Genomic DNA, 72,089 nt, shown 5'->3' on the forward strand with positions numbered 1-72,089 from the left:
GAAAACTCTGGGAGTTTTTTGGAATCCATCCAGTGATTCCGTAACTTACGCGGTAAACTCCTTTAGCGAAACTAGACTCACTAAGCGACTAGTTTTATCTCAAATAGCGCAATTATTCGACCCCCTTGGACTTCTCGTGATTATACGGGCAAAAATAATTATGCAAGACATTTGGAAGTCGAAAGTCACTTGGGATCAACCAATTCCGCAGGATATAGCCGAGGTGTGGTTAGAAACCAGAAATGAACTGGCTCAATTAGACAATTTTTCGTGCCCTCGGAGGGTAATGTTAGAAACCTCACGAGAAATACAACTCCACGGCTACTGCGATGCTAGTGAAAGGGCCTACGGCGCTTGCATATACATTCGTACCCTAGACCACTCAGGTAGGGTACGGGTCTCTCTATTATGCGCAAAATCCAAAAAAAGTAGCCCCTCTTAAAATCCTATCATTACCGCGGTTAGAGCTTTGCGCGGCTAGGTTATTAACGTGATTGTATAAGGAGGTAGCGAAGGCGTTGACCAATATAACTTTTGACGCGATTAGGTTTTGGTCAGATTCAACTATTGTGTTGCAGTGGATTAGGACAGCTCCACATTTGCTGAAAACCTTTGTAGCCAATAGAGTCAGCGAAATTCAAACAGACTCGGACCCACGTAACTGGATGCACGTATCAGGACGTGATAATCCAGCAGATTATATTTCTCGCGGACAATTGGCATCCACATTTATGAATAATAAGGTATGGCTAAACGGTCCTGCGTGGCTCTCCCTAGACGAATGCTTTTGGCCACAATTGGACATTCCGCAAAGAGAAATTCTCGAGCGGAAAACCACAATAACGTTCCTTGCACGAGAAGGGACGAATGACCTGTTAACGCGATACTCTTCCATTGCGCGACTTAATAGAATTGTAGCTTACACACTACGATTCATTCACAATTGTAGATCGAAAAACAGACTTACGGGAAATTTATCAACTACAGAAATTCGCAAGGCGCATTTAGTTATCATTAAACAAGCCCAGTTAGAGGCATTTCCGATAGAAATAAACTGTTTGGAACGAAAAACAGCTATGCCCAAAGGGAGCAGAATATTAAATTTAAATCCATTCCTCGATCAGGATAAGCTTCTACGAGTAGGAGGTCGGCTAAGACATGCCCCATTAAGTTACTGTCAAAAACAGCCATTGTTATTACCCCATAGGCACCATATTACAAATTTGATAATTGAAAGCGAGCACCTACGTCACTGGCACGCAGGCACACAGGCAACTCTTAATGCGGTCCGACAAATTTATTGGCCAATAGATGGAATGAGAGCCACAAAGATCGTCATACACAAATGTATAAGGTGTTTTAGAGTAAAACCAAAGGTCCCAGCATATATAATGGGCGACTTACCCAAGAATAGAGTCACCAGGGCACGACCGTTTCAAAACGTAGGCGTGGATTATTGTGGTTCATTTTTTATAAAGGAAAAAAAGGTTCGTAATCGTTGCAAAATCAAGACGTACGTAGCGATTTTTGTATGCTTCGTGACCAAGGCCGTTCATCTAGAACTTACATAGGACCTTACCACTGAATCTTGCTTAGGAGCATTCAAGCGATTCTTTGCCAGAAGAGGAAAGGCCACGAACATTTACTCCGACAACGGCACTAATTTCGTCGGCGCCAAAAACGAAATCACAGAAGTTCAAAGATTTCTCAGCTCCAACGAGCACAATAGTAAAATTAATCGTTTTTTATCGGACCAGGGAATTAATTGGCACTTCTCTCCGCCTCGGTCTCCACACTTTGGTGGATTATGGGAGGCCGCCGTAAAGTCTTTTAAAGGACATTTGTACAAAACTATAGGAAACGAGCTGTTCACATTCGAGCAACTGAACACCTATATTATCGAAGTAGAAGCCATATTGAATTCCCGTCCCCTAACTCCCCTCTCCTCAGATCCGAACGATCTTACTGCTTTATCACCCAGTCACTTCCTAATAGGTGATTCGTTAATGCAACTCCCTGAGTACGATTTGCGAGACACACCCGTCAACAAACTTTCGTCATGGCAACACATCCAGCGAGTGAAACAACACTTCTGGAATCGGTGGAGTAATGAATATTTACAGACGCTGCACACCAGAAACAAATGGCATATCCCGAATGACACCCAGCACAAGAAGGGTACATTGGTGATCATCCGGGAAGACAACACACCTCCGTTAACCTGGAAACTAGGACGGATCATTGACATTTGTCCAGGCGGGGACAAAATAGTGAGAGTCGCGACAGTCAAGACGGCCCAGGGGACCTACCAGCGGGCCATTAAAAAATTGTCCCCACTTCCCATTGATGACCCGGAATAAGATACTACACCCAAACACCGTTAGAACTTGTAATCACTCAGAAATTTGTGAATACTTATTCCCATTATGTATACATGCGTATTAGTGTAACTACAGTTAAGTTAGGACAGTAGTATTGTCAATCATTCGTTACAACGACAAACTAGACCAGCCCTCTTAAAATGTAAATTGAGCGGTGCACTATCAATTTAGTAATTTAGAACGTAACCGTTCAAGGTGGTCGGTATGTTAGCGCACAGCACTAATGTCTTTATGACACGGACGTGCATAACCGGCTGTTTTTCGAGCCCAGGTTTTTTGGGAAATCGTTTCTCTCGGTCTCGATGGCCGGGACTAGTTATAGAGAAGGAAAGGTTCCGAAGGGTCAGCCTGACATTGTTTTATGACGGTCATGCCTGGAGGAACTTTCCTGTCTTTGCCGGGGCCTTGCGGCCGTCTGCTTTGGAACGGACCAGCTGATTGGCTATTGCCAAAATCGGGCAGGACCAATCGGCGAATAGTGTAGGTGCGTTGGAGGGATGGTAGTCTGCTACGAGCGAGGGTATTCTCTGATAGAGCTTCAGAGTTGTAATAGAAGTCGTAGCATCAAGACATCCTGACCAAGCGTGTACTGTAGTCAGGGGCTCAATACAAAATAGCAGGCAGAATCCGGTTCTTTATTTTATACAGTCCACAAATATAGCGTCATAATTCGTCGCTATTATTGACGACGCTGTGACGCCCCAACAAGCAGTCTCCATCTCAGCAATCTTGATGATGGGTCCTTGACGCTCATCAGCCAGACCAGTGCCTTGTGGTCGGTTTGAATTTTAAATTTTCTCCCTAGCAGGTACTGTCTGAGGCGACGTATCACCCATACGACGGCGAGCATTTCCTTTTCTGTTGTCGAGTAGTTAATCTCGGCAGGGTTCAGCGTTCTCGAGACCTAGCAGCACGGGTGTCCTTCCTGTGAGAGGACTGCTCCGATACCATAGTTGGATGCATCGGTTGTCAAAGTGAACTGCTCCGCGGAATTCGGGTATCGTAATACCGGGCTCTTCGTGAGGTGTTGCTTTAGTGTGTCGAATGCGTGTTGGCATTCTTCTGTCCATTCCCACTGTTTGTCCTGCTTCGTCAGATCTATGAGTGGTTTGGCTATTTTGGAGAAATCTTTAATAAACTTACGATAATATCCAGCTAAACCGAGGAAACCCTTTACTTCCGTTGGTGTACTGGGCTGTTTGTAGTTCCTGACAGCTTCTATCTTGACTTCATTCGGTTTGAAACCATCTTTGGTTATGGTGTATCCGAGGAATTCCAATTCGGGTCGCAAGAGTTCGCATTTATCTGGCTGTAACTTTAAACCGGTGGCTCGCAAGCGCTCCAGTAGTATTACCAGATTTTCGTTGTGTTCTTGGATCGTAGATCCGTACACCACTATGTCGTCGAGATACACGGAGCACGTCTTGCCAATTAAACCTCGTAAGGCTTGGTCCACCATCCTCTGGAACGTGGCGGGCGCGTTCTTCAGTCCAAAGGGCATGCGGTTGTATTCGAAGTGCCCCTCGGGTGTTGAGAAAGCCGTGTATTTTTTGCTTTCTTCGTGCATTGGAATTTGATGAAATCCGGCGGATAAATCAAATGCACTAAAGAATTTCGCGTTTCCCAGATGATCAAGAATATCTTCGATGACGGGCAGCGGATAGGCGTCTTGTGCTGTTCGTTCGTTTAATCGACGGAAGTCTATGACGATTCTCCACTTTTGTTTTCCTGTTGCATCGATCTTCTTTGGTACGACCCAGAGCGGAGAGTTGTATGGCGACTCCGAATTCGCGATGATTCTTTTGTTCATCATTTCGCTCACCTGCTTCCTTATCTCGTGCTTGTGGGCTTCCGGTGGTTGGTAGCTCATAATGTTGATCGGTCTCTTGTCCGTCAACTCTATACGGTGCTCCGTTAGTCTCGTCTGTGGGAGTTCATCTCCAGGGAGGTGAAACACATCGGAATAGGAGGCCAATATCTTCCAGATGCTGTATCTTAGGTCGGCTTCTATGTGTTGTAACCGTGTATTGTCTCGTAGGAGCTTGACGCGTCCGGCTATGCTGGTGTCGTTATTCTTCTGGTGGTCTTCTTTTACGTCTATCTTCATAACTCGAAACGTGTCGTCGGTGATCTCTCTTTCGGAGTCACTGGCGTTTGTCACGTATGTGGAGATTTGTCCATTCTTTGCTTCGTGAAGCGAGAGGTCTCCAGTAATTAAATTTTCGCATAGCACGATGCCGTTCTTGGTAGGCGTCGTAACGCAAACCATAACGCTCGTGTGTGCCGGGATCTTGGCGTTCTCGGTGTGCAACTTCAGGGATTTATTGTCCAGCTGAATGTTTTCCTTGGTTAGTTTCCAGTTGTACTGGTCGAGGAATGGTAGTTCGACTATCCCGTCTTCCACCAATGGGCATTCTTTAGTAATAACGTGAAATTTGGAGGTCTTACCAAATATGGTCAATTCCAATGCCTCCCTGCAGGTGTAGGTGCTGTTACCCATTGTGAATTTCTTTACCTCGGCGTACCGATGAGCTTGGGCGGCGTTTTCTTTCATTAGGTTGATATCTGCGCCGGTGTCGACTAACATTCGACGAGTTCGGCCGTTGACCCGAAACCATATGCTCCGAAGTGTTGTTCCGGATCGATTGACTCCTGGTTTTCGTTGACCGACTCTTCTTCGACTGTTTCTGTTTTGGTTGCTCGATTGCTCGGTGGCGGTCTTCCTTGGTCTGTACGTATCCGAAAATTCTGATGTTTACGGAAACAGTCGGCCTCAGTATGTCCGTATCGCCTGCAATGTGTGCATTGCATTGTTGCGGCTCGTTGACCTTGCGTTGACTCGGATGTTCGTGGTCGGACTGGTGGACGAGGTGTCGGCGGGCCCCTATTAGGTGTTGGTTGTTTAGTTGCATGGTCTCGTTGTTGATTCTGCTTTCTCTCGCGCAATCCATTGATGTAGGTTCGCACAGCAGCTTCTTCCTCGATTTGCAACACAATCCTGCGTTTAGTGGGTAGTCTGTGCTCCGCTTCGATGGCATAGCGAAGTTCATTCCACTTTCCATTATACCTCTGGGAGTATGAATTGACCGATTCTGCATCTCTTTGGCGGATTTGTCTGAGCCGTGTTTTACAGATTTCGGTTGAGGCGGCTCCTGTAATGTTGCGTCGCAACGCGGCATACAGGTCATCGTATGTTTCGATAGTTTCAAATCGAATGGCGTCCCAGGCGTTGTCTTTGATTTTCTCGGCCAAGATTAGGTCAAGCAGTATGCATGGTCGAGTTGCTCGTGAGCAGGCTCTTCTTACCTGGCGGATAAAGTCCTCGACTCCCATATCACCGGTGCCTCTTATTTCTCTAATTATTCGTATTCATTCGGATGGGCTCATCAACTCATTGTCTTGGTATGTCCACTCACCTGGTGGGGATCGTTGAAGCGACGCGTTATCTATCCCTCTGTTACCTGCCTGATCCTCGTCCGATGTGACGTCACTGGCTGGTTGCTGGTGTGTCGGGCGTGGCTGTTGAACAGGGCATTGATATCCACACGGAAAGCCGTTCTCGTGCCTGTTTCCGACTATCGATTGACCGCGCGCATCGCGCCGGCTGAATATTCATAAATATACACGGCCCGATGATTCCACCGAGGGCAGAGACTCGCGCGGGATGTAAGCCCGCCATTGCGCCGGCCCGTATGCCGGCTATGTTTGTATAATCGAAAATTAATTACCAGAAATTCGCGTGCCCCGCTATATTAGTGATCCGCATCTAAAATGCGCCAGATGCTGCGATTCATGCGCGAAATCGTGATCCAACCTAGATATTAAACACGATTGTGTAGTATGTGCCTCCATTTGCCGAGCTTACAGGGGCTTCACCATCCTTCACTCTTCGGCAACGCGATAGAGTCTGCGGGAGCAGTGATTAGTATCGTTATTAATGGTTGGTAAACCTTCGCGGGCCAGGATTTATCGGAATACTGGAAATATTTCTTCTCGGAGAAGCGATGAGAGTCGGCTCGTCTGTTCATTGATAAGGCATAATTGTGACAAAATATAAACTTCGTTGCAATGTTTTGGACCTAATCAACCGGGGATTATCATTTAATCTTCTCGCAGGTACAGCACAGATTCCGGAAAAATTTCTTACACTCGACACGACATTATTGCAATTAATCGTTGATGGAGGACCGTTTTACTGTTCGGCTCACACGGATAGAGATTTATAGTGCTTCAAAAAAGCACATTCAGCATTTTCGTAATAACTTCACGTAAAGAAATGGCACGTTAAAGCAATCCGGGCTTCCCGAGGCACGGTGCACACGGGAATGATATAATTGCTTCGGGAACGTTAACGGGAAAATAATTCGACTCGCGCGAATATTTAATTGTCGCGAAACGATCGAATAACGATGATCGCTGGAATCAAATGAAAATTAAAGAATAATATCGCTTTCAAGAAATAAGTAGCTGCACTTTTCCATAGGACTGAATTTAATATTTTATAATATTTTTGATTCAATTTAATAAAATATACAAATGATTAACCACGAAATTGTTTTGTCATTATAAATACGTTGCAACAAATACAACAACATTACGTTATATGCTCATTTACGGTATATACTCATAATATATTGTTTCGCTCTTTACGCATTATGCAAAAATCATTGCTATTTTCGATTCGACGTGAGAGATAGAAAGAACCCCGGTGACATGTTTACGACGACGCGTGCAAAATATTTTGACCTGTCTCTCCATTTACAATTTGATGTAAATGCAACATTATATTTATCAATTTTGCAACGGTTCTGGCGGTCGACCGTAGAATATTTCTGTTCGTCGCAACGATAATGCGTCGCCGGTTCTGTTCAACGATTAACTTTGTTAATTATCATCGCTTATCGTCTCTTGTAATTTTATTGTAACTCCAAGGAGTAATTACTGTATTGCCAATCACGTTTGAATTCCGTTCTGAACGATGCGGGAACAAAATGAACCGGAATCCAGAAAATAACCGTACCTTCCTTTGTGGATTATAATTCTCTGTCGAATCGAAATTGCTCCGACTCAATAATTTTAAGCTGCGCTCCCCCCCCCCCTGTTTATAAATTAATGCGTTAAATGAAACTAGCACGCGAAAGCTAATTTCCTTCGTTACAGTTCGTTTCACGCGGAAAGAACCGAACTGGAAGATAGAATGTTTAATCCGATATGGAATCGATATAGAGTCCCGATGCAATAATTGGCATCTACAGAAACCGTAATCGGAGCCAATATAAACGAGATCATATTTCATCTTACAACTGGACCGCGGATCTTTATGCCTTTATGTCATGCGCACACTTTTCAAACGGGAGGGAACCTATAAATTGTCTTAGTTACAATAGCATTTCCTCATTTTAAATCTACTTTATTTCTACTTTATTTCTGTCTATCATGTTTCTATTTCTATTCATATAAACACTCTGCTAATCTTTTCAACGCCGCGTCTAAATGAAGGAACCTTCTGCATACGACCATGTATTATACAAGATTATGTCAAAATTATTGCACAAGCGAGAAATGAGGGATTCCTGTGGTCATTTGAAGCAACTTTTTCCTTAGCAAAATGCAATCTGCGATTTCGTTTACGAGTTATTAATGAAAAACTCTGGCCAATGAGAGATCGCGTACGGCTGACGCCCCACTCTCACGACCACTGCCGCTGCGCAAGTGCGGTGCGCCGGTCACACTCGATCTCCGATTGGTCAGTGTTTTTTTATAATAACTCATAAACTAATCCGCGGATTGAATTTTCGCTACGGAAGAAGTTGTTTCAAATGACGCGAACCCCTTATTTCCCGCTTGTACAATAATTTTGAGACATTTAGTGTGAATCCGGCCACCACGAAGGTGACGCGGATATGTTCCCTCGCCCTTTCGGGCATACGCAACTAAGTTTCCATCTATCCCCGGCGGCCCCATGTTCAAGGGAAAAGGCCGAGGAAAAATCCGCACGTGCCATTAAGACGTTTACGATGGACGAGTTCTTTAGCCGCCAGCGAATTTCGGTTTCCTTCCATCCGCTGGCGCCCACGGGGAACCACGGGGAGGCGAACTCGTGACGCGACGCCTCGCGTCCACTAAACGAAGACCCAGGAAATTGGGATGGGTGTTGGAGTAGGGATTTGTTCTACCGGAAGCCCTTTAGCCAAAGGGTCTCCCGGCAGAAGTTTGCGAATAGCTGGAAAGCCTTTTCTGACGACACGAAGTATTGTGCCGCCTCTGGCCATTTCCAGCATTCGCTCGGGGTGATGTCCCGCAGAGCCTCTCTCTGCGGGTCGAAGTCTTTGCACTGGAGAAGGAAGTGGTCTACCGTGTCCGACCCGTGACCACACGCACAGGCCTCACTGTCGGCAATCCCGTACGCGAGGAGGCGCGAACGGAAGTTCCCATGTCCAGTGAGGATTTGTGTGGTGTAGTGGTTCGGAATCATCCACCCGGCCGCCATCCTTCTCTCAATGCTGTTGAAGAAGGCGAAAGTTGTGCGGCCTTTGTGGGAGGAGTCCCACATGGATTTCCACACCCTTTTCGCCTCAGCCACGATCCTAGAGAGCACGGCGCTGTGCAGCTCTCAGTATCCCCAACTCCCCTGCCGTGCACCGGTCGGCCCACCCGGCAGCAGCGTAAGTTGCTACCTAGATAAAAACCCCGCGGTACACGGCCGAGAGCGCTCTGAAACCGAGCCCCCATCCGCGTCTCGCGAGCCTGCCAAGTTTCGCGAAAAGCGACCCGACTTTGTCGCTGATATATTGACAATGGGATAGGACACCCATGTCCCTATCTAAATGGACGCCTAGGTATCTAACTGTGGGTTTGAATTTAATTGACCTCGCTCCGATCCGAATGATCGGCGGTCTTTTCTGGAAGTCTATTTTCGATACGCGGACTACTTTCCTTTTCCTATCGGGACGCGATCCTCCCCGCCGGCCTATTTTTTTTTTGTTTTTCCCTGTCTACGTACCCATTCCGGAATACGATCGCTTCCGATTTCGAGTCGGTTCCTCGTAACCTGTACCAACGTGCACCAACCTAGGATCTGGTCAACAACGCGTTGACCCTCGATCTCTAGGTCTCAACGGCTATTACCACCTACGAGGACGATGAGGTCGTCCGCGTAGGCGACGAACCTATTCTTAACTGAGGTTACGAGTAACCTTGGGAGACCGTCGAACATTAGGTTCCACCACGCGGGGCCGAGGACCGAGCCTTGTGGGCATCCCCTTGTCGCGCGCTTGGAGATCCTGTCTGTTCCTACCATGAGACTGACCTTGCGGTCCTCGAAGTAATTGGAGATTACCTCGAAGACGTTGCCCGGACAGTCTCGATTCTCGATCCCTAAGACTACCTAGCACTGGTGGCCACCAGACATTGTCGAAAGCTCCGGAAATGTCGAAGAGTAGCGCGATCACATGCCGATGCTCGATGTCATCAACCATGCGGCGCAACTCGACAATTGCATCTTCAGTCGACATTCCGCGCGTAAAGCCGTACTGTCTGCTGGAGATGCGTCCCGTTGCCATCGCCGTCTGTTCGAGTCTGCTGGCGGTGGCGGTCTGTGGCCACCCAGGGCGGGAGATAACCCCCGAACTAGCCCTCGCGTAGGAGGGTTGATCGGCCGAGTCGATGGGTGTATCGGCGATGAAGGCATTAGAGACCGTCAGTGCGTCGTACATGTAGTACTTCGCATAATGGCGAGGCCCTGATTTAGCATACGGGCTGTGGCGTGTTCTTTGTACAGCACTGTATGTGCTGTATGACTTCCGACTGGGGAACTGTTGTCACTCGTGGCATCAGTTCCCCAGTTTACGTTAAACGGTTTTTCAGACCGTTTTTCGTGGGCGGAACACGCCACTAGACAACACTCCGCTGGGCTCAGGAATACATGGGATGCAATCAATCCCCTGGGCAACCCAGGCCGCAAGGGGCAAACGTGCCCTAGCCACACTTGAGCCTCCACGAAAAAGGTACCGCTGGATAGCTCGTGTTCTTAAATACGCAGCGAACTGAACGAAGTGTGGTGGAGAGGAAGAGGCAGCCTCTCCGACTGCTGTCTCCCACGTGTTTGCCGTGCGTGGCGACCCTTGTCGTCGGAAAAGAGGATCCTGGGATCTGAGGGGGCCCTCTCCTGCGGGTGAGACGTCCCCAACACGTACCTTTGGCCTCTGCTTCGGCTAGATGGGCGGCTGGACGAGAAAAGCAGCCCTGGTCCAGTCAATCGGCTTGGAACGACCACACGCTTCGGGCAAGTGGGTTCTGCTGGGCGAGGACGCGGGCTGGGTAAGGAAACCGACCCAGCCAGCAGACTATATTCGGTGCGTAGCCCTAACTCAGCCTTTGGCGGGTTCCAAATTGTGCGGGTCGGTGGTGGCCGGGGAGCGCACTGGATGAAAGACCAAGACACATTATGGGTCTGAATAAAAATGAACAAACAAAAACTAAGCGTCCAAAGACGACGGGTCCAGCTCCTACTCGGAGTGAAGCCGTCGCCGCAGACGCGGGAACTGCAAATGCAGCTGTCAGTCCCCCCGCGTCTGTGAGAAAGACAAGATCCGGGAAGGTGATTAATATCGCCAATCCTCGTGTGATCTTGCAAAGATGTGTGACTCCCACGCGAGCGGTCTCGGTGAAAACCGAGCCCACGGTAGAAGGTACGCCGGACACCGGTAACGTGGAAGTAATCGAACGAGTCGGAGACACGTCACTCGTGAAGGTGCAGTCGGCACCCGAGCGTGTCGAGGACCCTACTGGTGACGGTTGGCAAACCGTCACCAAAAAGTCGAAGCGAGCCAAGCCGGGCGCACCCACCGGCAAGGCCGCAGTAAACCGGGCCAGGAGACCGAAGGGGACGTTCTCCGGGCAGAAGGTACGGCCTCTCGATCTCGTAAGAGACGAAGCCTTTAGGCGAGTGTCCGAAATACGGACCTTTTGCTTTCGACCTGAGTCGAAAGTCAATAAGGAGTCCGGGTCAAAGATACTCGCCGAGGTTGAGGCACTCAACGAGTTGGTTCAGGAGCTTATTCAACGGAATAGCTTCGTCGAAGGGCAACTCGCCGCGGTCAGGGCGGACCTAAAAGCGCGTCCTGCCGTAATGAGTGCGATGCGACCTGGGCCGTCCAAGGGAACTCTCCCGAAGACGGCCTGCAACGCCGCGCAGCCGACTTACGCCCATGTGAACAAAGTCGACTGCAAAGGAGCTTCTCCGGAAGCGGGGAGACGGCCACAATCGCAGCATGTGGTAAAAATCTTCCCGCCGAAGGAAAAAGGACAGAGCAGCGAAGTTACGAAGGTTACTGTTCTGTCCCTCATTAAACCAGCGAAGGAGGCGATCCGAATAAAGTCGGTCCGACGCATCCACTCCGGTGGCATCGTCGTCGAGACCGACCGAAAGGAGGACCTGCAAGCCTTCGTTGGCAATAAGAAGCTCCGGAGCGCGGGTCTGTCCGTCTCCTTACCTACCAAGCGGGACCCCGAGGTTTTAGTTTACGACGTCCCGCGTCGGATGGGTAAGGACGAAATTGCCTCCAGTATTTGGAGGCAAAATCTCTGCGATGCGAACCAGAAGGATGTGCCTTCGGGAATTCGGGTCAGCCGCATGGCTGGCAAGACCCCGGAGACAGCCAACTGGGTCGTTGCCGTCAGTCCGCAGAATCTTCAGCGGCTGAAGCAGAGGGGTAGCCGAGTTTACCTTGGATGGAACTCCTGTCGTGTACGGGATTTCGTCCAGGTGCTTCGGTGCTACCGTTGTCAACGCTTCGGGCATACCTCGAAGCGTTGTAAATTCAAGGAGGACGTGTGCGGTCACTGCTCCCAAAAGGGGCATACCTTCACGCTCTGTAGCAAGAAGAGTGAACCTCCGGTCTGCTCTAATTGCAAGGACAGAGGGTGGGCTAGTGCACACAAGTCGCGGGACCCAGCTTGCGCTTCCTATCAGGCGGCGCTAGCTTTGGAGTCGTCCCGTGTCCGACTTGAGTGACGGGCAGACGTGGACCTGTCCACTCCGCCATTCGAACGGCATGCTGGGCGGACCCCTCGGGGTTCGTCCCCTCGGGCCAGGCTGAAGCCCCTCTTGCGGAGATAAATTGACTTTAACACTACTCCGTCAAGAGTGCCTGGATTGGGTTGGACTCGAGGTGGCAGCGGGAGTAGCACGTTGTCTTCCCCTGTCACGATAACGAACGAGGGTAGAGCCAGACCATCGGCACGCGTCGAGAGAGCGGCTAGTATAGTCCACATAGGACCCAGGCATAGCCCATCTTAAGACTCACAACGACGACACTAACTGTTCGAGTCTGCTAGCCCCGACCGCGGTAACAGGCAACAACTCGGTGTTGATGCGGTGGGGCTTCGTCGGCAACAGTCTCGACTGAAGCCAACCTGCACGGGATCGGGCGAAAGCCGGCGACTCTACCTCCCCGTGGTCTCCGCTGGACAGCGCTGGCCGGCGCCAAGCGACGGCCAGGGCTGACTAAATGAGTCGCTTCCTACCAGGTAGATTCAACTTTTCCAATGAGGCGTACTGCCGAGGGCAGGGTTTTTCCAAGCCAATCCTGGCATAACATCTAGCCAGCGGTTCCCCTGGCGGTGGCTCGCTGGAGCGTGGCGGCCAAACAACATCTGGCCGGTCCAATCCGATATGGGCGCAAGCCTCGGGTGCGGCCGGGTCGACTCTCAACCCATGGACCACAGCAAACTGTTCGAGTCTGCTCTTAAGGAGCTTCTCGAATGTCTTCCCGATCACGGAGAGGAGACATATCGGATGGTAGGATTTGGGGTCCTTTTCGTCCTTTCCTTCGCCTTTTAGGAGGATTCTCAGAGAGCCCACCTTCCAGGCGGAAGGGAAGACGCCCCATCGAAGGCACCCATTGAACAGTCGCGCGAGTTCTCCGGGGATTAATTTCGCGGTGGACTTCAGGACTTGTACCTCAATGAGGTCCGGTCTTGGCGCCTTCTTATTACCGAACGAACGAATCGCTCCGGCCACCTCCGCCAAGGAGAAAGGCGGGGCTTCGGCGGTATTCGGGGCGATTCGCGCCTCTTCCCGGAGAACTCTTTGTGTCGGCGAGTCGAGTTCAGGCCGGTCGTCAGGGACGTGAGCTTCCAGAAGCTTGCTGGCGGTTTCCAGAGTACCGGTTGTACTTCCATTATTGCGCCGGATTGTGCTAATCACCTTCTCTGCACGGAGTTTATTTGCATGGAGCTTGTAGACGATGCCCCAGGGCTCCGTGTTCCCGTTCGACATCACGAAGTTTTGCCAGCTTTCCCGTTTCGCCCTCCTCACCTCCCTGCTGTATTTCCGCAGCGAAGTACGGTACTCCTGCAGTTTTTGGAGGCGGGAGGGTTCGTTTTGTGGCTTCTGGAAGGCACGTCTCTGCCGGTACGCGGCCTTTTTGAGCTTCGTTAGCTCTTTTGTCCACCACTGGTTGGACTTCCTAAACTTCCTTTTTCTTGGCATCGACGCGGTGCAGGCGTCAGTAATGACGGCTGTGAGCGTCTCTGCCATTCTACCTACCTCTTCCGCCGACCCCAGACTCAGGACTTCGAGCCTCGACCGTGAGTGATCGGACAGGGCCTCAGAGAACCGCTCCCAATCCGCTCGACGAGTATCGAAACGAGAGTTCGCTGTTCCCTGATTTCCCGTCGCGGCCCTAGGTGCCCGCAGCCGAATGTCGACGGCGTTGTGGTCGCTAGTCGTCCATTCGCTTCTTATTCTCCAGTCCCTGATGTATGGGGACATGGTGGGGGACGCCAGGGTAACGTCGATGTATGACGATCCTGTTGACGTCCAGAAGATGGGTGGCTGACTAGCGTCGCGTTAGCTACTGTTAATCTAAACGCGGAGACTAATCTTTCTAACTGCGCTCCCCTCTCGTCTGTGCTTTGTGGGCTCCAGAGCGAGGATTGCGCGTTCGCGTCGACAGAAATTAATATTCTCTCCCCCCCCCCCCAATACCAGGACTACCGTCTCCAAGTGCTTGAGGTGCTACTTTATCTCGTCGCGGTGCTGGAAGTAGCACGACACCGCGTAGAAGGAGAAGCCGGGGGCCAGCAGTGCCGCACATGCGCAGTGCGGGTTACTGAGCTGCGAGGTGAATGTGACTTCGAAGTGAGGGTTGGGGATGGCGACAGCGGCCCACGGAGAGTGGGTTTTCACCGCCGCCACTCTCACTCCGGTCCATAATCCGTTAACCCTATATCCTGCGCCTTGCCTGCTGACGCGTAGTTCCTGCAAGAGCAGGACGTCCAGCCGCTTTTGCGCTATTAATTCCCTAACTTCGCCCGTTACTACAGCTGAACGTCGCATGTTCAGCTGTAGGATCCTAATTCCCGTGGCTTCAGTCGCGTTCGCGGGTTTGCGGTTTCGCGTTGGGGTTTGTGAGACGCGGGGGTTGGTTTTCCTAAGTTTTCCTATGCTCACGGCGTCGTAACTTACGAGGTGGACGCGGACGGTGCGAAGACCATAATTTTGAGACAGTTTGTAGAAGAATTTAGAAGTCAAAATATACTTCAACGAATAATTTAATCATTAACACGTTCCGTGCCACGTGTACCATCGATGGTACACGCTTGCATGTTTACTTAGTGAACTGAACAAATTGTTTACAAGAAATTTAGAACAGAAGAATCAATTTCCACCGCAAGAATGGTCGTTGATAAGTTTTTGTTACGTTGTTATGTGTACGAGAATTAATAATTGCACGTAATACATCAAGTTTTAGTAAAATATCAAAGTGTGAAGATTCGAGTAAAAAAAGCTCGACACGGAACGTGTTAAAAATAAGATTTAACTACAATTCCATTACCGCCAGTATATTAGAATTGCCATTTTACTAAATTATACAACGCTACAGTCGAATGTAACTTAACCGAGTTTTCAGAATACTAGCCGAAGCCGAGAATTGTAATCTGATTCTAGACTTCGCAAGACCAACTTGTAAAGAGAAATTACATGAATATTAAATACCCGCGCCGAGGATTCTTACGGATTTAACGCACGACCCGTGTTGAAAGTTCCTTGACAAAACATAACGCCATAAAACAACGGTGCCGCGAGTCCTCACGTAAACGGAGTATTTTACTCGTGATGAAGATACAAACGGAAACTGCATAAGTATAACAGCTAGGAACCGTGGGATATTAGTCACGCGACTTAATACTGATAAGAGTCGATGAAAAATGCGACCGAGATGAAAGAAAGGAGACCGTTGAAAGACCCCGCTGGGAACTCCAGATAACTTTGGGAAAGTACAATACTCATCCCCGGAGAACTTTCCGAGGAGAGCAGATAGATGGTTTTAATAGAATGATCGCCGGGGTCAACCGGGCCCGGTAAAATTACAGGCCTAACACAAGAATAAACCGAACGATAATAATGGCCGAGAAGTGTCGAATGAATATTTTACAAGTTCTTTCCGCTGGCAATTATCAGAGGTTAATTGTGCAGCTTTTCTTTGCTGTGAACAGCTTTTTTCTGGTACAGGCGTTTTCTCTCTGAACTAGTTTCTCTGATGTTGCCGAGAACTTCAATGCATAATAACTTTCCTTGATCATTCATATTAAAGCTTGATATATTATTAATTTATATCTCTGGCAAAAAGAGGCACTCGTCATATCAAATCGAATCTATTTGATAAGTGGGAAAAATATATAATGTACAATAATTTGGCTGGGGATTGTTATGCACGATAAAAACTTTCCGCATTTGTCGCAACAAATTGTAATTACTTACCGAATCCTTTCCGTTTGATTGTTTTAGTAAATCGATTGTATTACGATACTGTTAACTGCTTTCAATTATTTTACAGTTTCAAATTGCGGTTACTCATTATTATTATTATTATTATATAGATGCACAAAATCGACAGCCTAGACATAATGACAAAAGAATATAAATGGATCTACTAACGATGATGATGATCTACTTTCGATGAAATTGTTTCGCCAGAGCGCTAGAAACTTTTACGGATGTTTCCTCAACGTTCGGACAATCTCGGGACTCAATTCTTGACATTGTTTACCGCGGTACATGTAATCGCTGTACCGCTTTAACTTAAACTTCCATCGATGTACTTCTCTTCGAAAACATTCTCTAATAGCGTGTACCTGCACTTCAAAACTACCCCGAAGACTGCCTCGGACACGTCGACCGCTGATTCACTGTATTTCGAGTCTCAGACTTATCGATCACATTTTCTCCCGAGCTCCTTGAACAACTGAACTTCTCTCACAAATTTAGCTCTCACCGTTTTTTTCTCCGACACACGTACATATCGCAATGGCCACGCGAATTGGGGAAAAGAATGATCAGAGACATTTTTAAACCAACTACGGTGCCAATGCTCTCAACGATGGAAATCAAATCAGTGTTGAATAAAAACGGTTCCTAGACAATTATCAGATTCGAAGCATTGATCATTTATTTAAACGAACACTAACAGGCAAAACACTATACAATTTTAACACCGTACATTCCGAAAATTATCAGAATAAAAAGTTGATATTGTTCGAAATAGAGACACGTATTTGCTATCAACGGAATCATTGTTTTTTAATTTAATGTCGCATCTGCTTAATAGCAATTAGCGATCATTTATTGGATAATATGTGTAGGGTTACATGTAACGTAATATATACAATAGTTTCGCATTACATTTTTACATTATTTTCTTCATTAAGGCTTCTCAAATTACTATATAATTTCGCTAAACAATTTGGTTTCGTTTAAGTATGACACAACATTTACAACAGCATCATTTGTTAGACGAATAATACAAAAATTTCTTTGATTTTTTTACCGAACAAACGCTTTGTTATTACTTCCAGCAGTTTCTGCAGCTTTTCACCGCAATCCAAACCGATGTAACAAACTCGTGAAAAAATAAACTCTTCCACCATTTTCGCTAGAATTACAAGGACAATCTAATACCGACAGTCGAATCGAAAAGCAAAACGCTGCTACTGGCTAGAACTTTTCGCGCTTTAAATCAACGTGCTACGAAGGTAATCAGATAAAACGTCGCTTCAAAATAACCGCTCGGAGTTCGAATCGCTAAAAACAGGCGAAAACAAACGGAGCCCGATAAAAACCGGCAAAAACCAACAGAAGTCGATAAAAACCGTTCGTAAACCGCAATTATTTTCGCACGAACTCGACGCATTATCCCGCAGGTATTAACGGATAAGTTCACCTTTGGCCGAAATCGTACGGGAGCGTGAAAAATAAAAGCAAAATTGAACGATGCCCAAGGGTTGACAGCGAGAGGGGACCGGGCTTTCCATTTTTTCTCTCCCCCATAGACAACGGGCTGCTCGCTAGTTTAACCGTAAATCCAGGTGTCGGGCGCATCGATGCATATGAAGGTGAATTGAAGCGGGAACGAGCCGATGCGAAACAAAAAGGCCGGATCCGCGGCATTATCCAACATTCGCGCTCGCAATTAGACGTTGCGCGCTCCACCGAAAACGCGGCCGAACAATATTTACCGTCGCCGATCCCGCTTGATATCCGCGAGTTTATCCGGAAGATAAACGCTCCTGTAATCCGCTTTGTGGCTGATTGCCGAGATCCCGCAACTTGACATAATTTACGCCCCTGAACTCATTATAACCAGCGCGAGCCGCGAGTCGCGAAACGTCGCATTGCGAAGCGGAAATATGTTTTTGGTGCTGGAAACTCGAATTTCGAGGTTCCAAATTTCGTTTAGCAGTAATCTAGCGGTGATGAACTAATTAACATCGAATTGTCAATGTTAATATGCTAAGACCGCTGAACAGTCGTCATAACTACAGTAATTTCTCCTGAAAATGCCAATTTTCGGGTTGCTGTGAATTTCCCTCTGCTAATCCTAAGTCTTTGTAAATCATTACATCCTAACCGACAGTTTTTCTATAATAAATTCAAATAATACTGGCAAAAATAGCGAAGCTTATTAAAAGGATCCAAATAGGTATGAACGACAGTGCATGCGCCTACTTGATCCCACGTGTAGCGACAACCGAGGGCGTCAGCTCATGATCGCGATAGGTCGTCGTGAGAAACATTGCAGAACCGCTTCCAGTTCGTTCGCGTCGATGCTCGCCGCCAGGTGCAACCTACTTGCTTTGAGGGTAGAACGGAACCGGATGCGAATATCGTTATCGGACTGCTGCGGCCAGCCTTCTTTCGCTGGCTTTTCTCGTCCGGCCTCGGTCTATGTGCCATTTTAATTAGGTGACCGATCCGAGAGCGCGGCTACATTTGAGCTCGCCGACGCTTTGGAACAGACCCAGTTCAACGGGATAGACTATGGCCACCGTATCATCCGTACACTCCGCGAGTTACGTCAATTCTTTTTTTTTAACGGAGGTAGTTATGACGCTTAAAATGCCGGCTGATGAAGTTGCGGGCTTTCATTGGATTACGGTGATTGACCATCGGATATTTCACGTATCGGTTTGCGAACGTGAACGCTATTTTAAATAATCGGAGGCTAGCGGAACCGGTTACTGTGCGGTGGGTGACCAATTGCTGTGCCTTTGGTTCGTTTTCGGGCACAATTAAATTTATATTTGTCGAATGAGATGTATTCAATTTGTATACAGTTTTATTTTGTTTATTTTGCAATTTGAAAATGTAATATGTTTTATTATTGATATACAGTTAATTGTATATATATTATTTATTACTAATTATATTATTATTATTAATTATATTTATTATTTATTAATTATATATTATACAGTTATTATTTTTCCGGTTATTTATGGCACAAATGATACGAAGTGAGAATAGTCGAGAGTAAGCGAAATGATTCCGATGAATTCCTAGCTTTTCCCGGGCAATGCTCGACGTTTCTAACACAGCGAAAGAGTCTCCTACGAATGCTCAAATATGTATCTTGATGAAGCTTGCCACATCTCCGCAGTTGATATCCTACGGTATCATTTCTGCGACTGTCATCAATTTTTAATTTACCTCTTTGGAACCACACTACAGATCAATCACTCCAGTTTTCATTGCTCTCGACACAATCCGTTGAAAAGGATTGGTTACTCTTAAAAGGGCGTGTCTCTCGAAACACAGTGAAATGAAACATGGATTTGAAAGAGAATTAATCGATAGCCCTGTTATAAAGTATTTAAACTTCCCGAAACTTCTGTATAGGGGTTGAATACATTCAGTTGCCTCGCTGTTTCCAAACCAAAGTGTTTGTCCTTTGTTAACGCACTTTTGTGTTCGAGTAAAATTCACAGCTCACTTACCGACTTAATTAATTATTCCTAGTTAACTATTTAACGTGTAAAGAAAGATTTTTATATATTAACTAGTATATATTAATATATTAGTAAATTTATATATAGTATATAATATATTTATATTAATATACTAGTAATATACTACTACTCAAACAAATATTAATTTGTATATCAATATAGCATATATTAATATTAATATAATTAATGGCTATATTGATGCTATTGCTATATTGATATAAGAATTAATATTAGTTTGAAAATGTAATTCACGAATGCAGAAAATTCGCACTGTAATTAGTTCAGTCATATTTTTTTGAACATATTCTTCATCCTTTGTCGGTTACATACCGATTATCTTATCAAGAATTCTGTCTCCAGCAGGATAATTGATATCGACGGTGGCGGTACAATTTCATCTTCCCAGTTCCGCATCCGAACAAGCGCTAATTAGTTAAACACTTTGCTGATCATAATTAATACGGTCCTAATGAATATTCGCTGGCGGGATCGAGTTCCGCGAACTTAGCTCCAAGTTTGCCTGATTTGAACCTGGCTCGCTCCTAAGGGATTCCTGTAAAACCACACGGAACCAGCTAAATAGACAGTACCTCAGACGAGAAACAGTATCTCGAACCTCTGCTGCGAGAAATCGATATCAATAGCTTCGATGATATCTATTTTATTAAATAGAACGTTATTTCAAATGGATTTCTTTCTCTTTCTCTCTCTTTCTCTCTCTTTCTCTTCCTTTCTTTCTTACTTTCTCTCTCTCTCTCTCTCTCCAATAATGAAATAATCTAGAGAAAGACTAGTTATATATTAACACAAAATAGCAAATAATTTTGTCAAATAATGTGTATGCAAATAAGATAATATATTACTAGACTGCAGATTTTTATGCAGATTTTATGCAGATAAAAATTGTCTGCACTAATTACATGATACAGAAGCTAAATAGAGAGAGATACACACTTAATTTCTTAATAATACTAGCAAGTTGAAAATAGTTCAACAGTACTTTCTATCTGAAATATCGTAGTGATGAATAATCCCGTCATTGTATTTTTATTTCTCATTGTAGTAAAAGGTAAATTATTAATTTCACACGATTTCATTAGCTAAGAATATAATATCCATAAAGCGTTTTTAAAGTTTTTCCGTCGGGTCTATCATGACCCCAGTGTAAAAATCATTTTTGTAAAAACTCAAGATTAAGGATTAAATTAAGGGTTAAGTTAATGATTAAATTCCTTAAACGTTTTCGCAGACTCGTTTCACATAAAATCTACAGTCCGTGTATTAATTTAACGATTGTTCGTTGAAGAGATTTCCTTGAATAATTCCGAAGCTCGCTTTTCAAGTACGACCGCTTTCCGTTTGCTTATTTAAGCACGGTTCGGCCACAAATAATCGAAAATAACGTCCCGAACAGAGTCTCTAGTTTCTGTGGCGTTCCTTTTCCTCTGGCAAGGATCCGCTCGGAACGAAGCGGTGAGTTAGAGAATTTATAGACCGCGATTATATCTGAATTCGAAAGCTCAGAAACGATCATTCCAGCATTTATTTATCGTGGTCGTGTTATCGCATAGGCAACTGTGTAAAGCAGAACTGAGGAATAGTTGCGCGTAACAGCTTTATTGCTCCCGCCGCGCTGAGAGCAACTACTTTTCGGAATTAGCTGTTCCGCAGTCCATTCCCGATTATGAATCAGCCAGTTTTCCTACTCGTACTTCTCCCTTCCCCCGCCCTCCATAACGCATACTTCACCCGAACTCCATCTCTATTACCTCCGATCCCCATCTTAAGCGTCATTCAATCGATATTCAATCGTTGGCTGGGAGAACCGATTCCGAAGTCCCGATGAAATAAACACGAAACAAAACGCGATAATGTGTCTATAATGGCGGGCAATCTTGAAATATTAGGTTCTGAAATTAGTATTTATGTACTTGTGCTAATTGCAAGAATTTTGGCTCGTAGAATTTGATACTAATAACTGAGATTTATGGTAATAAACTGCTCCGAAAGATTACAGCATAGGCACATATCGGATGAGAATTGGTCAACTTTGACTGACGATAACTTCGCGAAAAATCATTGATTTTTACTTCAAATTAAAGCTTGAAACCTCTAGTTTAAGACGATATTTCTCAATTATATATTCTACGCACTCTCGCCACTGTAACTATTTAAATCTGAATCCCTGTTTATCATATTGAAAATTGTCAAGTTTGAAGAAACGCACGGACTTTGTCAAATTTTTTCCGGGGATGCCGTTTACAGTAGAGCAAAGTTCGATTCTTCTTCTTTAATTTTTTTCTCGCAAAGTTACAGCACTCTAAAGTAACCAAACCCCATATGTCAGACTCCTGGAAAGAGGTGCAAAATCAAATCACGTGCAAAATAAAAAATATCTCAGGGAAGGAAATTGGATGAAAACTAAATAGAATGTTTCCAATCATTTTCTACACTACTTCTTGATGTCCGATCAATCATTTGGAAATGCCAACGCCGACGGTACGTGACAAAAATGCGCAAAAAACTTCATTTCTAAGTGAATAAATTGATGGTATCCGGCTTTAGATTTCGCAACAAACGAATTCCAATTTCTGCATACTGGAGCGATAACCAGCCGATGCTCATGCCCTGTGTCTACTTACACCCGGCGCAAAGTGTATTCTTGCGCGATTTTTAGGAAATCGGTAAAATAGCCGAAAGGCATCCCACGGGGAATTTCAACCGCGAGACTTATGCAGCATTCGGCATACGAATGTAGGAATACATCCGCGAATAAACCTAGACCGTCTGTATCGGTGGCCTGGATCTCACGTCCCGACTTCCAATATTTCGGCAAAGATACCTGGCGAAACCAGTAAAAGGGAGCAAATATTGGTTCGAGGTGCACGGACTCATCGCTGTCGTCAGACGTTTTCGGCGATCTTCAACGGCTCAACAGATATATCAAGTTCAAATATAATTATGTTGTATCTGTGAGATTTAATTGGTAGCCGGCGAATCTTTATGTATTTATGACGCAAGCTTCTAGAATGCAAGAATCCGGGCATATTAACGAATATGCACTGTTCTATTATTCTGTGCTCCCTGTTTTCCCAAAGAAAATTTTCTTCTTCCGATTTTCATGAAATAATTATAATGAAAATATGCACAAATATTCGCTGTTCAATAATTATAATTCAAGGGTAGGAAATATTCCATCGAAATGGTAAATATTAACGAAAGAAATTAATAATTAATTTAATATACTTGGATATCGGATATCAAATTTTAACGAAGAAAACAATGTTCTAGAATGTCCAAATTATATTCTCGAATTTTTAGGTCTCGATAATGCTGTTAGTGTTTGAGTGACAGTTGCTTGAAAACCGCATCATAATAATGCTGCACCGCGAGCTACAAACTCACAAAAGTCAGATCCGCCGGGTAACATTTCGAACGGAGTTGTATGACCGGTGAAATGCAAAAAGACCGCACCGGAAGCAGTATACGTGACTTAGTGGGTATGAAAAATCTGCCGTGAGTTCGGGAAATCGTCAACATGCAGTTCTCCGACGCTGCTAAGCACACAATGGAAAAGAAGAAAATAAAGTGCGAACATGAAAACATCAATGGAAAACTGCGAGCGTTATTCTCGGGCCGGCAACGCCTAGATACATGATGCACAGTCTCGTATACACAGTAAATACGTTAGGACGACTCGTATTGCAAGGAAATTCACGATACTTTAATTGCTGTTAAAAATGGGACAACGGGAAGCATCCTCATAACATCTAAACGAGTTGTCGCATGTTACAGCAGGCGGTTCGAAATTGAAAAAAAAGAGGAGTACGTTGAGCGACAAATGCATTTGTGGTCGCTTGCTTCCTGTAATAACCGAGCGTGGCAACGTAAAGTAACACAATCGGTGTACTTATCACAGACACATCAAATTCGCAAATTAAGCTTCATTAGTTTCTTAACAGAGATTCAGAATAATTAATTTTAAATAGGGGTGATACGAATTATAATAGATTATGAATATAAAATTTAATTATAACGAATTTTTAATATAGATTTAAATTGTAATAGAATTTAATAGAAATTTAATATCTTGGTACATTTCCAATGGAGAGAGAAATATAATTAGAGATTTTAAATTATAATAAATTTTTAATACAAGTTCAATTAGAAATTTTAACTTATATATTTTTGACAGAAATTAAAACCTTAATATATTTAATAACAACTGACATCTAGTAAAGAAGGTACAGCGATTTAATTATGCAGTGAAGTGAGACTTATGTAGAAGTTGACTTCAAGTGTAAACACTGTTGATAGCAATGCTATAAATTATCAAAATGCAAGCAGCACGAAATGCATTGTGTTCAATGCCATCGCTGATTTATCGGTAAAACATTCGTGCCAGGAAAGTTCAGCATTGTCGAAACGACATTGAGAAGTGTCGATACTCTGTACAGTTATGGTTAAGTGGACGCGTATATATTTACACCGTATATAATAAATTTGCATACGTCGATGCTGATCCAACGGCGTCCGCGTGCCGATATGTCCTGACAAGCATTAACGCGCACGTCCCGCGAAATTTTTCAAACAATCGCTCTATCATATCTGAATTTTCTTTATTTTCGTAGGAACGCGGATAACGTTCGCGCAACGCGCACGTTGCGCAACTGTTCGTTACCCGTTTCATTATCCGTCTCCGCGTTCATCACGCGCAACAGAACGCCCGGCATTGTAACGATTAATTTGCCGAAATATCGCAGATAAAAATCCGACGAAAATATTGCGATACTGTCCCCGTACTTGCTACTTTATGGCACCCAATTAAAAGCCCCAATGACGTCTCATTGATTCCCGTAATTCAAGTGCGGACGATCATCTGATTAGTGCATTAAATTCTCCCTAATTTTCCTTCGTCTTGTAAACAAAAATGGATAATTTGGGAAGGCAAGATACGATTATTCGAGCCTTGTACCTCGTTTTTATAATTATATAAATATTATTATTGTTCTAAAAACGAGCCATGAGGCTCGAATAATCGAATCTCCTCCTCCCAAATCGTTCACTTTTGTTCACAAGCTGTTGAAAAATTGGGGAAAATTTACTGTAATGCGTTCATGGCGGAAACCGAGAAAAATGGCTATCAACCTGCATACCGTCCTTTAGAATTAGATTCTGCAACGCTGGAAAATGTTATTGTCAAGACTCACGGATTGCTCGCAGAGGAAATTCACCGGTTTTATTACGAGTAGACCGCGGATCTTAATGCAAAATAAAAATTCTCCATCTCGATCGCAGCGAACAGGAGTTAAATGAAAATTTATTTTCATTCTCAACGGTTCCATTCAGTTAATAATAACGAGAACGTTATTATACGTTGTTATATTGTTGAATTTTTGTATTGCATTTACAACATGCTGTATTCGACCTAGTTGCTTTCGTCATAAATGCAAATATTACAAACATAAACCTTGAGATAAGAGAGTCTCCACTGTGCTATTCATTTCCTGCAAATCGAAACAAAATTTGATTCAACTGTGATCAAAGTTTACGAATGATAGATTATTATTATCAGACAAATTATGAAAACGAAGAAGTGTTAATTCAGTGCAGAAAGAAATCGTAGTGCAAGTTCGTAGTGCATGCTCGAATATGCAGTCGTATTTAGAATAATCAGATATTGCAGCTTCGGATAATCCAGATTCTACCGTGCGAATAAAATAAAAGCGCAACAATATTTCCGATGAAAATAGAGAATTCTCGGCGACGTTCCTTATTTAGAATATTTAGAGCGATAACTAATTAGCGCTGTCATCGGGGTTCCATCGACGGCCGTGTCGCGGCCACGGAAAAGTATCCATCGACCCGCATTTGCGATGCAGATGCGGGAAACCGGCGGTGAAAACGCGTGAATTTTCTTGAATCTGTGCGGGGCAGACGCCGTTTCCGGTCGCCGATGCAGGGAATCTTGATTTACAATGCAGAGTAGCCAACGTTTTGCGGCTCGCGAATGCCAAAACCGCGCGGATCTGACCCTTTTCGACATTACCATTTTCCTCTTAAAACATAGGACGCGCAAGCTTTCTCCGCGTCCCTCGATACGGGGTGGTCCGTCAGTCCGCGCTACCCTAATGCATTTGCCGCGACACGGGTCCACGGAATTTGGCGTATCTCAGTCGCACACGGTCAATTTAACAGCGTGTCACGCGTCAATTTATCCACGACAAAATATGGCCCCGACGCGACGCGTCATGTTGCGTCCCCGGGCGGGAGTTGCTAATGTATCCCTTTTCTCGTGGAAGTGGACCACCAAAAAGGTCAGTACGTTGAAGCCAGACAAAGGGGTGCATGGCTAGCAAGCAGCGACCTCTCCGTGGTTCCCGCTATGAGTACCTGGAGGGGCATGGTTAAATAAATGTGCTCAATCGGCCATAAACCTCGGGGGAAACCAATGCTGCCACTGCGAAGGACTGGGGCCTGACTGTGTGTCTACGCTTGAGGGTCGGCGACCTCACCTCCCAGAGCCAAGTAGGGTGTTTGTAGGGCCTAGCCCAGGCGATAACAGGTCCGGTGGAGCCAATGGGCAGGGTGGAGCCCATAAGAGAAAAAGGGAGGTAGTGCCCAAATAAAATAAAGGTTCCGGTGGAGCCCAGAAAAGAAAAAGGGAGTGGTGCCCAAATGGGAGGTAGTGCCCAAACGTAAACCAAAGGTCCGGTGGAGCCAAAGGGCAGGGTGGAGCCCAGCAAAGAAAAGGGAGTAGTGCCCTAACCGGAGGTAGTGCCCAAATAAAACAAGAAGAAATCGCCAGCCGAAAGTCGTACATCCACAATTGACCAATGCTATTCAAACGGACACGATACGAAAACGAACTGGAAAGGACGAAGGCGGGTGGGAAATTTAAAAACCAATTAATGCCAGACAAAAAATACAAAGTTAGGGCCTCGGACACAGGGACTCCCGTCCCTGGGGTCCCTGTGGCGGAATTAACCGCTAAGGATAGGAGGAACACTGGCAACGACCTAGGCAATACAATAGGACTAGATTCGGGTATACGTTTGGACGGGATCGGTCTTCGCGCCATCCGCGTCCACCTCGTAAGGTGCGACGCTACGAATATAGGGAATAATAGGAAAAAGAACCCCCGCGTCCCCCCAACCCCAACGCGAAACCGCGGCCCCGCGATCGCGAACGTAGCCACGGGAATTAGGATCCTACAGCTGAACATGCGACGTTCAGCTGTAGTAACGGGCGAAATTAGGGAGCTAATAGCGCAAAAGCGACTGGACGTCCTGCTCCTGCAGGAACTAAACGTCAGAAAGCAAGGCGCAGAATATAGGGTAAACGGATTAGGGACCGGAGTGAGGGTGGCGGCGGTGAAAACCCACTCCACGTGGGCCGCTGTCGCCATCCCCAACCCTCACTTTGAGGTCACGTTCATCTCACAGCTCAGTAACCCGCACTGCGCATGTGCGGAGGTGCTGACCCCCGGCTTCTCCTTCTACGCGGTATCCCATTATTTCCAATACCAAGACTAGATAGAGAAGCACCTCAAGCACTTGGAAACGGTACTCCTGGCATTGAGGGGGAAGAGAGTGATAATTTCTGTCGACGCGAACGCGCCATCCTCGCTCTGGAGCCCGCACAGCACAGACGAGAGGGGAGCGCAGTTAGAAAGATTAGTTTCCGCGTTTAGATTAACTATAGCTAACGACGCTAGTCAACCACCCACCTTCTGGACGCCAACAGGATCGTCATACATCGACGTTACCTTGGCATCCCCCTCCATGGTCCCCTATATTAAAGAATGGAGGATCAGAAGCGAATGGGCGACTAGTGATCATAATGCCATCGACATCCGACTGCGGGCACCTAGGGCCGCGACGGGAAATCAGGGAGCAGCGAACTCTCGGTTCGACACTCGTCGAGCGGATTGGGAGCGGTTCTCGGAGGCCCTGTCCGACCACTCACGGTCGAGGCTCGAAGTCCTGAGTTTGAGGTCGGTGGAAGATGTTGGTAGGATGGCAGAGACGCTCACAGCCGTCATCACTGACGCCTGCACCGCGTCAATGCCTAGGAAAAGGAAATTTAGAAAGTCCAACCCGTGGTGGACAAAAGAGCTAACAAAGCTCAAAAAGGCCGTGTACAGGCAGAGGCGTGCCTCCCAGAAGACGATAGACGGACCCTCCCGCCTCCAAAAACTGCAGGAGTACCGTACTTCGTTGCGGAACTACAGCAGGAAGGTGAAGAGGGCGAAACGGGAAAGCTGGCAAAACTTCGTGACGTCGAACGGGAACACGGAGCCCTGGGGCATCGTATACAAGCTCCAGGCAAATTAACTCCGTGTAGAGAAAGTATTAAGCACACTCCGGCGCAACGATAAAAGCACAACCGGTGCTCTGGAAACCGCCAGCGAGCTTCTGGAAGCCCACGTCCCTGACGACCGACCTGAACTCGACTCGCCGACACAAAGGGTTCTCCGGGAAGAGGCGCGAATTGCCCCGAATACCGCCGACGCCTCGCCCTTTTCCTTGGTGGAGGTGGCCGGAGCAATTCGTTCCTTCGGAAATAGAAAGGCGCCAGGACCGGACCTCATTGAGGTACAGGTCCTGAAGGCCTCCGCGAAAACAATCCTCGGGGAACTCACGCGACTATTCAATGGGTGCCTTCAATGGGGCGTCTTCCCCTCCGCCTGGAAGGTGGGCTCTCTGAGAATCCTCCTGAAAGGCGAAGGAAAGGACGAGAAGGACCCAAAGTCCTACCGACCGATATGCCTCCTCTCCGTGATCGGGAAAACATTTGAGAAGCTCCTTAAGAGCAGATTAGAGCAGACGGCGATGGCGACGGGACGCATCTCCAGCAGACAGTACGGGTTTGCGCGCGGAAAGTCGACTGAAGATGCAATTGTCGAGTTGCGCCGCATGGTTGATGAGATCGAACATCGGCATGTGATCGCACTACTCTTCGACATTTCCGGAGCCTTCGACAACGTCTGGTGGCCCCTAGTGTTAGGTAGTCTTAGGAATCGAGACTGTCCGCGCAACGTCTTCGAGGTAATCTCCAATTACTTCGAGGACCGCAAGGTCAGTCTCACAGTAGGAACAGAAAGGATCTCCAAGCGCGCGACAAGAGGATGCCCGCAAGGTTCCGTCCTCGGCCCCGCGTGCTGGAACCTTATGTTCGACGGTCTCCTGAGGTTACTCGAAACCTCAGTTGAGAATAGGTTTGTAGCATACGCGGACGACCTCATCGTCCTCGTGGGGGGAAATAGCCGCAGAGACCTAGAGATCGAGGGTCAACGCGTTGTCGACCAGATCCTAGGTTGGTGCAGGACAGCTAAATTAGAGATATCCGATTCGAAATCGGAAGCGATCGTACTCCGGAATGGGTACGTAGATAGGGAAAAAATAGGCCGACGGGGAGGATCGCGTCCCGATAGAAAAAGGAAAGCAGTCCGCGTATCGAAAGTAGATTTTCAGAAGAGACCGCCGGTCATTCGGATCGGAGCGAGGTCAATTAAATTCAAGAACACAGTTAGATACCTAGGCGTCCACTTAGATAGGGACATGGGTGTCCGATCCCATTGTCAATATATCAGCGACAAAGTCGGGTCGCTCTTCGCGAAACTTGGCAGGTTGGCGAGACAAGGATGGGGGCTCGGTTTCAGAGCACTCTCGGCTTTGTACCGCGGGGTCTTCATCCCGGTAGCGACTTACGCCGCTGCAGGATGGGCTGGAGGCAGGGGAGCTGGGAATACTCGGAGCCGCTCAGCGCCGTGCTCTCATTTCGGTAACTGGTACATATCGCCGGTCATCGTGGGATAGCATGTGCGTGGTGGCCGGTACCCCCCCCCCCCATCGGACTTGAGCTACAACAAGCCAAAGCCCTTTACCAGGTTAGGAGAAATATGGACGCCAGGATCGGTAACATCGTGGTCCCAGCGGGAACCAACGATGCGAAAATTAGGATCGTGGCTGAGGTGAAAAGGGTGTGGCAATCCATGTGGGACTCCTCCCACAAAGGCCGCACAACTTTCACCTTCTTCAGCAGCATCGAGAGAAGGATGGCGGCCGGGTGGATGATACCGAACCACTACACCACACAAGTCCTCACTGGACATGGAAATTTCCGTTCGCGCCTCTTCGCGTACGGTGTTGCCGACAGTGAGGCGTGTGGGTGTGGTCACGGGTCGGACACGGTAGACCACTTCCTTCTCCACTGCAAGGATTTCGACCCGAAGAGAGAGGCTCTGCGGGACATCACCCCTAGCGGAAGCTGGAAATGGCCTGAGGCGGCACAACACTTCGTGTCGTCGGAAGAAGTCTTCCAGGTTTTCGCATCCTTCTGCCGGGAAACCCTTTGGTTAAAGGACTTCCGGTAGGAAAAATCCTGACTCCAATACCCATCCCGATTTCCTAGGTCTTCGTTTAGTGGACGCGAGGCGTCGCGTCACGAGTTTGCCTCCCCGTGGTTCCCCGTGGGCGCCAGCAGATGGATGGAAACTGAAATTCGCTGGCGGCTAAAGAACTCGTCCATTGTAAACGTCTCAATGGCACGTGCGGATTTTTCCTCGGCCCTTTCCCTTGAACGTGGGGCCGCTGGAAGTAGATAGAAATTTAGTCGTGTATGCCCGAACGGGCGAGGAAGCATATCCGCGTCACCTTCGTGGTGGCCGGATTCACACTAAACTGTTGCGTCCCCGTAGCGTTTACGACGTTGACCCTTCGACACGGTCAATTCGTGGCACTGACCCGAATATTCGGAGCGACGATTAATTATTTTCATTACGTGCGAAGCCGTTCGTTTGTCACGAGGGTCGTTGGATCTTCGGGGAATCTTCTTCAGAAGGGAGAATTGTGTGAGCTCTTGTTAATATTACGTAAAATCAAATGTACAGTAATGTGTCCATAATTGACGCTGAGATTGTGCACAAAAATGGACAATTTGGGAGGAGGAGATACGATCCCCCCCGTGTCCGCTACCTTGTCGTGGTGGGGGGGCTTCGTGCCCCAATGATCCTCAAGGCTGTGCCGGCGGGGATTTTATTCCCTGGCAGGTTCTACCTAGCCGGAGTGGCTTGAGGTGAGGGGCCAACTAAAGTCGGACACATACCGTAAACCTGTGGTCATGTTTTACAGGAACGGGGGTCTTGCCTTAACCGGCCGGACCGCGAGGATGACAACCTCTCTAAAAAATCCCTAGCCCCAAGCAGCGTTGCGCGGTGAAGAGGGCGTAGCTGGAGTAAGCGCCAGCTATGGTTGGTGGGTGCACCAATCTTTAGCGGACAACCCCGGGGTACCTGGCGACCCCCCGGGCGTATTAGCCTTCCCCGGGTATGGCGGCTCTACCCGGGGTGACCTCCTTTCCGACCACACTCGTGGGATGAATTATGGATTCTTCTTTTTCAAATACAACCGGGGAGGGGGGAAACGAGCGTGAGGTGGAGGTGCGCGGGCCTATCGTGCGCCTCAAAAGATGTACAGAGCCGGTGTCGCGGAGGCATTCTGCAACACGCGGCGCAAAGAGGCCTGCGGAGGGCCTTGGCGACTGCGACGGGGGGGAGGAGTCGGACTTCTCCGTCTCCTCCCACCACTCGTCGCAGAGCGTCCCGGGCACCTCCACGAGGAAACGGGGCCGGCCACCGACGACCGGGCAATACGTTGGCCTCCAAGAGGCCAAACGTAGAGAGGCTGAGGCTGAGAGAAGCCTCATAGCGGGCATTTTCGACCCGGTTGCCCCGGGGCCGAGGCCTGAGAGGACAAGCGACCCGCTTCCGGATGAAGTGGAGGTCGCTGCTGATTTCCGAGGCCGCCCGACGCGGGACGTTGCGGCGGCAGTTATGGAGTGCCTGGGCGATGTGGCCAGAATCTCCAATGCTGCGACGGGCCTGAAGGCCAGTGCGGTGCGGTCCCTCCGGACGGCGGCCCTGAGCAGCCGGGTGGGCGTTGCGGAGCTGGCAGTTCGGTCGGCTCCCAGCGCCACCCGGCTGTTGGAAGCCGAGAATGCTCAACTAAGAGAGCAGTTGGCGGAGTTGCGGGCGGAAGTCGCCCGACTCCGTCAAGCGGTGGAAGCGGGGCCGGCTGTTGCCGGGATGGCTCCGCCGCTGCCCCCTGATGGGGGCAAGGGGTTGCTGCCGGTTATCGGCGCTCGGGGGCCCCAGTCACCTGGGCGAGGAGGGTCCTCGCCCCCACCCGCGGCTGTGCCAGCCGACTTGCTGGCACAGATCGGCTCCCTTATCGATGCCAAATTGGCATCGTTCAGAAGGGAGCTGGTCCCGCGGGTGCGAGGCCCGCGATCGGCGGCACCCGTGCCGCCAGCCCCACCCCTGCCGATGGACAGGAGGGGGGGAAAGAAAAAGGGTGGCAGTGGGGGAGCGACTGTGGTCGCTAAGGCGACACAAATGCAGCCCGCCCCCACTGTTGCGCCGCCCTCCACCACACCTCCAACTGAGGTGTGGTCAAAGGTAGTTGGCCGGAAGGCCAAAAGGGCGGCTGCCGCAGATAAACCTGCGGCAGCTGCCAAGGCTGCTTTGACCCAGAAGGCGGCGAGGCGGGTGGCACCGGCTGCTCCTAAAAGGGCTCCCCTGCCGCCGCGTCCGCCCCGCACGGCTGCCGTTACTTTAACGGTACCGGCCGGCGGGGCGATGAGTTACGCCGAGGCGATGGCCACTGCCAGGTCCAAAATAGACCTGGCAGAAATTGGCATCGCCTCGCTGAAGCCCAGGAGAGCGGTGACGGGGGCAATCATCTTAGAGGTCCCCGGAGCTGATGGTGCAGCCAAGGCCACTGCCCTGGCCTCTAAGATGGCTGACGCGCTGGCAGGGACCGGCGTGAAGGTCGCGCGCCCAATCAAAAAGGCCGACCTTAGGGTGCGCGGCCTGGTCGACTCGACCACGCCGGTGGAGGTCGCCGCAGCTGTCGCCCGTGTTGGAGGGTGCGACCGGGGGGATGTGAGGACCGGCGAAATCCGGTCTTCCCCCTCTGGTTTGGGCACCCTCTGGGTCCAGTGCCCTGCTGCGGCCGCACGCAAAGTTGCGGTCGCCGGCAAATTGACAGTGGGCTGGACCCAGGCGACGGTGGAGGCCCTCAGCGCCCGGCCCTTGCAGTGCTACCGCTGCTTTGGCTTAGGCCACACGAGGCAGCGGTGCACTGCGGCCGAGGATCGGTCCGGCTGCTGTTTCGGGTGCGGCAGTCAGGACCATAAGGTGGCTGGCTGCACAGAAAAGCCAAAGTGCCCGCTTTGCGCGGGAGCTGGCAAGCCGGCCGGCCACCGCCTCTTCAGCCGGGCGTGCCCTGCCAGCGCGAGACGCGGCAGAGGAAGCAGGGGGAAGAGAACCACGACGGCCAAGGCGGCAGCCGCCGTGGCAGCTCCTAAAACAAAGGATCCGGCACCCAAGGATGCCACCGTCGCGCCCGCGGGGGCGGTTGGGGCTGATAAAACACCAGACGCCACCGCTCCCGCGGCAGCGATGGAGATTGAGGCGCCAGAGTAATGGGGCCTACTGGCCCTATTATTCAGGCCAACCTGAACCGCTCGGTCAGGGCACAAGACCTTTTTGTGCAATTCCTGGCCGAGCGGGGTGCCGGGTTGGCCGTAGCGGCGGAGCCGTACCGGGTCCCCGACCATCCACATTGGATGGGGGACTTGGACGGCTCCGCCGTTATAATATGGGCAGGTCGGCCGGGGTCCCCGGCGTGCTCCGTTATCGAGCGCGGCCGGGGATACCTGGCCGTTGACTGGGGCGGCACCGTGGTTGTGGCGATCTACGCACCTCCGAGGTGGTCCCTCGTGGAGTTTGAACAGTTTCTGGACGTGGTGGGGAGATGCGTCTCCCGCTGCCAGCCACGTCCGGTGCTGGTCCTGGGGGACTTCAACGCCAAGTCTTCAGCTTGGGGTTCCCCCGGGACAGACCCGAGGGGCCGGGAGGTGCTTGATTGGGCGGCGGGACTCGAGCTCCGTCTCCTAAACACGGGCTCGGTCCATACGTGCGTGCGGTACAACGGGGGGTCCATCGTTGACCTATCATGGGCAACGCCCCCGGCCGTGCGCCGTATTACGGGGTGGAGGGTGGCGGAGGAGGTCGAGACGCTATCCGACCACAGATACATTGTTCTCGGCCTCTCCGCCGCCCCATCGACACCCCGACGTCGCCCCGCTGATGAGGGATCGCCTCAGCCGCGGTGGGCGCTGAAGCGCCTCGACCAGGACGCTCTGATGGCGGCAGCCCACGTCGTGGCCTGGCCGGCAACACCGGCCGGGCCAGTCGACGGGACAAGGGAGGCCCATTGGTTCCGGGGCGCAATGACGTCGATTTGCGACGTCGCCATGCCCCGGGCCAGGGTCTTCCCGAGGAAGGCGGTGTACTGGTGGTCGCGCGCGATAGCGGATTTACGCACAGAGTGCGTCCGCGCGCGACGCCAGTACGCCCGCGCCCGTCGACGACGACGCTCCGACGTGGAGCTGGCTATCCAGCTGTATGGGCGATACAGGGAGAAGGTGGTCGCCCTGCAGCTGGCCATCAGGCAGGCGAAGAGCCAGGCCTGGCGCGACTTTCTCGGGTCTCTGAACCGAGATCCGTGGGGGCGCCCATACAAAATGGCGATGGGACGTTTACGTCCCTGGGCGCCCCCTCTGACGGAAAGCCTGGATCCGGGGATGCTCGGACGGATCGTGGACGCGCTATTCCCCGTCAGCGGGGAGGCGTCCCGGCCCGTCCCTCAGCTAGAGGGACATGAGTGGTCCCCGGATCTGGAGGTCGCGCCGGAGGAAATGGCCGGGGTAGTCAAATGGCTTCGGGGCAAGAATACTGCCCCGGGGCCGGACGGTATCCCCGTCCGGGTCTGGTTGCTTGCCATGAGCGTCCTGGGCGGGAGGCTCAGAAGCCTCTTCTCCGGGCTCCTGAGGTCCGGGGTGTTCCCGGACCTCTGGAGGAGAAGTCGGATGGTCCTCTTAAGGAAGGATGGGAGGCCTGCGGATTCTCCCTCCGCGTACCGGCCCATTTGCCTCCTGGACGAGGTGGGCAAGATCTTTGAGAAGATTATTGCTGCCCGCCTCGCCAGGCACCTGTCCCGCGTTGGCCCCGATCTGGCGGACTGCCAGTTCGGCTTCTGGGAGGGGCGATCGACGGTCGACGCAATCGACCGTCTAAAGTCCCTCTCGGACAATGCCGTGGCACGGGGCGGGGTGTGCTTGGCGGTGTCGATCGACATCGTCAATGCATTTAACACCCTGCCCTGGTCCGCCATTAGGGAGGCCCTGGTTGAACACCAGGTGCCTCCCTATCTGAGGCGGGTGATCGGGGCCTACCTGCGGGACAGGTGGGTGGAATACCCGGGCCGGTACGGGACGATACGGAGGGAAGTGGACTGCGGGGTCCCACAGGGGTTCGTGTTAGGACCACTCCTGTGGGACCTGGGATATAACGCAGTCCTGAAGGCCTCCCTGCCCGACGGTGCCACTGTCGTCTGCTATGCGGACGACACGTTAGTGGTCACCGTCGGGGACACCTTCGAGAGGACCATCCGACGAGCGGAGGTTGCGGTGGCAGCCGTCGTCGCGAAGATCCACGATCTGGGGCTGAAGATGGCCCCGGAGAAGGCCGAGGCCGTCTGGTTTGGACGGCCTCGGTCGCGGCCACCGGCCGGATCGTGGATCTGGGTTGGAGGAGCCTGCGTCGAGGTGAAGTCCGAGATCAAGTATCTCGGACTGATCCTCGACAGCCACTGGAGATTCGGGGCGCATTTCGGCCGCCTCGTCCCCCGAGTTGAGAGGGCGGCGGCCTCGCTCGGCCGCCTGTTGCCCAATCTCGGGGGACCGGATAACATGGTGCGTCGCCTATATCTGGGCGTGGTGCGGTCCATGGCCTTGTACGGCGCCCCGATCTGGGGGCCGTCCGCGAGGGCAAGCCGGCGCATCACTTTGTTGTTGCGCCGGCTTCAGAGGCAAATGGCCCTTCGCCTCATACGGGGTTACCGCACCGCGTCTACCGTGGCGGCGCTTGCTCTGGCGGGAGAAATTCCCTTCGAGCTGCAGGCGGCGATGCGCGCCTATGTCTATAGGCGCATATGCATCGCTGGCCGGGCTCGGGGGGACCCGCCGGAGCAGGAGGCGGTCGACGGCTTCGAACTCCAGGCCCGGGGACTAGCGCTCGCCAGATGGCATGCGGAGCTTTGCTCCCATGCCGCCGAGCGCGTCCCCGGGGCTCTCCTGCCACACTTCACCTCGTGGCGGGAGAGGCGGTTTGGCAGGCTCACCTACCGTGCGACGCAGGTGTTCACCGGGCATGGCTGCTTCGGTGTCTACCTGTGTCGCATCGGTCGGGAAGCGACGACGGTGTGCCACCACTGTGGCGCGGAGGAGGACTCGGCGCAGCATACACTGGAGGTATGCCCCGCCTTTTCAGTGCTGCGCCGAGTCCTAAGACGGGAAGTTGGTCGCGACCTCGCTCTCTCCAGCTTAGTTGGGGCCATGCTGGAGAGCCCAAGAAAATGGGCGGCAGCCATCGCCTTCTGCGAAGAGGTGATGCTGCAGAAGGAGGCTGCCGAGCGGGGTCGCCGTGAGCGGAGGGTGCGGCGTGTGCGCCCACGCCTAGAGCCCCCCTCCCCGAGCAGATGAGAATAGGCGGGCGGCGGGTGTACCAGATTACTGGTTTAATTGCCCGCCGCCCGCCACCCCCCCCCCCCCAACTGAAGCTGTCCTCCCCATATTGGGAGGACGAGGTGGTGTGGGGTGCGGTCCCCCGCACCGCCGAAGCAAGATGATTCATGGGGGGAGTATAAATCTCCCCCCCCCCGGGACGCGGCCGGCCACCGCCATTCCATCCTGGTGGCCGGCCAGGCGAGGGGGAGCCGCGGTTGTGTTCTGTAAGAGTTCCCGTGGCTCCCCCGCTACTCGCCAGCGCCCTAGGCCGCCGTGGGGGTTTTAGCGGGTCAAAACCCGCACTACCCCCGCCCCGCCCCTCGGGCGGGACGGGGGTGTCTGACCAGCAGATTTCCCCCACGTTAAACAAAAAAAAAAAAAAAAAAAAAAAAAAAAAAGGAGGAGATACGATTCTTCGAGCCTTGTAGCTCGGTTTAATAGTTAGTAACAATCGATAACCATAAAAAACAAGTTACAAGGCTCGAAGAATCGTATCTCCTCTTCCAAAATTGTCCATTTTTGTGAAAAATCTGAGCGTCAATTAGAGAGATATTACTGTAATTGTAAACTGAGTGTAACTTTTAATATGGTATTATATTTGTATACTTCTATTTTTTATTATTCCTAACATAGAAATTTACAAATAAGCTTTTGTTTAAATACCAATAAAAATGTAAAAGTTAATTTGATTCTATAATTATTCACACCACGGTATAATTTTCGTAAAGCCTATGTAAGCTTTTGTAAATATTACGTTCGGTTATGTAAAGATTAGAACTTCGTTAAAAGGTTATGTAATGTTATGTCAAGGTTATAAATTTCAAAGTTATTTTATTACATAATCAGCTGTAATTATAGACTCAGTGCAACGTTTAACGTAATATCATATTTGCATACTTAGTATTTCCTATTACTATTGTTATTATAAAAATATACAAATATACTTATAATTCAAATACCACAAAAAACATAAAAATTAATTTGATTCTATAATTATTCACGCCGCAGTATAATTTTCGCTGACCTAACGTAAATTTTCGTACACATTGCGTAAATCAAATGTAATCAAAAATGATGCCATCGTGAACGATCTAAAATAAATAAATAACAAGATCGTAGAGATTGCAATGGAACGTTCATAAATTCGCGCGGGAAATCGGAATAGAGCTCGCAAAAAAAATGTGATGGGACGCGTGTATAACCGGTTTTATCAAATGCAAATCTAGGGTTACAGAGCGCCGATCTGAAACGACGTTAATTGCGCGAGAACTTCATACTGTATCAAACTTAGCCGTGTTTGGTCCTAAAGTTAGACGTATCTAGCCCCGCAGCTTGCGGTAATATTCGCGATACAGATGTACGCGTTCTACGGCTGCATCATAGGGTCGAGTTCGCGCGCCAGCGGCCCCGTCGTGATATTAATTCGCCTGCTCGGATTATAAGTTACATGTGTTCCTATTTCAGCATTATCGGTTTCGCTGCGAGCCGAAACGCCTGTCCGACGGAATCTCTTTACCCCGGGAATAACGTTATTATCGCGTTACCTCAGACGTATCCCCCGTTTCCATGGAAATCGACGGAACAGAAAATCCCGGGGCCATTTAAACGCGATAATTCGTTTGCCGACGGTTTCCGAACGGCTCTTGTTTTAATCAACGGTTCCGGCCTGTGAATGGAAACCCGGAACCGCGCGGGGGCGCCAGACGGAAACAAAAGGAGAGGGTGCCGACGCGCCCGCGGTCTAGCGCGGATAATTATATCTGACCGCTTTTCCTCGAGTGTCGCCCAATTAATTTCTGCTTTTTTCCTTTTCCCGTGTAGCGTCGCGCCGCCGCCACCGCCGCCACCGCCGCTGGCTCGATACGTTGTCGCGGGAGAACGCGACACGCGGCCGGTCCATAAACCGGGAACGTGACCCAGGCCTGTGTCGCCGGCATAATCTCGCGGACGCGCTTCCCTCGGCCGCAATAAAATGGAAAACAAACACAAACGCGCCCGACATTTCAGAGCACGGTTAAATTGACCGTCGATTTCGCAGACCAGCATGTTACTTTAAACGTACCGACGATTTTTTCTGGCAGGAGGTAACTCGGGCATGGCCCGACGAAAGTGATCGTCGAAAGAATAAGACACTCGCGGTTTTTTCGCGGGTTCCTGTTTCGCTTGTGCACCATGGTGGGAAAGAAGTCGATCCAGGTCGTGTAAATTTAACTGTACGGATCGCGTGTGAATTTAAACGTACGAAATTCGTGTGAATTTTACTCTGTGCCAAATTTGCGGAAATTCAACTGTGCGAAATTCTTGTAAATTTACCTGCGAGGATTGAACTGTGCGTACTTTGTGTAAATTTAACCGTACAGAATGGGCATAAATTCAACTGTGCGAATTTCGTGCAAATTTAACAGTACGGATTGCACGTAAATTTAACTACGCGAATTTCGTGTAAATTTAACAGTACGGATTTCACGTAAATTTAATTGCGCGAATTTCGTTTAAATTTAATAGTGCGGATTTCACGTAAATTCAACAGCGCGTATTTCATGTAAATTTAACCGTGCGCCACTGTATCGTATTCTCGACGGGCCGACAGCGAATTTCGACGCGTGGCCCACCGATCGTAAAAACCAAGGAAAGAAAAAAAACACGAAAGAAATAAAGAAAATCGGTGCTGACGAAAGATAAGTAAGATTTAACTTACTCTCGAGCGGACGATTTACGCAGCGCCACTTCCTTTTGTGGTGGGCACCAATACGAACGCGTAAACCGTTCAGCTCGCTGATAAGCCACGAAATGCTGGCAATGGGGGCGGAAAGCTCGGAAACGTGACCGGCTGCATCATCGAGCGTTACACCGGCGTTTGCGCAACTTTCTTCATTTAACTTGACTTCCGACATCCCCACTTCCCCGCCCCTCCACCGACGATTTCGTCGAGAGATGATGTATAATATCGTTGATCTGCTTCATAGTTATAGTGATTGGGAGCTTATCGAATGTAACGATTAGACTGCGGATTTTTGTGCGGAATAAAAATTGTCCGCGTCGATTGCAATAGAAACTAAAGGGACGGTTCTTTCCTTCAGTAATTATTTTAATCGACTGAAAATTATACATCGACATTTTTTAGTTCTTTCGATCTCTCTGTTATTTTAGATTTCAACTATTCGTCATAACTTTTCAGAAGAAGAAAATATTGAAATGTAGAAATTTGTTCAATATTTAAACAATATAGAATATGTATTGATTAGGAAAGAACTAAACATGATGAAAACAGGAAATATCGCGTACCGTATCTACAACTAGGATTACAACTACTTCACTTAATTCTACAACTCGCAACGCTCCTCACTCGACGACTCTCAAACACACTCTGTCCACTCCAAACACGCTCTTTCGACACAACGCCTGCCTTTCCAAAAACGTGACAATCGCATCCGCCGGCTCTCCGTCGCCAAGGGTTTTTCCCATCTGACCCGGCCTTCGCCAACGTTTCTCTTCTATTGCCTACCATAAATACAAAGTCTTAAAACTACGGTCTCCTAAGCCTAACACTCCTCCTCGTCCTAAACGTAACCACTAAATTACGATACTACAGAAATATTGAATATATTTCGAAAATAAATATATTAAATGTTACATATGTGTGTATAATGAAATATTAGAATAGAAATTTTTCAAAATTCGAACGGGTCGCGTGAATTCGTTTGAGATGTCAGAGGGAATATTTCTTGCAAATATTTTGCCTCCTTGCAACCAAAATTAACATTCATCACCAGCGCTTCCGTAGTCTTTTTGCCTAACACTAACATCAAAAATTCCCCGAAACAAAGTAATTTCCCTGACGAAACCAAAAACGTAAAACGAAAGATCACGATTTGTCCCAACTCCATCACGCTCTAAAAATCGTAGAAAAGTTGGATTCATTCGATCGTACCGCAACGCAAAACCGAAATACATTAGTGTCGCCCATGCGTGACCGACGACGCGGTATCGAGCGCATTATTCAATTACCGGACGCTTTTAAATAAACAGAGAGATCTGTTGGTAACATGCGAGCCGTGAGAATGGGATCGAACCTGACATTTTAATTCGTGCGGTTCCCGGGCAGCGTTTGCGAGAAACGAGGTCGGCACCGTCGTGAAACAGCGATCCTCCGCCGAAGTTTCCGCCGAAGTTCTTACGCACTGACTCCGCATTCCTGGAACACTGCTTACAAATCATTAGTAACAATTATTACTCGATTGCCTGCTCGTAACGAAGGACCTTTCGCCGTAAACCTCGGAATTGGGAATAGCGTGCCGGCGGACATGTCGCGAAGAACAACGAACTAAGACCCGGCGAAGGGAGGGAGATAGGGTGGTTGAACGCACAGAGGCATTAAAAGTCAAAAACTCATCATCGCGGCCAAGTGTCTGCAAAGTCGGCATAAAAGAGCTAATAAGGGACGGCGTTTTAAACACATAAAGTCCAACAGCTGCTTCAGCCGAGCTACTCCGCAGTGATAACAAAAGAAGTTGAAGTACTAAATCCGAAATGTTCCTGGACGCCGTAAATGCCCCGTCCATGTCGCACGCACAACTCTTAAAGTCCTCCCATGGGTAAGGTTAATATCGGCGCTATCGGAGACACGCCTTTTTTCACGGGACAGGAAAACAAAGTAATTGCGAGCAGCTTCGCATTCGGTTTTTTTCCTCCGTCATTGATTTCATTTTTAAGCTTTTTACGAGCACGGGCATACCTGCGCAGTTTGTCGCCGGGAATGTGTGGATGGCTCTTCAAGCCGAGTCTGACAACGATGGAAAATCCACCGGCGTAGAATGTCCTGTCGTAAATTGAGTACGTGACTACGTTTGTTGCCGTCAAAACACCGTTCTCAGGATATTTACGAGTCGACGCTATTATGTGTCACAGGAGTGGCGTAAGGCTCCAATATTTTCGTTTTAAATACACTTATACTTATTTTTCATGGGCTGCCCCGTCGGTGTACGGACGCGGACGTGCCGTACACGTATTTCTTCGTCAATTAACTGCTACATGCGCACCACCTTTCTTCCCAACCTTTGTCCAACTATTGCCCTTTCCACGGGCACTGTGTCTGCCGAACGTTTTTTCGCTGTCCATTAAAGCTTGACCAAATAATTTGGTGTGGATTTGCAGTGGATACGTAGCATTCGCGTGTTTAACCTTGTTAACACTTTTTGGAGTTTTGTGACTTCCGTTCATTCACGTGGCGATTTTCGTTAAAACTGACAATCGGTTTAACTTGAATTTAAAACTAGGTATAGAATTTTTTCGGAAATATCGAAAGTCAATTTTGGAATACATTTTTTCTGTTCGATTAGTATATACACGGAATTACAATGATGCGACAATAAATAAAATATATGAAATATATAAAATAATGATAAAGAAAACCAGTACAGGTCGATCAACGTATTGCTCTAATTTCTCTAATTTTCTGCAGTTGTTGTTCCATCAGAAACCGAAAATTCGTGTGCGACGAGGGATGTAATTTTACGTTTGCAACAATCAACTGTAACCCGGGGTGCTCGGAATTTTTATTTCGACAGCCACGAACGCTTGATAACCGAGTTAGTGGTCTTAAAAATGATGTTCACTATTCTGCAGCCCCGAGTCTCCTGACCGTAAAAAATTTACGGACTAATGCAGTTCTCCAGAACGGACCTCATCCTATTCTTTCTTGCGGATGCAGTGCACTTCTCCGCAAGAAGAAATCTAAAAAGCCATTAACACTGAACTGAAATAATGGACAGTCTTATCTTCCATCACCAAGTTCTAAAGGTCCATTCGCCGGCTATATAGCGATTAAAGTATTATTAAGAGCACGCAGTCATGCACGATTTTTTAAAATAACACAGCACCTCGTGCCCCTGAAACTTGTTAACTTTTAAACATTTCTATGTAAAGCCTACTTTTAAACTACTTTTTACTTTAAATTTAATTTTATTCTCTCGATCAGTTTAATTTTTATTTGACGACTGTTATTTATTTATTTTTTAAGTTCGTTCTTTGTTGATATAGCAGATTACTCTGCCAATGTTCCTGGAAAATTATAATAATTTTAATCATTTACTTATTCTGGAACATCGAAATCTCCAAGTTACGCGTTTACGGGAATAAATAAATTAGCGATTATATTATTATTATTATTATTATATACAGGATAAAATTGCTGAATAGTAACATTTAAATGTCTCCATTATTTGTAGATACATCAGCGTACAACAAATTTAGTCACACACTGAATATTGTGATATTAAAAATGTGATATGGAAGGAAAAATGTTGTTTATTGCTTTGCCTCGTGGAAAATATTTCGAATACCACGTTCAGGAAGTAAAAGGCGAAATTTTATCGGGAAGCGTGTGGACCGCTGTACGCGTACGAGACATTGTGTGAGAAAAGCGAGGCGAAAAACATTTTTCTCTTGCAACCATTTTGCTCGCCCTGTCGAACAGTTTAGTTACTGCGCACGTTTGACTGCGGTTTGCTGAGAAACATGACGCTTGCTCTGCGCACAAGTAGCCATAATTGCTAAGCTTGCCGTCGGGCGTCTCGAGGTGTCAACATTGCACGATGGCGTTCGGTGACTTCTCAAAGGCACGAAACAGCTTTCGTTGTGCACTTAGAAACAGCAAAGATATTTCAATGTTTTTTTTCCACGCAGCTTCTTCGAACGCGTGTACGAAAATGATCAAAATTTCGGAACGAAAATAAACACGAATATACGACAAATGAAAATATGGTCTTCTTTCAAACTAATAAATGATCACGATAAGAAGAATACAAAGCCGGAGATTTATCGAGGACAATGAAAATAAAACGCGAACGGGTTACTATCGATCCACCAACAATGCCCATTACTTTTTTCGCCGTTGAGAAATTTGAAATGAATTTTTTATCGATGCCGGAATATGCCGCGCGCAAATGAACGAGAAAACTTGGTATAATTCGGATAATATTTGAATAAACGAGCCATCCCGGAAGGTCTCTTGTAATTTCAGTAATTGTCGAGAGAGGCTTCGATCGCTCTCGCTAGACCGAAGAGCTCTCGGGTTAAGTACAGCTGCGAACCGTGTCGTTCCGTGCAAATACCTTCGTTGCTCTCCCTGGACAGAATAAATTTGGATCGCAAAGAAAACAGGCGCCATCAAAATACTTGGACATTCAATATTCTCTAACAAAACCCATCGTCGCAGCGTAAGAGTTGAATGAAGAAGGGCCCGCGAAATCACTTTATCAAAGAAGGCGGCGCAGTAATAACCATTTCCTCGTTGAAATTGCAATCTGTCTCTCTGTCTGTCTCTCTCTCTCTCTCTCGTCGGGCGCGACAGAGAAAATGGAAAAATTGTTGGAAAGATTGTGTCCCTTAACAGAAGATGATGATGACACTCGTTACGATCGGCCAGGGGCGAGCGTCGTCGTTACGCAAACGACACTGAATAAATCTGGTGCTTCATGCGTGCTTAGGAATCGTCGCGGCGCTTCGCGGGGACAAGCGTTGGCCTAAGCAGAAGCGGCAAATTTGCGTCGAGTGACGTTACCTGCTTGCCTCGTACAGTAACGGACAAACGATTGAGACATCAAGAGAGAAGAAAAAGATCGGTTGAAGCGCAATTCGTCACACGAAATACGAGCAAACATCGAATCATCCAAGAATAATATTTAGTATTTAAATTATATGTATATATTTTGATGTAATATTTTTATAGAATATTTTTATATAAATATTTTGCACAATGTTTACGATTGGAAGTCAGTGGAATTCATTATTTCTTTCGAATCAAATTCACCCTTTTACAAGCGACACTCGCTGTTTTGCAAACGATACTCACCCTCCCACAAATTAAATTCACTTTCGTTAACCTTAGCTTTTGCAAATCAAGTTCTTCTACGTTGTTTTCTAAAACTATTCGAATGAAAATAACATTTACATAGAACAAGGAACATGAAATGCTCGTTTAACAGTAAACGTAGCCGCGTCTCTAATTTTCCTTCCAGTTTCGTAATTTCATCCACATATTCATGTAACAATAACGACAATCCGTGGGAGCGATGGTTGCAACAGAATAATTAACAACATCCGACACAAACTATTTGCCGAAATAATGTTCAATGTTTGAGAGCTTCAACTGATGGACGTGATCCCGCGGCTCCTGTGTCTTCTGGAAGATGACATCATCTAAAACGATAATGATCTCTGAAGAATTTCGCGAAAAATATTTCCAGCTGAAAAATTGTGAATGTTATATAAGTGAGACACATATTTGCAGATTGAGGAAGGAAACAAACCGAAGAAACAAGTATCAGTTGCATGTTTGGAACTGAAATTAAAATCCGTCGTCTTAAAATTAAGACCGCTGCTACTCTATGCAGCAAAGTCTACCGTAGACGAATACTTTGTATGCTAGCATAATCGCCGGCGGGGGAAGATCGAACCAATATAATCTGGAAAGGGATCAGAGGGAATTTGGAGCGAGAACAGGCATTTGCATGTTTCGGACACAGGTCAGCTTGAGCACAAGCGACCCCTGATACATGCTAATTAAGCTTCATGAATTTAAAATTGCGCTCGTTAACCGAGGCACGTGTCAAACAATTTCATGTCACGATAATGATTATCTTCAGCTCGCTTTATTACTACGGGAGACCCATTTCTCGCGTGACGCCGCGAATTTAGGAAAAACCGGCGGCGGCGGCCGTGGCGTGTTCGAAGGATCGCCCTCCGGAAAAGTTGGTTTGAGCCCGGCCGAACTCCGGGGTCAACTTATGCACGGATATACCCGGCTTTGATCGCGCGGCGACCGTTCCCCTCGATGAAAGGAGTCAAGCCCGCCGCGTCGAAGCAGGCCAGATAAACGTATCACGGCTGACGCCTTTGTTCCTGATTATGGAATTTTTTCGAGCGACGCGCAGCGTCCGTGTTTCCTTCTCGCCCGTTTAAGTTTTATTACCGCGAGACACTATTTTTATTCCGGGATTTATAACGGCCAGCTCAGCCGGCCTCGAAATAATCTCCCGCCAGGCTTTTCAAAAATTCCACTTTTTTCGGACAACATTTTCCTTAACGCTGCCCCCTACCCACACCATCCTGCACGCTGCTCCATCACGGTCGCGCGCAGGCTGCGACCAGCTGAAAAAGATGAACCGTCCATCGCACTTGCACTTTACTTACAACACCTGCGATTCTTTTTCTCCTTCCGGCGCGGCGGAGCGAGCCGCGAAGGGAACTATCCCCGGCTGAATTAGAGCCTTCCGAGCTGCTCTAACGAAATAAACGCCGACGCCCGGTTCAAACTGCGACCAACGTAATTACAGAGCTGCGCGGGAAGGGCTGGCCGCGCAGGTACGAAAATGAAATCGCGCTGGACAGAGAGTGTTTTTCTTTTTTTATCGGAGCGTCGCGTCGCTACGTTCGCGCGTCGCTCTCGCAGCGAGTTAACGAAAACCGCGGTGTCGCCGTGGGACGGCTTGCCAATATTATTGACGCGAATCTTGGAACAACGGGCAAGCAATATCGCGAAATAATAAATAACTTCGTCGCCGTTATCCGCGAAGCTCCCCGAGCGAATATTTGATATAATGCGTGCCCGGAATAACGGTGGGGGAGGGGAAGGAGCACGCCAGCGAGCGCCCGGCTCTTTAATCTATCGCCCACCTATCCTTGCTTCCGTTTGAGGCGTGGATAAAAATGCAGATTCCGAAAGGCCAGAAAAATGCTAACTACATTGATAAATGGCCTGCACAAATGGCCCATAAATCCTTCGAATGATGTACATCGTCTCCGCGGATCACCCGCGCAAACGACCAGTTTAAAACGGTGGGAGGGGAGGCGTGCGGATCCTCATATATTCCTCGGCTTTATTTATACTTGTGGATGTGTAATATCTAGACCACTGCTATTCGTGCAAGATGAACATTTTCCACGTCTATCGCAAAACGGTCCGGTGTAATCTTCTTTCTTTTTTCTTTTTTTTTAATGATTTTGCGACGTTCGCAAAATTCGTGTTTCACGCGAAGTACGTTAGATGCATTTTTTGAACATTATTTCAAATTGCTACACGTAGCTTGATGTTCAGAAAACTTTTCTTTCTTTTTACTTTCGAGCAATATTGATCTCGCTTGAGAATATTTTGCATTGCTTCTTATTTACGAAATTTTGTCAAAGTTGCATGTTGGTGAGAAGTATATATTTTTATAATAATACGATAAATGCAATAAGTATAACTATGTACGCTAGCGACGCTGGTAGCAAATGCGTTAATAAGTTCTAATTAATGTATCAACATTTTTAGTTTCGTTTCACCTTTTCACTATCTCCGATTCCACCCAATCATTTTTGGTAAAATTTTTCGAGTTGATTTTCGGTATTTGTTGCATTAATTAACTCCATTGGTCAAAGATTTTACACGACGATCGCGTTTCACGCGTGAACGAAAAATGTAAAACGTACGCGAGATGAAAAATGGTAGCACGCGAATGTTATTATATGTTCGTACAATGATAGTGGATGTAATTAAACTTTTATTTGAGAAAGTGAAATTTCGTGTGCGTCAACCTAACTTGCAACGTCGAGTACGTGCATTATCTCTGATGTTCATTCTGCCGCACTGAATGGAGACGGAATGAAGCATCGGGTGGAATGGGATTCTATTAAATGGTGCTTCCTGTTAAAAAAAATCCACTTCGACGATTTTCTGCGTTGTTCGAATAAAAGAATTCAACGGTTTGAATGGAATGGAGCTGTCTGGGGCTAATATTTTATTATTCGCATTAACTTATATGCTAATAATTGATATCTATGGAAACAAATACTGAATTCGATAAATTTCTCGGTTGTTATAGTGTGATATATTCAATTTTGAGAATAATATGGGACACGAAAATTGATAGCGAATTGCCATGCAGTGGGAGAGCTCTCGACGAATTTAATATTCAATCGATCCAGATCCCCGTTCGTACGACACATATTTACGGATGATAGTTATTCGCTGCGTAACGAGTCGGTAAATAGTCACACGATATTACCGTGTGCAACGTACACTGTTCAGATTTTTACCCGTAAATCACGACAGCAGCGGAATGAGGAAGATTCCATGGATCACAATAAATCGAAATGATGGAATATAACTTTTCCTCTGATTGAAAGTTCCACTCCCCCCCCCCTACCCAAAAAAATGAATTTCGAAATCAATCGAGTACATGTGCAAATGACTGATCGTTGCTGTAACCGGTTGCAATACAAACTGCTACCGCGGCCATTTTTCTATACGGTTAACTTTATCTTTTTGGACAATGAAGCTTCGTACGAGGAGAAGTTACTTTGTCATTTTGACTTATTGCGAGCCATGGGATGTCCATCACTGACGGATAGAATTTACTACCTAACCTCTATTCTTATCTTTCTTTTGCACGATTTATGAATTTTCAACGAATAAAATATTCGAATAGAATATTGCAATTAAATAATCTAGTAAAATATTGGAATAAAACATTCGAATAAAATATTGGAATAAAATATTGGAATAAAATATTCCAATTAAATATTCGAATAAAGTATTCGAATAAAATATACCAATGAATAATTCGAATAAAGTATTGGAATAAAATATTCGAGTAAAGTATTCGAATAAAATGTTCGGACAAAAAGAGTTCCTTCGGATAATTATCGAGGATAATTGTCTTGGATAATCGACTATTCGAAACAATAGCCAACTGGAGCTAAAATAAATAATCGTTGGAACAAATAAGAATCTGAAACCAATTAATTCGTTTTAACGCGATCAACCGTACCTAAAATAAAAGACTGCAAATGTTCATCGAGCCTGTGATAGACCTGAATCCTTTAGTATCATTTGTGATATACGTCGAGCCTAACTGCGGTTGCAACATCTATGGTCTCACTGCAGATGATTCAGATCTCGGTGAAAGACAATCATAGTGCACCCGTAGAACATGATACCGGTCCCCTCTGTATAGGATACGAAATACACTGCGACCTCATGGAAAGCTGTAGATTCAGTAGCTATGGAAATCAATAACGGCAATCCCAGCCCTGTGGAACACGATATCAAGGATGTCGTATTCCTGGCACAGATATTGCGTTACGTTGTTTTACTTTCTTTCCCATTGACGATTAACGTTGATTTACGTTGTTCTACATTCTTTTTCTTTGTTTTGCATTGATGATTTACGTTGTTTTACGATGATTTACTTTCGTTGCTTCGTTCAGCGTTGTTGTTTAACACAGTATTACGTTGTTTTACATTGTTCTACATTGGTTTTACGTTATTTTATATTGGTTTACATTTATTTGCTTTTTGTTATCTTGCTTTTCGTTGTGTCGCATTAATCATTAACGTTGTTTTACGTTGATTTACTTTGTTTCACGTGGTTTTTAGAAATAGTATTACGTTGATTTACGTTATTACACATTGTTTTTACGTTGTTTTATATTGTTTTACATTGCGTTACGTTGTGTTACGTTGTTTTAGTTTGTTTCGCATTGGTGATTTACGTTGTTTTACGATGATTCACTGTCTTTGCTGTTTTTCGCGCACCAACACTGCGACCGTTGTTTGGTCTACGGGGGTTGTAAGTCCCCGATTCGAATTCGACAATGTAGTTCGCGATACTCTGTGCCCACTTATGGTAACAGAGCTGGTAGTGAAGGGTGTTGACTGTTACACTCTTTTAATAAAAACAACGACTTTAATTTAAAATACTAGTTATAATACACGGAGTGTTTTCAGTCTGTGTTACGGTGTAGAATGATTTGTGTATCAGAAGACTGTTGAATGATTGTTTGATGACTTCTGTTCATGACTATCTGCCCGCCTCGCGATGTGCAGGCCCTTTTATTGAGGAAGCTTCTATGTGAAGCTTCCCCTTCCAGGATGGAGAAGTGCACTGATTGGTTTTTGCCGAACGTTGTGTTTGTCCAATCAGTGCCCTTTTAAATTTTAGCAACACCCCGAGAGCAACAGGTCTCGGAGAGGACGTGAATGATTTATGACACGGTCGAAGGGTTTCCGCCGCCTTCAACGACACAAAGGAAATTCCTCCAGGTCAACTCACGGTAGCCTCGAGTACCGTGTTACGCACTCGGCTCGAGATGACCCTTCGGAAATCCCGGGTTTACGACACGTTATGGTTGGTGAGATAGCCGACAATTAGTTTTAGAGGCCAATGGTCGCCAGACGTAAAAAAGGTCTTAATCCTATTGTCGCATCCGTGTCATAAACCTGATCGACGAAAACTCGACGGAATTTGTTCTTCTGTGCCGGAGCAAACGTGCGGCGCAGATGTGCTGTGGAGTGTCTAATTATCTTGTTTTATGGGTTGAAAAATGCGGATGGTTGTACTGGCATAAAACATTCAATGACAACGGAACATCCTCCCCGCCTTGAGAGGGAACCGATCAAAGTGAAATGAGGAAAGTCTAATCGATGTGTGGTGACCAATGTGGATGACCAATGTATAATGTGTAACGTGTATGAATGTAATGTTTCGCGTAAGTGTGCGTGTATCTGTGAGCACATTCGTAGCAGTCTTTACTGTAACTGTGCGAATTATGCCGTCGGAGCCTGGATGGACCTTGATGACTCGCCCCAACGGCCATTGCATGGACGGCACGTGATCTTCTCTGAGGAGGACTATAGAGTTCTCAGTGATCTGGTTATCTCCCTTGAACCATTTACTGCGACTGGTCAGCTTGTTCAAATATTCTCGATGCCAACGCTTCCAAAAATGCTGTTTTAGCTGTTGAATGCGTTGCCACCCGGATAGCCGATTGGATGGAATATCTGCTAACTCGTGTTCGCGTAAACTTGTGAGAGCATCACCGATAAGGAAATGACAGGGGGTAAGAACAAGAAGATCGTTTGGATCGGATGAGATTGGAGTCAGAGGACGGGAATTGAGAATAGCTTCAATGTTGATAATTAAGGTATTCAAGTTTTCGAATGTAAACAATTCAGCACCCATAACGCGTTTCAAATGTTTCTTAAATGACTTTACTGCTGCTTCCCAGAGGCCACCGAAATGCGGAGCTTGAGGTGGAATGAAATACTAATTAATTGAGCGATCTGCGAGGAACGAAGCTACGTTGTTGTAATGATCGTCGCAACACAACAATTCTCGAAGTTCTCTGAATTCGTTATTAGCTCCGATGAAATTGGAACCGTTGTCGGAGTACAGATTTTTGCAAAAACCTCGTCTTGCTATGAATCGTCCCAAAGCTGCAACAAAGGCTTCACTGGTCAAGTCGCTGACAAGCTCGAGGTGGACGGCCTTTACTGCGATGCATACAAAAACGGCTACGTATACTTTTATGCGACGTTGATTCCTGTATGTTCTTTTTTCACGAAAAATGGCCCACAGTAGTCCACTCCTACATTTGTAAACGGACGCGATTCTGTGACTCCGGCCTTCGGTAAATCACCCATTACGTAATTGGCATGAGGTGGATTGACTCGACAACAGCGGACGCAACTTCGAATCGTTTTCCAAACTTGACTTCGCCCGTCTACGGGCCAGTACGCTCTTCTGGTTGCTTATAATGTGGCTTGAGTACCGGCGTGCATGTGAATGATTTGTTCATTCTGGATGATGAGGTTGGTTGTGTGCGACTTCGGTAGGATAATAGGGTGTTTTTGCGTGAATGTCAACGTTGAGTTTCTCAGTCTACCTCCGACTCGTAGTATTCCGTCTTGGTCAATGAATGGATGTAGTCTCGCTAATTTTCCGGCGATTTTATGATGCCGATGCTGTCGTATGAGATGGAATTCTTCTGCGAAGTAAGACCCTTGCAATAATTTTATAACGGTTGTCCTTGCTCGAGCTAGCTCGATTGCCTGTAGAGTACCCTTCGTCATCCGTCCTGGCTTCCACCGTAGGCACCATGCAACGACCCGCAATAGCCTGCTCCACGACGAGAACCGTTCGAGCAGACTTGCGTCGATTGTGGTCATAGCTAAGCAGATAGCAACCCGTTGCTCCGAGTCATCGAGAACAGGTGCTAATTGTCCATTTGGTCAGTATGACTCATCCTGGTGAAGCCAAGTTGGGCCATTGCGCCAGATGGATGGTCGAAGGAATTCCTCTATTGATTGTCCTCGAGAAATGAGATCTGCTGGGTTATCAGCTGAGCTAACGTGGCGCCATTCTTCGATCTTTGTCTTGGACTGGATCTCGGACACCCGGTTGGCGACGGATGTTTTTAATGTATGAGGTGACGAATTAAGCCAATGCAAAACTATTGTTGAATCTGTCCATAAAATCGTGCGGTCGATGTGTATGTGTAATGCTTTGTGGATAGTATTAATTAACGATGACAGTAATAAGGCTCCACACAATTCGAGTCGCGGGATGGATTGACTCTTTAACGGTGCAACCTTCGATTTGGCTGCTACGAGTTCTACCTGCGTTTGACTCTCTGCATCTGTAGAACGAAGGTATACACAAGCTTTGTACGCCTTCTCGCTGGCGTCGCAGAATCCATGTAACTGGATGGTTGAAGCCGCAGTGATTACGGTTTTTCGATTAAATGTCACATTGCTGAGCAATGGTAGTTGTGTGTAGTATCGTGTCCATTCCGTGTGTAAGCTCATGGGTAACGATTCATCCCAATCAACTTTCAAAGTCCATATTTTCTGGAGGAGGATATTTGCCACGATGATGACTGGGCCTAGGAGACCCAATGGGTCATGAACCTTTACTATTTCAGAACTGATCAATCGTTTGGTGACTCGAGATGCATGTGTGAGAGGCTTGACTGTGTATGTAATGGAGTCCTCGACTGAATCCCAAACGATCCCGAGCGTTTTGATTATTGAAGATTCACCGAGGTGAAGTTTCTGGTTGATATTCTGATCGGACAACCCGCTTAACAATTCTTGGTTATTGGAGGCCCATTGTCTGATATTTAAACCGGCTAAACGAAGGAGTTCTATAAGCTCGTTTCGTGATGCGAGGGTCTCTTGGATCGTAGACGCGCCGGTTAGTGCATCATCCACATAGAAATCCTGCTGCAAGATTTTCGCGGCGGAAGGTAAGCGGTGACCTTCATCTTGTGCCAGTTGTTGGAGGCATTTGATAGCCAGATATGGGGCGGCTGATAAGCCGAATGTAACAGTGTTTAGTTCATAAGTTTTTACGCAATTGTCGGTGTCACACCAGAGGATTCTCTGGTACTTTCTGTCTTCTGGGCGCACGAGAAATTGCCTATACATTTTCTCGATGTCGCCAGTAATAACATACTGGTGGATGCGAAATCGGAGCAAAATGTATAGCAGATCGTCCTGTATTTTGGGCCCAATGTGTAAGGTGTCGTTAAGTGAAAATCCAGTGCTTGTGACTGCCGACCCGTCGAAGATTACGCGTAATTTGGTTGTATCGCTCGACATCTTGATGACTCTGTGATGTGGAAGATAGTATCCTTGATGAGATAGCTGCACTTCGGACATGTGTCCAAGATCGAGATATTCTTGAATGATTGATTGGTACTGCTGTTCCAAGTCTGGATCGCGTTTGAATTTCTGTTCTAATGAGATGAGACGCTTCAGTGCTTGCGTCTTGGATTCACCCAGCTTATCCTTGTTTTCGTTAAATGGAAGTGCGACAACATATCTACCTTCTGTGTTTCTTGTAACAGTATTCTGAAAATGTTGTTCGCATGTCGATTCTGATTTGGATAGATGCTGAGATTGCGGACCTTCTTCGATTTCCCAGAAACGTACTAGCTCGCGTTGTAGCGCCGTTGTAGTATGGCATGTGACCTTCTGCCTTGGTTGTGCTGTTGGCACATTGCCTCCGATGACCCATCCAAGCATTGTCTTTTGGAGGAAAAGATCTGGGCCGTCTGATTGAGAAAGATTAATTTGCCCTACGCATAATATCGATAGCGCTGTTCCAGCCCCCAGTAACATGTCGATTGGTGCTGGTCGATGGAACTTTGAGTCTGCGAGCTCGATGTTGCGAGGGATTCTGAGCATTGTGCGATCGACTGTCTGGTCTGGTACTAATGGAGCGATGTTTGGTACGATCAAAAAGGTAAGGGTTCGATGATAATTGCTGACCTTAGATTGAATGTTTGCCCTAATGGTATGGTTGGATATGGTCGACAGAGCATTGAGAGCGCCCACAGAGATGGTGCATCGATTTTGCGGCAAACGGAGCCTCTTGGCTAGATCTTCTGTCATAAAATTGGTGGTAGAGCAAGTGTCAACTAAAGCACGGCATGGTATCATGTTCTGATCGACATCGTCGACATTAATCTGAGCTGTGACTAATAATTCGTTGGTGTCGGAATTTACTATGAATGTGTGTGTCTGGATGGGTCTTGGGATTTTCTGAGATGGTAGTCATGTGGACCTTGGTTTCTCGTTGGTTGCTGCCTTGTCTTGAAGTGATGTGGGGATGGGCGGATCGTGTGTTGAACTTGGTGGAGTGACAGTTCGTTCACGTGTTGAATGTTCTTGTCGGTGTAGGAGAGTGTGGTGCCGTTGTTTGCATATTCGGCAGTGAAACTTCGATCGACATACACTGGTCGTGTGTCCGTTACCCAGGCAGTTTTGACATAGTGCGGCCTTAGCAGCGGCCTTCATTCGCTCATTGACGGACAATACATTAAACGCTTCGCAGTTCCCGACTCTGTGGCTCCCTTCACAGATAGAGCATTGGAATGTGTTTGTTGTGACGTATGTTTGAACGCGCGGAAATCCCCGGTTAGGTACTCGTGAGTTCTCTGAAGACAATGTGTTTGGCGTTCGTTCGAAACACGTGTCCCGGGAGCGGATGCAACCCTGTCAGAAGCTGCAGGTGAGCAATTTGCTCGTTTTTGGAGGAACTCGATCAGATGCTCGTACGAAGGCATCTTTTATCGGGTAGTGTAAGTTCCCATTGCCAGATGGTATCGGGATTCAGTTTCGCGAGAACAATTGAAATTAAGAGAGTGTTCCAGGATGTCACGGGTTCTCCGAGATTTTGCAACGACCGCAGATGTTGCTTCAATGAGTTTAATAAATCTCCCAGTGCTTGCGGTGTGTCTTTCGCTAGTTTCGGAATCTCCTGAATAGCGTTGCAATGTCGCAGTAAAACTAATCGCGGGCAGTCGAATTTATCTTTCAATATCGCAATCGCGTCAAGATAATTAGCATCTGTGGTGTTGAGAGATTGAATGCATGCCGCGGCTTTACCGGTAAGGGTTGATCGCAAGTATTGTAATTTCTGAACCGGAGAAAGACTCTCATTGCGGTCAATCATTGAAGCGAAAAGATCGTAAAACGACGCCCACTTTTCAATAGAACCATCGAACGTGGGTAGCCGCATTTCAGGTAACTTTATCGAAATCGGACCCGATATGGTAGGAGCAGGTGAATTAGTGACTTGGTCACGCGGAACATCTTGCGGTTGAATTGCTTCACGCATTCGTTTTGCTCTGCCATGTGTTGCAAAATATTTTACTTGAATTTCAAACTTGCGGTCGTCTTCGGATTCAGGATCTTCGAGATCTTCTAGAAGGTACTCGTAATCTTGCCATGCCTTCTCTACTGAGTTTGTATAAAAGTCGAGGACGTGTTTTTCTAGATTACCGGTTTGTTCGCTATTGTCAAGGAATTTAGTGATCTCCGCGAGTTGTTTGATTATTTGATTGCGTCTGCATCGTAGAGTACTGGATTGAGTACCGGCAGGCTTCTGAATGGACATGACGGTAATGGGAGCGCGACACGGGAATCAGTGATACTGTAAACAAGCCTACCTTTACGAAGTGAAGACGTCAGGAAGGTTGAACTCCGGTGTTGTCACGAAGTCCTGTCGTCTTGGAAAGAGATGCTCGGGTGGACGTCCTTTGTGGTCGCATTGATTCAACCGGGATACTGCGTTCGATGTGTTTGTTGTAGGAGCACTCACATCCGGCTCGAAGAACCAATGTTTTTCGCGCACCAACACTGCGACCGTTGTTCGGTCTACGGGGGTTGTAAGTCCCCGATTCGAATTCGACAATGTGGTTCGCGATACTCTGTGCCCACTTAAGGTAACAGAGCTGGTAGTGAAGGGTGTTGACTGTTACACTTTTTTAATAAAAATAACGACTTTAATTTAAAATACTAGTTATAATACACGGAGTGTTTTCAGTCTGTGTTACGGTGTCGAATGATTTGTGTATCGGAAGACTGTTGAATGATTGTTTGATGACTACTGTTCATGACTATCTGCCCGCCTCGCGATGTGCAGGCCCTTTTATTGAGGAAGCTTCTATGTGAAGCTTCCCCTTCCAGGATGGAGAAGTGCACTGATTGGTTTTTGCCGAACGTTGTGTTTGTCCAATCAGTGCCCTTTTAAATTTTAGCAACACCCCGAGAGCAACAGGTCTCGGAGAGGACGTGAATGATTTATGACACGGTCGAAGGGTTTCCGCCGCCTTCAACGACACAAAGGAAATTCCTTCAGGTCAACTCACGGTAGCCTCGAGTACCGTCTTACGCACTCGGCTCGAGATGACCCTTCGGAAATCCCGTGCCGGAGCAAACGTGCGGCGCAGATGTGCTGTGGAGTGTCTAATTATCTTGTTTTATGGGTTGAAAAATGCGGATGGTTGTACTGGCATAAAACATTCTATGACAACGGAACATTTGCATTGTTCCGCGTTGTTGTTCAAAACAGTAATACGTTGTTTTACGTTGTTATACATTGTTTTTACGTTGTTTTCTATTTTTTATACATTGATTTACGTTGTGTTACGTTGTTTTCCTTTGTGTCGCATTGATGATTATCGTTGCTTTACGTTGATGTACTTTGCTTCACGTGGTACTTTAAAATAGTATTACGTTGTTTTACGTTGTTATACATCGTTTTTACGTTGTTTTATATTGTCTCACATTGCTTCACGTTGTGTTACGTTGTTTCACTTTTTTTCTTATTTACGATTTACGTTGTTTTACGATGATTTACGTTCTTTACTTTGTTCCGCGTTGTGGTTTAAAACAGTAATACGTTATTTACGTTGTAATATATTATTTTTACGTTGTTTTATGTTGTTTTACAATGATTTACGTTGTGTGACGTTGTTTTTCTTTGAGTCGTATTGGTGATTTACATTGTTTTACGTTGATGTAATTTGTTTCACGTGGTGTTTTAAATTAGTTTTATGTTGTTTTACGTTGTTATACATCATTTGTACATTGTTTTATATTGTGTTACATTGCTTTACGTTGTGTTACGTTGTTTTGCTTTGTTTCGCATTGATGATTTACGTTGTGTCACGAGGCTTTACGCCCTCTGCATTGTTCCGCGTTGCTGTTTACAACAGTATTACGCTGTTTTATGTTGTTATACATTGTTTTTACGTTGTTTTATATTGTGTTACATTGCTTTGAGTTGTGTTACTTTGATTTACTTTTTTTTGCATTGATCATTTACGTTGTTTTACGATGCTTTACGTCCTTTGCATTGTTCCGCGTTATTGTTTAAAACAGTATTACGCTGTTATACGTTGTTATACATTGTTTTCACGTTGTTTTATGTTTTTTATACATTGATTTACGTTGTGTTACGTTGTTTTTCTTTGTATCACATTGATGATTAACGTTGTTTTACTTTGATGTGCTTCGTTTCACGTAGTTCTTTAACTTAGTATTACGTTCTTTTACGTTGTTATACATTATTTTTACTATGTTTTATATTGTGTTACATTGCTTTACGCTGTGTTACGTTGTTTTACTTTTATTCGCATTGATGATATACGTTGTTTTACGATGCTCTACGTTCTTTGCTTTGATCTGCGTTGTTGTTTAAAACAGTATTACGCTGTTATACGTTGTTATACATTGTTTTTACGTTGATTGATAATTTTATACATTGATTTACGTTATGTTACGTTGTTTTTCTTTGAGTCGCATTGATGATTTACGTTATTTTACGTTGATGTACTTTGTTTCACATGGTTTTTTAAAAATACTGTTGCGAATTACTGCACTTCTCTTGCGTCGCGGCATTTTGTTTACAATAGAGTACATAAACTATAATACAACTAAATTCGATTATGTTAGAGATCTTTGAATTAGATGGTGTTGATCGCTCGACGATCCGATCCCGACTCTTCGATTGTCCGTTGATAACACACCTCCGTGGCAACCCCTCTCTTCTATTTTTCTTTAAGGAGTTGCTCACAACAGGGCCGTTTCACATTACAGCGACTTGATTTGGTCAAGTCGCCGTAACAATACTATTACGTTGCTTTACGTTGTTATACATTGTTCTTACGATGTTTAGTATTGTTTTACATTGATTGACGTTGTGTTACGTTGTTTTTCTTTGTGTCGCATTGATAATTAACGTTGTTTTACGTTTATGTACTTTGTTTCACGAGGTTCTTTGAAATAGTATTACGTTGTTTTACGTTGTTATACATTGTTTTCATATTGCTTTATATTGTTTTACATTACCTTTATCTTGTGTTACGATGTTTTACTTCGTTTCGCATTTACGATTTACGTTGTTTTACGATGCTTTCCGTTTTTTGCATTGTTCCGCGTTGTTGTTTAAAATAGTATTACGTTGTTTTACGTTGTTATAAATTGTTTTTACGTTGTTTTATATTGTATTATATTGATTTACGTTGTGTTACGTTGCTTTTCTTTGTGTCCTATTGATAATTAACGTTATTTCACGTTGATATACTTTGCTTCACGTGGTTCACTAAAATAGTATTACGTTGTTTTACGTTGTTATACATTGTTTTTAAGTTGTTTTATATTGTTTTACTTTCTTTTACGTTGTGTTACGCTGAAACGACGTGATAACAATGTATAACAACGTAAAACTACGTAATACTGTTTTAAACAACAACGAGGAACAATGCAAAGTACGTAAAGCATCGTAAAACAACGCAAATCATCAATGCGAAACAAAGTAAAACAAGGTAACACGACGTAAATCAATGTAAAACAATATAAAACAACCTAAAGTCAATGCATAACAATGCAGATCAACATAGTACTGTGATAAACAACAACGTGAGGCAACGTAAAACAACGTAAAGCAAGGTAAAAGAAAGTAAAACAACGTAAAAACAATGTAAAACAACGTAACATAATGAAAAAAAGCATAGAACAACCTGAAAAGCAATGAATAGCAACGTAAAGCAATGTAATACTCTTTTAAAAACAACGCCAAACAAGGCAAACGACGTAAAGCAATATAAAACAACGTAAGTAATGAATGCGAAACAAAGTAAAACAACGTAACGCAACGCTGAGCAATGTAAAACAATATAAAATAACGTAAAAACAATGTATAACAACGTAAAACGCCGTAATACTGTTTTAAGCAACAATGCGGGTCAACGTTAAACAACGTAAAACAACGTAAAAACAAAGTAAAGAAACGTAAATCATGAATGCGATACGAAGTGAAACAACCTAAAACAACGTAAAGCTATGTAAAACAATATAAAACAACGTAAAAACGATGTATAACAGCGTAGAGCAACGTAATACTGTTTTAAACAACAACGTGAGACAACGTAAAACAACGGAAAGCAAGGTAAAAGAACGTAAAACAACGTAAAAACAAAGTAAAACAACGTAAAATAATTTAAACCAACAATGCGTGACAAAGTAAAGCAACTTGACGCAACGTAAGACAACGTAAAACAATATAAAACAACCAAAAAACAAAGCATAACAACGCAGAAGAACATAAAACTATTATAAGCAACAACGTGAGACAAGGTGAAATAACGTAAAGCAAGGTAAAACACGTAAAACAACGTAAATCATGAATGCGAAACGAAGTGAAACAACGTAAAGGAGGAGGTTGGTAAGGTGGAGGGAAGTAACAGGCGGAGGTAGAGATAGAGATAGAGGTACATGTGTACTGGTAGAGGTCGAAATACAAGCGAAAAGATAGAGGTAGAGGTAGAAGTAGAGGTAGAGGAAGAGGCACATGCGTAGAGGTAGAGGTAGAGGTACATGCGTTAAGGTAAAGGTACATGCGTCAGGGTAGACTTAGAGGTACATGCGTAGAGGTAGAGGTTGTGATATACATGATTTAGCTTCAACTGCATGCGAAACAAACGAGTTAGCTTCAAATCCATGGGAAACGCAGGATTTAGCTTCAAATCAATGCGAAGTAGAAGGCTTAGCATCAAATCCATGCGAAATAAATGAGTTACATTCAAATACTTGTGATATAAATGAAATAGCTTGAAATGCATGCGAAACAAACGAGATAGCTTCAAATGCAAACGAAACACATAATTCATATTCAAATCAATGCGAAGTAGAAGCCTTAACTTCAAATCAAATGCCAATCATACGCTTTAGCTTCAAATACTTGTGATATACATGATTTAGCTTCAACAGCATGCGAAAAAAACGGGTTAGCTTGAAATCCAAGTGAATGATATGATTTAGCTTCAAATCAATTCGTAGCAGAAAGCTGATCTTCGAATCCATGCGAAACAAATGGTTTAGCATCAAATACTTGCGATATACATGATTTAGCTTCAAATCAATGCGAAGTAGAAGGGTTATCTTCGAATCCATGCGAAACAAGTGGTTTAGCTTCAAATACTTGTGATATACACGATTTAGCTTCAACAGCATGCGAAACAAACGAGTTAGCTTCAAATCCATGCGAAACATATGATTTATCTTCAAATCTATGCGAATTAGGAGGGTTATCTTGGAATCCATGCGAAACGTATGATATAGCTTCAAATACTTGTGATATACATGATTTAGCTTCAACAGCATGCGAAACAAAGGAGTTAGCTTCAAAACCAAGCGAAACACATGATTTAGCTTCAAATCAATGCGAAGTAGAAGGGTTATCTTCGTATCGATGCGAAACAAATGGTTTAGCTGCAAATACTTGTGATATACATGATTTAGCTTCAACAGCATGCGAAACAAACGAGTTAGCTTCAAAACCAAGCGAAACACACGATTTAGCCTCAAATCAATGCGAAGTAGAAGGCTTATCTTCGAATCCATGCGAAACGAATAGTTTAGCTTCAAATACTTGTGATATACATGATTCAGCTTCAACTGCATGCGAAACAAACGGGTTAGCTTTAAATCCATGCGAAAGACATGATTTAGATTAAAATCAATGCGAAGTAGAAGGCTGATCTTCGAATCCATGAAAAGCAAATGGTTTAGTTTCAAATACTTGTGATATACATGATTCAGCTTCAACTGCATGCGAAACAAACGGGTTAGCTTTAAATCCATGCGAAAGACATGATTTAGATTAAAATCAATGCGAAGTAGAAGGCTGATCTTCGAATCCATGAAAAGCAAATGGTTTAGTTTCAAATACTTGTGATATACATGATTTAGCTACAACTGCATGCGAAAAAAACGAGTTAGCTTCAAAACCAAGCGAGACACATGATTTAGCCTCAAATCAATGCGAATTAGAAGGGTTATCTTGGAATCCATGCGAAACGTATGATATAGCTTCAAATACTTGTGATATACATGATTTAGCTTCAACAGCATGCGAAACAAACGAGTTAGCTTCAAATCCATGCGAAACACATGATTTAGCATCAAATCAATGCGAAGTGGAAGGCTTATCTTCGAATCCATGCGAAACGAATAGTTTAGCTTCAAATACTTGTGATATACATGATTCAGCTTCAACTGCTTGCGAAGCAAACGAGTTAGCTTCAAATCCATGCGAAACACATGATTTAGATTAAAATCAATGCGAAGTAGAAGGCTTATCTTCGAATCCATGCGAAACAAATGGTTTAGCTTCAAATACTTGTGATATACATGATTTAGCTTGAACAGCATGCGAAACAAATGAGTTATATTCAAATCCAAGCGAAACACATGATTTATCTTCAAATCTATGCGAATTAGGAGGGTTATCTTGGAATCCATGCGAAACGTATGATATAGCTTCAAATACTTGTGATATACATGATTTAGCTTCAACAGCATGCGAAACAAACGAGTTAGCTTCAAATCCATGCGAAACACATGATTTAGATTCAAATCAATGCGAATTAGAAGGGTTATCTTGGAATCCATGCGAAACGTATGATATAGCTTCAAATACTTGTGATATACATGATTTATCTTCAACAGCATTCGCAACAAACGAGTTAGCTTCAAAACGAAGCGAAACACACGATTTAGCCTCAAATCAATGCGAAGTAGAAGGCTTATCTTCGAATCCATGCGAACCGAATAGTTTAGCTTCAAATACTTGTTATATACATGATTCAGCTTCAACTGCATGCGAAACAAACGTGTTAGCGTCAAATCCATGCGAAACACATGATTTAGATTCAAATCAATGCGAATTAGAAGGGTTATCTTGGAATCCATGCGAAACGTATGATATAGCTTCAAATACTTGTGATATACATGATTTAGCTTCAACAGCATGCGAAACAAACGAGTTAGCTTCAAATCCATGCGAAACACATGATTTAGCATCAAATCAATGCTAAGTAGATGGCTGATCTTCGAATCCATGCGAAGCAAATGGTTTAGCTTCAAATACTTGTGATATACATGATTTAGCTACAACTGCATGCGAAAAAAACGAGTTAACTTCAAAACCAAGCGAGACACATGATTTAGCCTCAAATCAATGCGAAGTAGAAGGCTTAGCTTCGAATAAATGCGAAACAAATGGTTTAGCTTCAAATACTTGTGATATAAATGATTTATCTTCAACAGCATGCGAAACAAACGAGTTAGCTTCAAATCCATGCGAAACACATGATTTAGATTAAAATCAATGCGAAGTAGAAGGCTTATCTTCGAATCCATGCGAAACAAATGGTGTAGCTTCAAATACTTGTGATATACATGATTTAGATACAGCTGCATGCGAAAAAAACGAGTTAGCTTCAAAACCAAGCGAAACACATGATTTAGCCTCAAATCAATGCGAAGTAGATGGCTTAGCTTCGAATAAAAGCGAACCAAATGGTTTAGCTTCAAATACTTGTGATATGCATGATTTAGCTTCAACTACTAGCGAAAAAAACGAGTTAGCTTCAAATCCAAGCGAAACACATGATTTAGCCTCAAATCAATGCGAATTAGAAGGGTTATCTTCGAATCCATGCGAAACAAATGATATAGCTTCAAATACTTGTGATATACATGATTTAGCTTCAACAGCATCTGAAACAAACGAGTTAGCTTCAAATCCTTGCGAAACACATGATTTATATTAAAATCAATGCGAAATAGAAGGCTTATCTTCGAATCCATGCGAAACAAATGGTTTAGCTTCAAATACTTGTGATATACGTGATTTAGATACAACTGCATGCGAAAAAAAGGAGTTAGCTTCAAAACCAAGCGAGACACATGATTTAGCCTCAAATCAATGCGAAGTAGAAGGCTTAGCTTCGAATAAATGCGAAACAAATGGTTTAGCTTCAAATACTTGTGATATAAATGATTTATTTTCAACAGCTTGCGAAACAAACGAGTTAGCTTCAAATCCATGCGAAACACATGATTTAGATTCAAATCAATGCGAATTAGAAGGGTTATCTTGGAATCCATGCGAAACGTATGATATAGCTTCAAATACTTGTGATATACATGATTTAGCTTCAACAGCATGCGAAACAAACGAGTTAGCTTCAAATCCATGCGAAACACATGATTTAGATTAAAATCAATGCGAAGTAGAAGGCTTATCTTCGAATCCATGCGAGACAAATGGTTTAGCTTCAAATACTTGTGATATACGTGATTTAGATACAACTGCATGCGAAAAAAAGGAGTTAGCTTCAAAACCAAGCGAAACACATGATTTATCTTCAAATCTATGCGAATTAGGAGGGTTATCTTGGAATCCATGCGAAACGTATGATATAGCTTCAAATACTTGTGATATACATGATTTAGCTTCAACAGCATTCGCAACAAACGAGTTAGCTTCAAAACGAAGCGAAACACACGATTTAGCCTCAAATCAATGCGAAGTAGAAGGCTTATCTTCGAATCCATGCGAAACGAATAGTTTAGCTTCAAATACTTGTGATATACATGATTCAGCTTCAACTGCATGCGAAACAAACGTGTTAGCTTTAAATCCATGCGAAAGACATGATTTAGATTAAAATCAATGCGAAGTAGAAGGCTGATCTTCGAATCCATGAAAAGCAAATGGTTTAGCTTCAAATACTTGTGATATACATGATTTAGCTACAACTGCATGCGAAAAAAACGAGTTAGCTTCAAAACCAAGCGAGACACATGATTTAGCCTCAGATCAATGCGAAGTAGAAGGCTTAGCTTCGAATAAATGCGAAACAAATGGTTTAGCTTCAAATACTTGTGATATAAATGATTTATTTTCAACAGCATGCGAAACAAACGAGTTAGCTTCAAATCCATGCGAAACACATGATTTAGATTCAAATCAATGCGAATTAGAAGGGTTATCTTGGAATCCATGCGAAACGTATGATATAGCTTCAAATACTTGTGATATACATGATTTAGCTTCAACAGCATGCGAAACAAACGAGTTAGCTTCAAATCCATCCGAAACACATGATTTAGCATGAAATCAATGCGAAGTGGAAGGCTTATCTTCGAATCCATGCGAAACGAATAGTTTAGCTTCAAATACTTGCGATATACATGATTCAGCTTCAACTGCTTGCGAAGCAAACGACTTAGCTTCAAATCCATGCGAAACACATGATTTAGATTAAAATCAATGCGAAGTAGAAGGCTTATCTTCGAATCCATGCGAAACAAATGGTTTAGCTTCAAATACTTGTGATATACATGATTTAGATACAGCTGCATGCGAAAAAAACGAGTTAGCTTCAAAACCAAGCGAAACACATGATTTAGCCTCAAATCAATGCGAAGTAGATGGCTTAGCTTCGAATAAAAGCGAACCAAATGGTTTAGCTTCAAATACTTGTGATATGCATGATTTAGCTTCAACTACTAGCGAAAAAAACGAGTTAGCTTCAAATCCAAGCGAAACACATGATTTAGCCTCAAATCAATGCGAATTAGAAGGGTTATCTTCGAATCCATGCGAAACAAATGATATAGCTTCAAATACTTGTGATATACATGATTTACCTTCAACAGCATCTGAAACAAACGAGTTAGCTTCAAATCCTTGCGAAACACATGATTTATATTAAAATCAATGCGAAATAGAAGGCTTATCTTCGAATCCATGCGAAACAAATGGTTTAGCTTCAAATACTTGTGATATACGTGATTTAGATACAACTGCATGCGAAAAAAAGGAGTTAGCTTCAAAACCAAGCGAGACACATGATTTAGCCTCAAATCAATGCGAAGTAGAAGGCTTAGCTTCGAATAAATGCGAAACAAATGGTTTAGCTTCAAATACTTGTGATATAAATGATTTATTTTCAACAGCATGCGAAACAAACGAGTTAGCTTCAAATCCATGCGAAACACATGATTTAGATTCAAATCAATGCGAATTAGAAGGGTTATCTTGGAATCCATGCGAAACGTATGATATAGCTTCAAATACTTGTGATATACATGATTTAGCTTCAACAGCATGCGAAACAAACGAGTTTACTTCAAATCCATGCGAAACACATGATTTAGATTAAAATCAATGCGAAGTAGGAGGCTTATCTTCGAATCCATGCGAAACAAATGGTTTAGCTTCAAATACTTGTGATATACATGATTTAGATACAGCTGCATGCGAAAAAAACGAGTTAGCTTCAAAACCAAGCGAAACACATGATTTAGCCTCAAATCAATGCGAAGTAGATGGCTTAGCTTCGAATAAAAGCGAACCAAATGGTTTAGCTTCAAATACTTGTGATATGCATGATTTAGTTTCAACTACTAGCGAAAAAAACGAGTTAGCTTCAAATCCAAGCGAAACACATGATTTAGCCTCAAATCAATGCGAATTAGAAGGGTTATCTTCGAATCCATGCGAAACAAATGATATAGCTTCAAATACTTGTGATATACATGATTTAGCTTCAACAGCATCCGAAACAAACGAGTTAGCTTCAAATCCTTGCGAAACACATGATTTAGATTAAAATCACCGCGAAGTAGAAGGCTTATCTTCGAATCCATGCGAAACAAATGGTTTAGCTTCAAATACTTGTGATATACATGATTTAGCTTCAACTGCATGCGAAACAAACGAGTTAGCTTAAAAGCCATGCGGAACACATGATTTAGCTTCAAATCAATGCAAGTAGAAGGCTGATCTTCGAATCCATGCGAAGCAAATGGTTTAGCTTCAAATACTTGTGATATACATGATTTAGCTTGAACAGCATGCGAAACAAATGAGTTATATTCAAATCCAAGCGAAACACATGATTTATCTTCAAATCTATGCGAATTAGGAGGGTTATCTTGGAATCCATGCGAAACGTATGATATAGCTTCAAATACTTGTGATATACATGATTTAGCTTCAACAGCATGCGAAACAAACGAGTTAGCTTCAAATCCATGCGAAACACATGATTTAGATTCAAATCAATGCGAATTAGAAGGGTTATCTTGGAATCCATGCGAAACGTATGATATAGCTTCAAATACTTGTGATATACATGATTTATCTTCAACAGCATTCGCAACAAACGAGTTAGCTTCAAAACGAAGCGAAACACACGATTTAGCCTCAAATCAATGCGAAGTAGAAGGCTTATCTTCGAATCCATGCGAAACGAATAGTTTAGCTTCAAATACTTGTGATATACATGATTCAGCTTCAACTGCATGCGAAACAAACGTGTTAGCTTTAAATCCATGCGAAAGACATGATTTAGATTAAAATCAATGCGAAGTAGAAGGCTGATCTTCGAATCCATGAAAAGCAAATGGTTTAGCTTCAAATACTTGTGATATACATGATTTAGCTACAACTGCATGCGAAAAAAACGAGTTAGCTTCAAAACCAAGCGAGACACATGATTTAGCCTCAAATCAATGCGAAGTAGAAGGCTTAGCTTCGAATAAATGCGAAACAAATGGTTTAGCTTCAAATACTTGTGATATAAATGATTTATTTTCAACAGCATGCGAAACAAACGAGTTAGCTTCAAATCCATGCGAAACACATGATTTAGATTCAAATCAATGTGAATTAGAAGGGTTATCTTGGAATCCATGCGAAACGTATGATATAGCTTCAAATACTTGTGATATACATGATTTAGCTTCAACAGCATGCGAAACAAACGAGTTAGCTTCAAATCCATGCGAAACACATGATTTAGCATGAAATCAATGCGAAGTGGAAGGCTTATCTTCGAATCCATGCGAAACGAATAGTTTAGCTTCAAATACTTGTGATATACATGATTCAGCTTCAACTGCTTGCGAAGCAAACGAGTTAGCTTCAAATCCATGCGAAACACATGATTTAGATTAAAATCAATGCGAAGTAGAAGGCTTATCTTCGAATCCATGCGAAACAAATGGTTTAGCTTCAAATACTTGTGATATACATGATTTAGCTTCAACAGCATGCGAAACAAATGAGTTATATTCAAATCCAAGCGAAACACATGATTTATCTTCAAATCTATGCGAATTAGGAGGGTTATCTTGGAATCCATGCGAAACGTATGATATAGCTACAAATACTTGTGATATACATGATTTAGCTTCAAACAGCATGCGAAACAAACGAGTTAGCTTCAAAACCAAGCGAAACACATGATTTAGCATCAAATCAATGCGAAGTAGAAGGCTGATCTTCGAATCCATGCGAAGCAAATGGTTTAGCTTCAAATACTTGTGATACACTTGATTTAGCTTCAACTGCTCGCGAATCAAACAAGTTAGCTTCAAATCCTTGCGAAACACATGATTTATATTAAAATCACCGCGAAGTAGAAGGCTTATCTTCGAATCCATGCGAAACAAATGGTTTAGCTTCAAATACTTGTGATATACATGATTTAGCTTCAACTGCATGCGAAACAAACGAGTTAGCTTAAAAGCCATGCGGAACACATGATTTAGCTTCAAATCAATGCAAGTAGAAGGCTGATCTTCGAATCCACGCGAAGCAAATGGTTTAGCTTCAAATACTTGTGATATACATGATTTAGCTTCAACAGCATGCGAAACAAATGAGTTATATTCAAATCCAAGCGAAACACTTGATTTATCTTCAAATCTATGCGAATTAGGAGGGTTATCTTGGAATCCATGCGAAACGTATGATATAGCTTCAAATACTTGTGATATACATGATTTAGCTTCAACAGCATGCGAAACAAACGAGTTAGCTTCAAATCCATGCGAAACACATGATTTAGATTAAATCAATGCGAATTAGAAGGCTTATCTTCGAATCCATGCGAAACAAATGGTTTAGCTTCAAATACTTGTGATATACATGATTTAGCTTCAACAGCATGCGAAACAAACGAGTTAGCTTAAAAGCCATGCGGAACACATGATTTAGCTTCAAATCAATGCAAGTAGAAGGCTGATCTTCGAATCCATGCGAAGCAAATGGTTTAGCTTCAAATACTTGTGATATACATGATTTAGCTTCAACAGCATGCGAAACAAATGAGTTATATTCAAATCCAAGCGAAACACATGATTTATCTTCAAATCTATGCGAATTAGGAGGGTTATCTTGGAATCCATGCGAAACGTATGATATAGCTTCAAATACTTGTGATATACATGATTTAGCTTCAACAGCATGCGAAACAAACGGGTTAGCTTCAAATGCATGCGATACACATGATTTAGCTTCAAATCAATGCGAATTAGAAGGGTTATCTTGGAATCCATGCGAAACGTATGATATAGCTTCAAATACTTGTGATATACATGATTTAGCTTCAACAGCATGCGAAACAAACGAGTTAGCTTCAAATCCATGCGAAACACATGATTTAGCATCAAATCAATGCGAAGTAGAAGGCTGATCTTCGAATCGATGCGAAGCAAATGGTTTAGCTTCAAATACATGTGATATACATGATTTAGCGTCAACAGCATGCGAAACAAATGAGTTATCTTCAAATCCAAGCGAAACACATGATTTATCTTCAAATCAATGCGAAGTAGAAAGCTTAGCTTCAAAACCATGGGAATCAAATGGTTTAGCTTCAAATACTTGCGATATACATGATTTAGCTTCAACTGCATGCGAAACAAACGAGTTAGCTTAAAATCCATGCGGAACACATGATTTAGCTTCAAATCAATGCGAAGTAGAAGGCTGATCTTCGAATTCATGCGAAGCAAATGGTTTAGCTTCAAATACTTGTGATACACTTGAGTTAGCTTCAACAGCATGCGAAACAAACGAGTTAGCTTCAAATCCTTGCGAAACAAATGATTTAGCATCAAATCAATGCGAAGTGAAAGGCTTATCTTCGAATCCATGCGAAACGAATAGTTTAGCTTCAAATACTTGTGATATACATGATTCAGCTTCAACTGCATGCGCAAAAAACGAGTTAGCTTCAAAACCAAGCGAAACACATGATTTAGCCTCAAATCAATGCGAAGTAGAAGGCTTAGCTTCGAATAAATGCGAAACAAATGGTTTAGCTTCAAATACTTGTGATATACATGATTTAGCTTCAACAGCATGCGAAACAAACGAGTTAGCTTCAAATCCATGCGAAACACATGATTTAGCATCAAATCAATGCGAAGTAGAAGGCTGATCTTCGAATCCATGCGAAGCAAATGGTTTAGCTTCAAATACTTGTGATACACTTGATTTAGCTTCAACTGCTCGCGAATCACACAAGTTAGCTTCAAATCCATGCGAACACATGATTTAGCTTCAAATCAATGCGAAGTAGGAGGCTGATCTTCGAATCCATGCGAAGCAAATGGTTTAGCTTCAAATACTTGTGATACACTTGATTTAGCTTCAACTGCTCGCGAATCAAACAAGTTAGCTTCAAATCCATGCGAACACATGATTTAGCTTCAAATCAATGCGAAGTAGGAGGCTGATCTTCGAATCCATGCGAAGCAAATGGTTTAGCTTCAAATACTTTTGATATACATGACTTAGCTTTAACAGCATGCGAAACAAACGAGGTAGCTTCAAATCAAATCCACGCGAACACATAATTTAGCTTCAAATCAATGCGAAGTAGGAGGCTGACCTTCGAATCCATACGAAGCAAATGGTTTAGCTTCAAATACTTGTGATATACATGATTTAGCTTTAACAGCATGCGAAACAAACGAGGTAGCTTCAAATCCATGCGGAACACATGATTTATCTTCAAATCAATGCGAAGTAGAAAGCTTAGCTTCAAAACCATGGGAATCAAATGGGTTAACTTCAAATACTTGTGATATACATGATTTAGCTTCAACTGCATGCGAAACAAACGAGTTAGCATAAAATCCATGCGGAACACATGATTTAGCTTCAAATCAATGCGAAGTTGATGTCTGATCTTCGAATCCATGCGGAGCAAATGGTTTGGCTTCAAATACTTGTGATATATATGATTTATCTTCAACAGCATGCGAAACAAACGAGTTAGCTTCAAATCCATGCGAAACACATGATTTAGATTCAAATCAATGCGAATTAGAAGGGTTATCTTGGAATCCATGCGAAACGTATGATATAGCTTCAAATACTTGTGATATACATGATTTAGCTTCAACAGCATGCGAAACAAACGGGTTAGCTTCAAATGCATGCGATACACATGATTTAGCTTCAAATCAATGCGAATTAGAAGGGTTATCTTGGAATCCATGCGAAACGTATGATATAGCTTCAAATACTTGTGATATACATGATTTAGCTTCAACAGCATGCGAAACAAACGAGTTAGCTTCAAATCCATGCGAAACACATGATTTAGCATCAAATCAATGCGAAGTAGAAGGCTGATCTTCGAATCGATGCGAAGCAAATGGTTTAGCTTCAAATACATGTGATATACATGATTTAGCGTCAACAGCATGCGAAACAAATGAGTTATCTTCAAATCCAAGCGAAACACATGATTTATCTTCAAATCAATGCGAAGTAGAAAGCTTAGCTTCAAAACCATGGGAATCAAATGGTTTAGCTTCAAATACTTGCGATATACATGATTTAGCTTCAACTGCATGCGAAACAAACGAGTTAGCTTAAAATCCATGCGGAACACATGATTTAGCTTCAAATCAATGCGAAGTAGAAGGCTGATCTTCGAATTCATGCGAAGCAAATGGTTTAGCTTCAAATACTTGTGATACACTTGAGTTAGCTTCAACAGCATGCGAATCAAACGAGTTAGCTTCAAATCCTAGCGAAACACATGATTTAGCATCAAATCAATGCGAAGTGAAAGGCTTATCTTCGAATCCATGCGAAACGAATAGTTTAGCTTCAAATACTTGTGATATACATGATTCAGCTTCAACTGCATGCGCAAAAAACGAGTTAGCTTCAAAACCAAGCGAAACACATGATTTAGCCTCAAATCAATGCGAAGTAGAAAGCTTAGCTTCAAAACCATGGGAATCAAATGGGTTAACTTCAAATACTTGTGATATACATGATTTAGCTTCAACAGCATGCGAAACAAACGAGTTAGCTTCAAATCCATGCGAAACACATGATTTAGATTCAAATCAATGCGAATTAGAAGGGTTATCTTGGAATCCATGCGAAACGTATGATATAGCTTCAAATACTTGTGATATACATGATTTAGCTTCAACAGCGTGCGAAACAAACGAGTTAGCTTCAAATCCTTGCGAAACACATGATTTAGATTAAAATCACCGCGAAGTAGAAGGCTTATCTTCGAATCCATGCGAAACAAATGGTTTAGCTTCAAATACTTGTGATATACATGATTTAGCTTCAACAGCATGCGAAACAAACGAGTTAGCTTAAAAGCCATGCGGAACACATGATTTAGCTTCAAATCAATGCAAGTAGAAGGCTGATCTTCGAATCCATGCGAAGCAAATGGTTTAGCTTCAAATACTTGTGATATACATGATTTAGCTTCAACAGCATGCGAAACAAATGAGTTATATTCAAATCCAAGCGAAACACATGATTTATCTTCAAATCTATGCGAATTAGGAGGGTTATCTTGGAATCCATGCGAAACGTATGATATAGCTTCAAATACTTGTGATATACATGATTTAGCTTCAACAGCATGCGAAACAAACGGGTTAGCTTCAAATGCATGCGATACACATGATTTAGCTTCAAATCAATGCGAATTAGAAGGGTTATCTTGGAATCCATGCGAAACGTATGATTTAGCTTCAAATACTTGTGATATACATGATTTAGCTTCAACAGCATGCGAAACAAACGAGTTAGCTTCAAATCCATGCGAAACACATGATTTAGCATCAAATCAATGCGAAGTAGAAGGCTGATCTTCGAATCGATGCGAAGCAAATGGTTTAGCTTCAAATACATGTGATATACATGATTTAGCGTCAACAGCATGCGAAACAAATGAGTTATCTTCAAATCCAAGCGAAACACATGATTTATCTTCAAATCAATGCGAAGTAGAAAGCTTAGCTTCAAAACCATGGGAATCAAATGGTTTAGCTTCAAATACTTGCGATATACATGATTTAGCTTCAACTGCATGCGAAACAAACGAGTTAGCTTAAAATCCATGCGGAACACATGATTTAGCTTCAAATCAATGCGAAGTAGAAGGCTGATCTTCGAATTCATGCGAAGCAAATGGTTTAGCTTCAAATACTTGTGATACACTTGAGTTAGCTTCAACAGCATGCGAAAC

The 72,089-nt window shown here is 44.7% G+C and overlaps 1 protein-coding gene across 1 annotated transcript; it reads right to left on the minus strand.

Annotated features, from left to right (window-relative positions):
- Positions 1–25,991: 25,991 nt before the first annotated feature.
- On the minus strand, positions 25,992–52,791 carry LOC143263363 (uncharacterized). The gene is made up of 3 exons (XM_076528388.1): positions 51,748–52,791; positions 26,111–26,437; positions 25,992–26,066 (listed from the first exon to the last, which is right to left on the minus strand). The coding sequence occupies exons 1-3, from the start codon at positions 52,789–52,791 to the stop codon at positions 25,992–25,994; spliced, it is 1,446 nt and encodes a 481-aa protein (XP_076384503.1).
- Positions 52,792–72,089: the final 19,298 nt, after the last annotated feature.

This window comes from Megalopta genalis, unplaced genomic scaffold (genome assembly GCF_051020955.1).
Source record: "Megalopta genalis isolate 19385.01 unplaced genomic scaffold, iyMegGena1_principal scaffold0490, whole genome shotgun sequence".
NCBI lineage: Eukaryota > Metazoa > Arthropoda > Insecta > Hymenoptera > Halictidae > Megalopta > Megalopta genalis.

What these genes read in the sequence shown, in the direction of transcription:
- LOC143263363 (XM_076528388.1), bottom strand. Translation starts at nt 52,791, where the DNA reads ATGTCCGAAGTGCAGCTATCTCATCAAGGATACTATCTTCCACATCAC. An exon ending in ATGCAGAGAGTCAAACGCAG is followed by an intron (nt 26,438 to 51,747) that starts GTAGAACTCGTA and finishes ACCTCCGGTTAG; the next exon opens with GGCACTACTCCCTTTTCTTT. An exon ending in CAGCATTGGTTTCCCCCGAG is followed by an intron (nt 26,067 to 26,110) that starts GTTTATGGCCGA and finishes ATGCCCCTCCAG; the next exon opens with GTACTCATAGCGGGAACCAC.